General features: G+C 43.7%; 2 protein-coding genes across 2 annotated transcripts; one reads left to right on the plus strand and one right to left on the minus strand.

The window, feature by feature from the left end:
* Nucleotides 1-855: 855 nt before the first annotated feature.
* On the minus strand, nucleotides 856-26492 carry UBASH3A (ubiquitin associated and SH3 domain containing A). Its single transcript, XM_014880670.2, has 14 exons — nucleotides 26340-26492; nucleotides 22155-22208; nucleotides 20624-20810; nucleotides 18375-18573; nucleotides 17528-17697; nucleotides 16106-16314; nucleotides 15151-15277; nucleotides 12990-13089; nucleotides 11824-11946; nucleotides 10964-11056; nucleotides 9833-9977; nucleotides 7769-7875; nucleotides 6427-6533; nucleotides 856-5740 (listed from the first exon to the last, which is right to left on the minus strand). Exons 1-14 carry the CDS (start codon nucleotides 26450-26452, stop codon nucleotides 5603-5605), a joined length of 1872 nt encoding a protein of 623 aa, XP_014736156.2. The 5' UTR covers nucleotides 26453-26492; the 3' UTR covers nucleotides 856-5602.
* Nucleotides 26493-29441: 2949 nt separating this feature from the next.
* On the plus strand, nucleotides 29442-46762 carry TMPRSS3 (transmembrane serine protease 3). Its single transcript, XM_088160691.1, has 13 exons — nucleotides 29442-29468; nucleotides 30765-30909; nucleotides 32467-32577; nucleotides 33467-33583; nucleotides 34951-35074; nucleotides 36070-36195; nucleotides 36863-36906; nucleotides 37633-37798; nucleotides 40037-40206; nucleotides 41529-41624; nucleotides 42766-42908; nucleotides 44022-44174; nucleotides 46742-46762. Exons 1-13 carry the CDS (start codon nucleotides 29442-29444, stop codon nucleotides 46760-46762), a joined length of 1443 nt encoding a protein of 480 aa, XP_088016817.1.
* Nucleotides 46763-71307: the final 24545 nt, after the last annotated feature.

Raw genomic sequence — 71307 nt, forward strand, 5'->3', positions numbered from 1 at the left:
AGCCCAGTGGTTCATCAGCCTTGGTGTTGCACAGTTGCCACTGCTTGGAGGAGAGTTTCTGCCATTCCTCAGCACCCACAAATTGCCAAAAGCTCTGCTTGCTCTGCTCCCATCTCCCAGTGGAAGAAGCATCCTTAGGGAGCACACAAAGCCCAGCCCAGCAGTCCCTATCAGCAGGCAGATCATTGCTTAACATGCAGATAGTTTGACATCAAAAACCTGTCTATCAGGAAGTGGCTGGAGGGACACAGCAGCTGCAGAACCCTCCTAGAAGCTTCCAGAATCAAATGGAAAGACAAAAATGGTAAATTAAAAGTACAGAGCAAGGCAGAGCTGTGCAGTGTTGTACAAGCACTAAATGCCACTGACAGATTGTTTTCTCTCTTTCTGCAGGTGAATAAAACTGCCCTGAAATTTTTTCCTTGATAATTTGTAAGCAATATCTTAATTATTACATATATCTGTCTGATTTTAATTGGCTCTCATACTGTGGGAATTTTGGTATGAATATTAATAGGCCTGGAGCCTGAGGTAGAGAGTTGCCAGGCAGTAGCAGTTTGCTTTTGAAGTAAAACAACCAAGTAGGGCCCATTTGGGAGGAGATATTGTACTGATATTGCTGAAACAGGACTTATATTTCCCAGTTCTTCAACTCAGAGCAAGAAATCAATATTAAATTTTTAGTTTAGCAGAAAGAGGGAAAACATTTTAACAATTTCCATTTCTCTACAACTCAGAAGTCCAGCAAAAATATAGCTGAAAATTTGGAAGTTAGTGATAAAAATGGATTAAGAGAAATTGGAGATAGGGAAACCAATCATATGAAATAAATAGAGTTTATTACTTCTTCCTTGCAATTTTTTCTGCTATCAGAAATATCATAGTGAGAAAATTCCTATGCAATCTTTCCTCTCCTATCTTACACTTTGTTTGCAATTTCTTGTGACACTGTTGTCACCCCAGTGAGCATTTTTAAATGAATTCTCTTTTCCTATTTTTGCTTTTTTTGATGAAGAGTTGTACTGCATTTCCATTATCAAAGCTAACTTGGTCTGCTAATGTTGGGGGGGGGGGGTAGTTTTTTATAAGAAAATTTAGATTTCTTGCTACTTTTATTATAGTCTACTGTAAACTTGAGGAATATCTGCACAACATAATTCCAAGCTTGCTTCCATTTTAACGTCATCTTCAAGTCAAGCTGAGTTCATTCTTGGATAGTTTAAATTACTTTTTTCCCCTGAAGCACTGTTTGTTAGTACATGAGTGACCTCCAGTGGTATTCCTGAAAAAAATAAAAAGCCTCCTGCCTGGAATACAATCAAGGAAAGCTGAGAACATCTGGAAATCTCTAATGTGTTACTGGCTCCTCCTGAGAACAGGACTTGCTCCTTTTGGAGACCTCCAGAGCTTTTGTTGGTGCAGTAAAAAAATCCACTCAACTGTTTTATTCCTCACTTGTAATTTAAAATGGTGTAAAGAATAGAAATATCTGCTTTTCTGATTCAGCAGAACTGTGCATATTCCTTGCACATAATGCAGGCACAAGGAAAAAGCTTTGGAAAAATCAGGATCAGAATATTCATGACATGTTTTATTTCACATTTCAGAAGAATTTGTCTCAAGTGTCTTTCCAAGCTCTTCTGTCTGAAAGTAGTCCCAAACAATACAATTTTTGATGTTAATATCCTTTTAAAGGATACAGAAGAAGCATTATTGTTAAAAAAAATTGCTGCTTTTCCTCCTCATCCCTCAATCACACCAGAGCTTATTTAGCCATGTAAATGTGAGGTTGTTTTCCCACAAGGGGTCACTATAGATTAGCTTCACTGCAGGTCTTCATCAAAAGAATTTATGTTCTCACATTTTAAGATACAAAGAAAACATCCAGATTCTCAAGGCAGTACTAAAAGCATCTATTGAAGTACATAACTTTGTAATGAAATGGATCCAGTGAAAGAAAACTGCAGTGGAGTAAAGCAACAACTAATTTTAGCAGTTGCATAAAAAACCCCAAACCAACCAACAAACAAACAAAAACAACAAAAACAAACAAAAAACCAAAACAAGAAACTGGAAAATAGTTTCCTATTCCTTTTGCTTACCACAAAAATATCTTGGAAAATTCCAAGGACATTTTCTTCATTTCACCTGTGTTTAGTGATTAGTCTCATGCTGTGTACATGCCACATGAGGAATTCTCTCTCTCCCCCAAGCACCAGATTGTAGAACCAAGAAACTTTGTATGTTAAAGATATCATTTCAGCTCTGATTTTAAAAAGACTCTGTGCTCATGGGGTCCCATGAGAGCCAAAAGTAGGGTCCTTGTGAATAGAAGAGCTTGTCCTTGCCCTTCCATTATTAAGACTGAGATAGTTTCAATGGGTTCCTGAGTGTGCTGCCTGTTCCTTCTATTCATGTTCTTTCTGTTCAATTGACTCAAACAGCAAACATGAAGAAGTCTTTGTAACTTTAATACAGTATTTTGTGACTGAGCATTTGTCCTCACCTGCTTTGCACTGTGGTGTCTGGATTAGAAACCACCACAGAAGAAAACTTAAGCTCCTAAATCCTCTATTCAACATGCTCTGAAGTTTAATTAATTGCTTTCACTGAAGTGAAATTCATTGTTGTGCATCTGTATTGAAAATAAAAGCACAGTGGGATCTTGGTCTGACTGTTTTAGGAATCTGCCTGTTAAATATATTTAGCTTGCCCCAATAGTGTTGTCCATGCACTGTGGGCCTCTGATTAGATGCTAAGATTGGGTGCAGCAGTAAAATCCATCCTCTGTAAGAGACAGACAGACAGACAGACACTTCCCCAGCCATGTCCTTCTCCTCTCCTGTCACCTGCCTCTAGGGAGCTGCACACAGTTAAGGATGGATTACAGGATTACAGTGCCATTTAGTGGCTTTCATCAACATTGCTTCTGCAGACCAGAATGACTGAAAAGCAAAAAGTATCTCATTGTTATGTTATAAACAATGGCAGCAACATAGCAGCATGTTAAAGAAAGGAAATGATGCTATTCAGGCTAATAGCCTGCTATTCAGGCTATTTTTCACAACAGACCCACCCTGACAATACATCTGATGTCATTGGGTGAAGGTAGAGATCTCACTTGGTATTTTAAAGGAAGACACAGATTCTTAAACCAAACTGGTGTTTGCAGCCCAATCTAGGCATAGTGTATAAGAGCATTATGGAAAAAACCCATGTTATCTCTAGAAATGTAGAAGAAAATTTGTAATTAAATTTAATATCACTAATATTAAGCCTGGGAGTTTTGAACTTTCTGTGCTTTCTGACACTGACCCCCAGGAGAACACTGCTTTTGACTTGAGGCCTTGGAGAAGGCTTCCAAATTTGAGTGATGGAGTTAAAATCATTGGTGCGTAGTTAGAATGGAAGTGTGTGATTTCACATGGTGAAGGGTTTGAAAGTTGGGGTTTTTAGAATATAGTAATAGGTATGGGACAAGATGGATGTTCTTGGGCATTGTCTCTTTCTGTCTTCTTCTTCCTTCTTCATGGTTTCAGGCAGTAGTTTTTGGTTGGACAGTTAGTGCTGCGCTGCGGGTCACAGGAGTTTGGTTATTGGGTCAAAAGTATAAATAATATAGGTGTTAGTTCTTTATTGGAGTGTTTGGCTTTAAAAGACCTTGTAACCAGCTGGATTCACCTCCATTTTGCTCACTTTCAGCTGGTAGCTGGAAGTGTTGCAGAACTCTCTGTACTTTAGATAAGGTTTAATAAACAACCAAGTCCAAATGAGAAATCCATCTCCTTCATGTTTTAATCCTGACTCTGACTGAAGGCAGAAGAAAATGACGACAAGCCACTAATTGGGTGGTGCACTTAACCCATTACACACTAATACAGTAAAGATTACAAGTCTTTTAAGTGGCTTTGCTGATTTTCTTGCATCATACAACCTTTTCTCAGCCAGACCTGTGAGTCACTGCCCTCCCTGATGACCACAGAGCAGCCAGGCCACCACCTTCAGAGCTCAGAGCAAACTCATCCCTCACCACACCTGCCTCTCTTAGCTGACAGCAAGTGTGTGCTGGGCTAAGATGTGGAGAAGTAGCCAAGCCACAGTCCTTTCAGCACTGCAGTGGCATCCTGCTTCCCCTGATTACAAAAAGGTTGTGGTGACATTTGGTGTTTTTATCTTTTTCTGGAACTGCAGTTGTAGCCACCTATCTCCTGACCTCGAGTCCTGTCCCCTTGCTTGTTAAAGAGCTCCTGTCTTGGCCCTGGGACATTTGACTTTCACTGTAAAATTGCAGCACTGTCAGAAAACTGAGAGCTCAAGCAACTCCACCAGAGCTGGAAAGTCAGAATGAATCATTGCAGCTGCAGAGCTGAGATAACAAAATCTCTACACCCGCAGATAAAGGTGCCTGTCAGATACTTCTCAGCCCCAGAGCCAGTGTTGGATGGGCTCCTTTGCATGCCCCGATGGCTAAATGGCATGCAGGGAGGTGTCACACAGGAACAGGTAGTGAGGAGTGAAAATGAAAACACTTTTAGTCATGCTCTGAGAGAAACATTTTCATTTTTTCCTTTCATTGAAAGAAACACTGTACTTTCCTGGAGGCAGTTATCTGATTACCAGAAAGGAAAAGCAGGAGAAAAACAGACAGGGGAAAGGCATGTTCCTGATTGTGCATAAAATTTCAGGGCTACATTCCCTTAATTAAACACATCATCTGGAGAAGAGCTGCAGAAACTTTCCAGGTGACCCAATTGGAAGGAGGGTCACCATTAATAAATTCAACACTAACCAGCACAAAGCAAATCTGTTGTGCTGCAAGTGCCACTTCAGGAAGGGTTCAGAGTTAAGGTTGCTCATGTCACAGTTTTGTCACCAGTACAGTAACACAGGGCATCTTTCTTTGTCCCAGAAACAGTAAAGCAATCGGTTCATTTCCCTTCAAAAATGAATAATTTAGACCCTTTTGCAATATGCATCACTTGAGAATTGCCGGATGAGGAGCTGATGTGATAGAAAATGGACTCCCTCCATAGAAGAGGTAAATAAAGAGTCAGTGTGGTATTTGCTCTCACAGAACTGATGGAGTGAACAGGAAACACAGTGGCTTTAGCTAGAGCTGGTCCCCTCTTTGCCTCTTTGGGTAGGAGCTGACTTTTTTCAGTCCTAGTTTTTCTGTTGTCTGAAAATATCCAAGTGACTGAAGAAGAAAAAAAAAAAGGGAAAATTCTTGCTGGATGTAGTTCGGTCTTAAAAATACAACATTGTTTACTTCAGTGCCTCTTGGAGTGGAATTTATAATCAGATAGTTACATCCATATTTATTAAACGTTTGTATTTTCAGGAAAGGTTAAAAGGTACTTTCCTCACCACCACCAGAAGTGTTATTTCTCACTTGAACGCCACTTCATAAGTTCATTCTTCTCAGTCATCAAAATAAAAACAAAATCCAGACACCAAACTCAGAAGTGTTTTTCTGTGCTTTGACAACTGAGAGAGGGCATTTCCCACCCTCTGTGTGTCTTCTGGATGAGTCACTGTACTGTGATGAGCCATAACTTGCCTTTGGTTCCTTTTTGACAACTGCAAAGGCAGAGATGACCTTCTAATCTTCCATGATAGTATTTCTCCAGTTAAATGCTGCATTTGCTCCGTGAGTTAATGTTTTCACTGGTGGGTTGACCATCTGCCATTTGTTGTCCTCTTTCTGTTCTTCACAGAAACACATGCCCAGGGAAGGGATCTGGGAAGGAAGTTATCAGCAGGGTCATTGCTTTGATAGGAATAGGAGACTTTGTTACAGAAAAGAGCAGCCCCTGATATTCTGTCACTTCCGAGATGAAATAAAACCAGGCTGGAAGCCTGAGGGGTGAAAGCTGAACTGGTGTCACCACTCCACATTCATACCTGGGCAACCCGATCCCATGCCTCACCCTCCCCCACAGTAAATAATTTCTCCCTAGTATCCAATCTAAATCTGCTCTCTGTCAGTTTGAAGCCATTGCTCCTTGTCCAGTAATTCCAGGCTCTTCTTCTCTCCGTCTTTCTTGCAGGCTGCCTTCAGGTACTGGAAGGCTGCAATTAGGTCACCCCAAAGCCTTCTTTTTCCACTTTGCAAGGAAGGAGACTGGCTCCAGCTGGGGAGGTTTCCAAATGTGCCTCTTGTCTGTAGGTGTTATATGGCATTGACTTTCCAGATGACAATCTCCAAAGACTTATCTGCCATTTACACACAAAGCCCCCAGAATAAAATCCTTCTCTTTACCTCCAGTGCTTTGCTAAAACTGTGTGAGATCCCCTTTGGAATGAGAGAGCTGATGCCATTGGTGTTGGCATGCTGTTACACACATCTTGCTGCATAAGCAGTCTCCCTATTAGAAATACAATGAAACCACCCAAAGGCTTCCTGATGAAATAAAATCCTCTCACCTTCTGCACCATCTGGGCAAAGTCTCTGCTGTCTCTGTCGGGGAGCCCTGTGAGTGCTCGGGTGAGAGGTGCCAAGGAGGAGCCGTGGCCCACGATGAGGATGACACCTGACACACCAGGAAAAGCAAAGTGTTGGTAAGGGAGCTGCAGCACTGCCACGTTCCCCAGCAGCAGATGGGGATGAGGTGGCTTCGGGGCTGTTCATCTTTGCAGACCTTTTTGATAATGTGGCAGAGCATGTTGTGATGGGCAGAAAATATCTGGTGTGTTGAGCATGCCAGTTACTGAGAAGAAGGCATTTGTGAGTGTCTTAGGTTGCAAAGCAGGATGTGCCCAAAAGTCTGTATTCTATCAGCATCTGTTGCAACCAGGTGGGGCAGTGATCCCTATCTCTGTGGGAGGTATTCTCTGCTTATGGGCCATCTGTTAAGGACCAGGTGAGGCAGTGTTCTTGGTCTTTTCCACAACCCCTCCTTCCTCCAGGGAACTATCTCCTGTCAGTGGGCCATTGAGTCCCAGTGCATGACTGATAAAATGACATCATCCCATTGGGAGATGCTCCAGCCAGGGGGAGGAGCCAAGCATTTCCTACCTAGATAAAAATGGAGATTTGGAACATCAGAACAGCCTTTGTCCACTGGATCCCACAGGAAAATCGGACCTTTTCACATCATCACTGGACCTTTGGAGGAAATCTGCATCCTTCTGCAGGAGCACTGCTTCAACTGAAGCATCTGTCACTGCAGGAGGACTGCAGCCACCATTGAATGGGAGTGCTACCAACACCCTGACTGACAGGGTGTCAGGTTGTATCCTGACTCTCTCAGTGTTTTGGGTTTGCTCTTTGTAATACTGTATTTCTATTCTAATTTTCCTAGTAAATAACCGTTATTCCTATTCCCATATCTTTGCCTGAGAGCCCCTTAATTCAAAATTATAATAATTTGGAGGGTGGGGGTTTACATTCTCCATTTCAAAAAAAAGAGTCTTCTGCCTTTCTTAGCAGACACCTGTCTTTCAAACCAAGACACTGAGGGAAACAGAAACAAGATTTCCAGGAAAGTGTATTATCTTTTGCTGAGCTACATCCCGATGTAGAAAGACAAAGAAAATCATATACTCTAGCAATTTAGTACTCTACTGGCTTAGTTTTATTTTACTTTTTTCATTTCTATCCCATAAATTGCATGTATGTTATTTCAGTGTAGGACAAGCACTGAGTCTACCTTAAGCTCTGTGCAGTGCCAACAGCTCACATTAAATGTGCGTCTGTTGGTAAATCTCTGCCAGTTCCTGTTACTGCAAGTGTCTGACAGAATATTCAAAGACCTGAAAGCTCTACCTTTGCTGGGGCAGGCACTGATGATCTGTTTTATAACCGCAGAGCTTCTGCTGACATAGTCTTCATAACTTTCTGATGGCACCAGAGAAGAGAGTGGGAAGTTACCCCTGACAATAAAATCACAAATATATGTAAATCTAGATGAATACATTCTTAGAAGCATTGAATGACTACACCAGAGAAAAGGCACTTGGTTAGAAGGTTTATCTGCTGACTTGGCTGACACACTGCTTGTCTGAAGCATTAGCTTCTCTGGGAGTAATTTCCATTAAATCTCATGGCTAAATCTCATAGCTCGTAAAACACCAGATGCAGGGAAAAGCAGGATTCAATAAAACTTATAGTTTACAGTGGAGATTATTTAAAGTAGGATTTATGCCTAAGAAAAGCTTTGAGCAATTCTGCCAGCAAGGACCACAGCCCAGACATGAGCTGCAGAGCTGCCTGGGTCTTCCAATGCTGACTGAGTCCAAACAAAGGAGAGACATTAATGATGCTTGCAAAATTTGCAATGCTTGGGAGATTTGGTACCACAGCATTAATCTCCTCAATAAACCAAGTAAATAAAAATCTACAATCAATGAGGTTTATCTGCATTGCTGGTCAGATGGGTAGTAAAGAGTTTCACTGCTAGAGTTTTAAAAAAAAAGGTGTTTCCAGGGACCATAATTACAAAAGTAACACTCCAAAGTATCTGAACACTTCTGCTGAGACCAGGCATTCTTCTTTGTTTTATATACCAGGGCTTTAAAGGCACACAAAAAACCCTAAGAGCCAGAGCTTCACTCTGCTATGAATCCTCAGAGAACACCTCGGAGGTCTGGTGGGGCTTGGGTGATGGACAACATTTGCAGTGGTTGCATGTGGTAAAAACAGACCCTGCTGTCCAACCAGCTCAGTAATAGAGAGAACCTTGCCAGTGAATTTTGTTGTGCTGATGCTTAATATTATATCTGCTTTTTACTGATACACTTTGCTGGTGATTCTTCAAGTGATCTCAAACACTTACTCATAATACCTGGAACCCAAGGATTTCTTTTAACCCCGCATGTGATGGGAAGAAACTGGCATTCTATGTGCAAATTTATAGTTCATCCAGCCTGTTTTTGCCAGGACCTGAGTGAGCTGTGAGGGGCCTAAACACTGCAGTTAGCATTGCCTTAAAGATTCCTCTCTGAGCTTCCTACTACTGTGCATTTGCACAGTTTCTTTTGAGGCAAATGGTTTTGAACCAAAAAACCCCTAGAGAATACAGTCTGTTAGGGAGAACAGAGAGACCTGTGCTCCCAAAAAAGGAAGGATTTTGGAAACTTTTTGTGGTCTCAAAGAAAGTTACATCATTGCTGTAAGGAACGTATTAAGATATGAGATGTTTCCTTTCCCCCTTTTTTGAATAGGTGGGAAATCCCAGAAACAGCTGAGTAATTTTCTGGATCTGGCTGTGCACTGCAAACACTGAGCAGCCTGGTTTGAGAATTAGATGAGGAGCTAGACTGAATTGGAGGTTTATCATTTCCTGCCAGGCTGTGGTTTGCAAGTGCTCAGAAAAGGCATCAACCCTCACCCCACCAAGTTCTGAGGGCTCCAAAAAGTCCTTGCTGAGCACAGTATTAATTTTTGAGCAACTTAAAATGGTGCCAGAAACATTAATTAAAGTGGAATGCTCTTATCTTGCCTGTCCCCAAAACCTCCTGCTGCTGCCCTGCAGACCCTCAGCCAAGGGCTGACTGACCTTATATAACGTCACATTTCTTTGTCACGGAAAATCAGGTCATTCTTCACATTTCTAAAGTGTTTCCCACATGAACCAAAGGTAAAAGCAAAGCTCCTGGCACCTGACATTAATGCCCCTAATGCCAAGGCAACACCAGAGGAGGGCTGGTCCCATGCACAAGATGTTTGTGCCAATGCACCTATGCTGGTGACAGCATATCTTATTATTATATCCTATTTTGATCTGAATTTGATGAGAACCACCCCACCTTTGCAGTGTTTGTAATGATTCATGGCACATAAAAGGACAGAGAAAAACCCCACAGCTTTATCAGCCAGACACAGACACACCTGTAACTTGTATCTATGTTGTAAGATGCCTCCACCAGTTCTGCCATAGTCATGAAGCTGGGGATTGCTTTGCTTGCTTCCCACTTGGTCCATTCAAACAGTCCTGGTTCCACCCTGATTCTGACTTTTGGATTTAATTTAAGCCCTGCAAAAACAAGAAATAGATCTTAAGAGAAAGGTACACTCAAAATGCTACATTCAGGCTATACATTCTGCCTTGTTTGCTGTTGTACTTTCATTAATGAAAATGAATTACTTATTATCAACCAATTGATTAAAGGAAGCCACCATTATATTCTTGTTAAGCTAACATAAAGGGACTACAAGTTATTATCATCATTATCATAATCATAATATTTGAAGCTCTCTTGTGATGCTCTGCTAGAAGGAAAAAACTCAGTTTTGCAATGTTGGAATCTGAATTAACATCAGACAGGTAATGTTTTCAGCATTTTTATATAGCATTTTGCTCAGTGTTCCTCAGTGGGGCAGTAAGTTGTCGAAATTGTCCAGTATTAGAAATGGAAAATGTCAAAAGAAATATTATTTTTGCATATTCTCAAGAGAGGCTACTGAGTGGCAGTGAATGCATTGTGACGTAAACATGGTACTGAACTGTGAACTTGCTGAAAGGGACAGGAGATGAAAAAAGAAGAGAGGGAGAAGAAAGGAATGGAAAGATGTTCTGCAACATGAAGGATTAAAATAGTTTGGCTTGCAAAAGGAAGCATGGAAGCAGTCTTCCCTGATTCACATTCAGATCCTTCAGAGCTCTGGAAACATCTGATATTTGGGTCAAAATATTTTCTGGTAGAGTTGGCAGTGGTGATTTGATGAAGAGCTACTAATGTTGAATTCAAGCAGATATGAAACACCTCTGTTTCATATAACACTAGGTTCTATTTTAACTATCAAGGGCTAGTGTTTATGTGCTCATATCCCACAGAATGTACACACAACAGCAGGTTTGCTGCTGCCTGCAGTACCAGCAGTCAAAACCACCTTGCCTTCCCTGACTAAAGAAAACCACAAACAACCACAAAGTTGTACATCTTCCTAGTTGCTCATGTCAGAGGTTGGTGAAGCTGTTTCCAGTGTGGCAGAGGCACCTGGCAGGTTTTGCTGCCTTACCCTGCAGTACGTGCTGAGCTGTCTGCACACAGCACAGGGCAGGGGATGAGTACACGTGGCTGACTGTCACCTCCTGGTCCAGCAGAGCTTCCCCTGGATGGCAACAGCAAAGAGAAATTACTACAAAACACTTTCTGCAAAAAAACCAGCTCAGAGCTTAGCAGTTTCATCAACATGGAATACACTGACAGTTTCTTTCTATTCTTTTTTTTTTTGCACTATCTGCTAACTGAGCTCATTAGAAAGCTCATTCTGGTGGAAACATCAATTCTAAAATGAGTGTTGGAAAGATAATTGCAGAAGATTCACCCCAAATCTGCAAACAGCAGTTAGGCATTTGGCTGTTTCCATATATCTGAACTATCAGAGACAAGCATTTGCAGCAGACCAGCCAGTGCTGATCCACAGTCATGGATCTTGCTCAGGGAGCACAAACAACTTCATCTGGTGAGTGAATTGAGTCAGCCTAACCCATACCCATCCTCCAGCAGTGAGGTGATCACACTCTGCTGACCATGGAGCTGCTTTCTCTGGCCAGCCCCTTCACTCCTCACTGTCCACTCAGGGACAACTGCAGAAGACATTTGTCCCTTGCAGACAGGGCACAGGTAGTGTTCTGGCTTCTTCCTTTTGACTTTCTCTGCCAGGAACTGGCAGAGGGGGTGTCAAAGACAAGTAACCAGCTGTGTTCTCTATTTTACTGTTTAAGACGATCTTGCAGTGGTTGCCCACAGAGAATTGTGGCCACAGTGAGTGCTAGTAGGAAATTTTTCTGCTGCAAAGCCAGCATGAGCTTTGGCAGATGATGACAGCCTGCTTCCCAAACCCTTACATTTGCAGGGGGATAATATCCAGCTTACCTATAAGCCTTGACTGGAAAATACCACAGCAAGATAAAGGAGGATCATTTTCAAACTGCTTCATGCTGTCTTTCCGCCTCGGCAGGGAGGAGGGGAAGTTCAGATCTGCTCTGTAGTATTTCCCTGAAACAAGGCAGGACATTTTGCTGTGGCACAAGGGAGGCAGCAGCTGTGTTATGTTTGTTTTACAGACAGAGTCAGTGTCTCTCTGATGAAAAACAGCCAGTACTATTACCTAAAAGGGGTCATGTTTTAAGGTCACAACACTACGTTGGGAAATCATCTGTCCTAACAGAAGAGCCCCTCTTCTTTAAGCTCCTTTAAGAAGGAGCAAATGGGGAGGAGGTAGAACAGGAAATCAGGAGAATTTGGCTTTGTGGGACTCAAAAGAAATAAAAATCAGTGCTCATCTATATTCTTTTATAGTTGCCAAAATGGCCAAAAAACCCATCTCCACTGAATCAAAATGAAACCAATGCATTGATTATGCAGCTACAAGGTACCACCCTCCTTATCTGGTGTGAATTCCATGCACTAAATATGGGGAATCTGCAGCACAGCGAGGCAGACTTTCAGCATAAAGCTCTCACTTGTGAACTCCCACCTTCTTCTTTCCCTCCTTCCTCCTGACACACATTTCCCTGTTTTGGGTCAGTTTTCTTCACTTTAAATTTTTTTTTTTTTTTTTTTTTTTTCTGAGAGAGAGGGGGGAAATTCAGATTTTAATTTAGGTCATTGCTGACATTTCATTTCTACCACAGATTCCCCAGGTCGGACTAGTAACATAGTGTGACTCTGATCAAGATGATCAAGAAACAATGATTCTGACTCAGGCACAGAAAGGTGGAGGGGTCTGACAACCACCACCTTGCATAATGAGTGGTGATGAGTGTGTTCCTGTGATTTGTTCATGTACCAGTGAGAGACATTTCCATCAGCAGCAGCAGAGCTTTGTTTACCTGCAGAATTTATTGAGCATAAACATGAAGAACTTCAGGACATTGTGACCTGGTTATGTGCAGGTTGAAGCAGTGCTGTGCCTGACTTGCACTATTATCACTCCTTTGTGCCAGTGTTGACATTTACACAAAGATTGAATCTCTCCTACCCATTACTGGGGTTAATTGGGTTTAATCCTGCTTTTTTAAGATCCTCCCATTACTCACCATCTGCAGTCAGGCACTGCTGAAGCCAAGATTTGCCAAAGACCTGATCCACTCTTTCCCCGTGGTGCACCACCAGCACCCCTCTCTGCAGGGCAGCGTTCTGGAAAAAGGGAGTTTCAGAAGCATGTTATCTATAACCTGCAGGAAAAGTCTGGATTCCTGGAGAAGAGACAGAATAATAATAATAGATGCCTGTCCTTAGGACAGTGATAAGCCTGACTGGTTCTCCACTAATGGCAAATGAAAGAGAATAATAAAATCATTACGTTTGGAAAAGACCTTTGGGGTTATTGAGTCCAACCTTTGACTGATCAGCAAGTTGTCAACTCAGCCACAGCCCCGAGTGCCACATCCAATTGTTTCTTGTACATTTCCAGGTCTGGTGACTCAACACCTCCCTGGAAAGTCTGTTCAATGCTTGACCATCCTTTCAGTGGAAAAATTCTTCCTGATATCCAGCCTGAATCTCCCCTGGTGTGGCTTAAGAACACTTCCTCTTGTCCTGTCAAAGGTGCATGGGCTGCAGGTTCTAATTCTGTGTTAGCACTAGTGAAAGACAATGCTGGTAAAGAGATCTTTTAATCTCACTGTGGGAAGGAATCATAACTTTAAATATCATATGGTTAATATAAACAAAACCCAGAAAATTAGCTGAATCTGACTGGTAATGCCCTTTTCTACACCAGGACTAACACCAAGCTTCTCCTTCTTTTCCTAGTGAAAATGCCACATCTACGTTTTCATAACTGTGTGACCAAATCAACAGTGAACCCAGATCTCCTACAATGCCACTTTTGTTACTTAGACTGCATGGAATTATAAATAAGTTTGAAGTTGTTTGGGGTTGGTATTCAATGCACATTAAATACAGATGACAAGAAGATCAAGGAGAAACAGGTCAAAGGTTTTAAAACTAAAACAGAATTACTGCTGCAGCACTGAGGTAAGTGCTCTGCATCTTCAGCAACAGAGAACTCTTAAGAAGTGGTTTGAGGTTGATATTCATGCATTCTATCAAATACTTGCACTTCTGCCATGAAATACCCATTAACTGCCACAAGATCAGAGTATAAACCCGAAGTTTTGTGCTCTTCCTCTTCTCCTTGAGAAGAACTCAGAGGCCAGGGAAACTCTAGACTAAGAGATGTGCCCATCTGCAAAACACATTTCTGAGGCCAAGCCTTGGCTCTGGCACAGATCTGACCTGGATAAGAGAGGCCAAGAGCCAGAGGAAGGACGTGTGACTTGTTCAGAAAGTTCTTTCAGGGTATCCTGGAGGCCCCAGGATGGAAGTTCCCTCAAGGTGCCTCAGTTCCTCTGATGTTAGCACAAACCAGCCCACAGTTATTGCCCAGCACAGCAGGAGGAGAGGCTGTGGGGCCAGCAAGCTAAAGGGGTTTCTGAGACATGTCTGTGCTGAAAATGCATTTTGACATCTTTGACAGAGCCAAAAAAGCAATGCAGGTGCAAATGTGCTGTAGGAAAAAAAATCAGAGTCCTCATTTGTTTTGCTCTTCCTACCAAAAGACTAGTGGACATGGGAAAAATTGATACCTGTTGATTTTGAACCTGGGTGACAAATGTGATCCTACCAGTGCTGTTAACCACTCCAGCTAGCTGTTCTGTTCAGCTACCTGAACTAGCTACATATCTAAAAATAAAGAAGAAAATGGAACATTTAAAAGTGATCTGGGGCTATGATGGAAGCCTCCAAGGCAACATCCATGGAATCTGGAAATAAGAGCAGTCATGAAAAGTGACCCTAATTCAGATTTAGTTACTCTGCCTCAAGCCACGTGGAAGTCAGGGGAGGTTATGCCTTTGTTTTACCTGCCTCCATACCCACTGAAGCTGTGCTCAGAGAAACCTGAGCAAAGAACTCATGTGTTGTGCTATTATGACAGGAACAGGGAAATATTTAAAGACAAGTGTGATATACATCATATACATTACAAAAAAACCTATGAGATATTATAAAATACACAGTTTGAGTGTTGTATTTATATATAAATGTACAATATAATAAATAAAACAGTGTGTACACATACAACAAGGTATGAGGGAGGAAAAGGAAGATACTACTAAATTTACTAAATGCCATTAATTAATAGCATAGCTGCCAAAGCACGTGGCAAAGATAAGAAATGGAAAAACCAATTACCTGAAGAGAAACAACATTGGTTACACTCCTTGATCCACTGAGATTATGGGCTTCCCCATTTAGCTTTATATTGGGATCTTTTTCAGTCTTGTTAAAGGATCTTGAAGCTGTGTCAAAGACATATTCCCTGTAGAAAAAGCAAAGACATATTCCTTGTAGAAAAAACAGAAGCAACACACACACACAACATACAGGTACTGAACTAGAAGAGACTTTTGAGTCATGATGTTGTTTGCAGGAACAGAAAGTCAGGATTCATGTTCCATTCAATACTTTTTGCACACTTGCAATCTACCTCATCACTTTGCTGTTCATTTAGAATACGGCCCATAAAAATGAGGTTAAAACATTAGGAACTGATGGTGTATGTTGGGTGTAGCCCTGCTAAAGTGGAAGCTTCCAGCAGGAAATACTACCTGGTGGCCTCCTCCCTCTCTCTGAGACATCAAGAAGGACACCAAAATTTCCCATCTTAGAAAAGTCAGCTCTAATCTACAAGTAGCATCAGCTGTGCTGCAGGATGTCTGCTGCAGAGTGAAGTGCAGGAAGCCAGACAGGTGCCTTCTGATGCAGGGCACATCAACAAGATAAGGGTGGTGCCAAGGTGGTGGAGGTTTCTGTGTGGTTTCATTTCAAGCTAACTCTAAAAGCCTTTGAAATGAGCAAAATAAGAAGAGAGCAGAGAGCCAGTCTGAAGGCTGAGCCTGCCCTGACAGAATGTGCTCTTTCAAAATTCATTAGGGCGTTCAGGTTCTTAAAGAGTGAACAGGGGTCATCCCTCGAGCAGCTGAACTTATGAACTCTGGCTGTCTGCAGGTGTGTGTCCTGTCTCTTTTCTTTCAGGAGACGCCCCAGCATCCCACCCAGACCCTCGGGATTCCCCCTCTGCCCAGGGAGGATCTGCCACGGCTCCTGGGCAGGAAGGAGATTTCACAGGCATGGAATCCCAGGTTACCTGTGCCTGACCCAGGTGTCTGCCTCGTGGGCTCTCTCGGTGTAGTTTTCGGGGAGGAAGCCCCTGCAGCCGGTGCGGTGCGAGGTGCCGACCACCCAGCCCTCGCTCACATCACTCTGCTGCCTCGGGTCCACGTAGATCAGGTCCCCAGCGTTGATCATGAGCTCGTCAATGTTCTGGGGCTTGTACTGGAACAGAGCCCTGAGCCTCTGCAGGGACACACAGCGGGGTCAGGATGCTCCCCGTGCTGCAGCTGCTCAGGGGATGGCTGCTCACCTACCCGGACACAGAACCAGCTCTGCTTTCCACTCTGCAGCCTCCTCTTCAGTGGCACTTGGGCAGAGGAAAAGGAAGACACTACCACACTTAGAGTATGTGTAAAAAGAGCTATAGTAGGACCCACAGCTGGTCTGTGGGTTAGAGAGGGTTAATGAAGGAGGTTTGTTTTGAAAAGTATTCTCTGACCAAAGTTGTTTGCATAGAGACCAAGAAGAGAAGAGGAGAGAAGATAACCAGGAAAAAAATCCCTGCAGCTCTGGAAAGTATTTTTAGAAAGGTCCTGAGAAGAATAGAGGTGGAGAACTTTCCACCAATGACCTTTATGTTGACTAATTGTAACCAATGAGGAAAGTGTAATCTGTGTAAAGGGTATAAAAGACAGTGCACTGTTGTAATAAACGGGTATTAGCCTTCTGAAATGTAGTGTGCCTTTTGTACGTTGTGCCTGCCTCTACAGTGACAAACAGGCACTTGGTTTTCACAAAAATACTCTTTTCTCCCTATAACTGGTACTGACTTACTTGAAAGCAAACATAGACCTGACCTATTTTTGTGATTGCTTGCAGCTCTCCTGAGCGTGACCAAAATCCAGTACGAGACTTATGACAAAGGGATTTACTGATCTGACAAAAAGCTGTTGAACATTCCATAATTTAAATTTGGAAATGAGAACTGAAATAATGTCAACTGGTTTCAACTAAGAGTCTGCTAAGCAGAAAATCATCAGTGAGAACTGACCCCTGCTCACTGCTGCAGTTTTCATCATGGCTGGAACAATCAAGAAAACTAATTTTGCTGAAGGAAATTTTGCTGCAAAACTGGAAACTGACAAATCCTAGAAAATATTAAAGGATCATGATTTCCTGTATCTTATTTTCTCATGTCATGGTGAGATTGAGTTTTTTTCTGCTGGGGTTTGGAATAGATTTTGAGACACGCAGGTCAAGCAACCTACCAAAATAAAGGTGTTATCCTACTGATTCAGGAATGCAGTTTTTCAGCCCAAAATGGCACTGGAAACAACCATGCTCTTTGAAGTCCTGTGCTGAGCTGGCAGAGATTTTCTTAAGGATGGAAGAGGCAAGATGACTGTAGCAAAGAAAATTAAAGGCTCAGGAAAAGAAAGAGATCTGGTTCCAGTACCTGGTAATGCACAAAACGCATGTCCCGTGAATAGAGAGCAGCCACCCACTGGCAGGGCTCCTTTGGGTTAATGCACTTGGCCAGTTGTTCCAAAGTCTTCTGATGGTGAGGATAAAACCTGTGAGCCAAGGTAAGGTGGAACTGCTTCAAGGAGGGCTTCACGTGGCAGTCTAGGGATGAAACAATCACATCACAACGTAGAAACAAAGGTTGTTTAAAGCTCCTCTTGTTTTATCCTGCACAATCTGTGTGATGCAGGAAATATAGTAACTAGTGGTAGAGTAGATCTACTGAGTAATGGTTTTGAAGGGTGTCATGGTTTTAACCAGACCAAAATCATTCACAAATGTGGACTGGATTTGCTTCCTGGCTTCATCTGTGAGGAAAAGAAATGATCATGGTTTGATTTCTTCTCCCAACCTGAGATGTACTGAATTCATTTCTCCCAGACAAAGCTGTGGTGATGCTGTGCTCCTCCAGTCTCCACTGGTGATGCAGTTTCCCCTGGAAAAGGTATTAGCCCCTATTCCTGGGGATGCTGCCAGGCCATCAAGCTGGGCCACAGCACCATGAGGGTGGAGATCTGGGGAGTGTCATGTCTCTGCCCATCTTGGATATCCCGAGCAATCACCTGCCAAGTTGCACACAGCATCATTTCAGCTTCTAGGCAAAAGTGCAGTGTCTTCAAAGACTAAAACATACTCCTCTGGCTACTCTGCTTGCAAATTTGTAGGAGAAAACGCTGTTTTCTGGCAGGAAAACATCATCTAAGCTCCCCTGGAGATACAGGGAATGTTTGTGGCTATGCATTTGTGCTACAACCCACCCGTTTTCCCTCTGGTCCTACCTGCCAGGGCTGAAGCCTCTGATGAGAATGCCACAGCAAACTCTTTGAGGATGTTTGCCTGGCTGTCATCAATGAAGAAGCCAAGGTAGCTGGGGGATGCATGTAGTGTTAGGGAAATGGATGCTGGAAAGCTCTGGGAAAATCTGTCACCAATTCGCTTTAGGACGTCATACAACAATTCCACTTTCTGGTCTTCACACTGAAAGGAAACAGAAGAGGAGCAGGCTTTATCCATCAGCTCACAGCCAGTGCTGTAACCTCTGTCATATAACACTGCCAGAAAACTGTGGGGCTATAAACTTCCTGAGAAACACAAAATACCTAGGAATCTGCCTAAAATACCTAGGAATTTGCCTGAAATTCCTGGCATTAAACCCAGCAGTATTTGGCAGTTGGATCAGCACAATGTCCTGGTTCTCTAACAGGAGATGGAGCCTTCAACCCAAGTTTGTCTAGCCTGGATAGGAAAAAGCCAAAATATTTTACCATCTGTCAGGTGTGCAGTAATCAGTCTGAAATGAGACAAGGATCATGATTTCCCTCTTCAATTCTAAGTAGTAATTTGTGTTATTGTTATCCCACATCCTTTACTGAGATGTGCAAGGTGAGGGTTGCAATGCCTCTTCCACACAGGCTTTTAAACTTGATGCTTCCCAAGAGCATGGCATTCATTATTAATTAAAGATTTTTTTGTTCTGTATAATGTGTTTAATGGTCACAGAGCACCACTCAGTATTTTGCAACAAAATAATCTTATTTTCACTGTCTCTACTTTTTGGCATGGTTGCAATGACCCACCCTTATGGGGAAGCAAGCACTTAATGGTTTAACATAGCAGTATGATGAACAAAATAATTTTTATCCAGCTGCTCTAGCCAAAGCCTGTTTTAACACATCCCAGATGCAGCTGATGTTCATGTGTTGCACCATCAACATGCTAAAACTAGATTCCAGGAGGCTCCAGAGTTTTTTCAGACCAGTCCAGTGCTGGACTTCACAAAAGATTTCACAAAATCTTCAGCTTCAATAAAAAGAATAAAATCTGGGACATGCCACCATAGCAGTGACCTGCTGATGGGGCTCTCTAGGGAAGGCAGAGCTTTTCCTGAGATTTCCCCAGGTTTGTGCCAAAGCTGTCTGCATCCTGTGATAACACTGTCCCTGCTCCACTGCTGCCCTGCCTGGGAAGGTTTGCCATCATAAATGCAGGTAGCAATGGACACCTGACAGCAGCTGCACTGCACAGGGCTGCTCCAGATGGATCAGCAACCCCAAAACGTCCCACTCAGACATTAACTGACACTCAAACACTAAGCATCATTCAGACATTAATCATCACTTAGGCTCACAATCTGAAGTTCTTGAGTTTGATCCTCACACAGGGAACCACTGCATCTTCTTTTATCTTTTTTTTTTTTCTCTGCCAGAGTCGGGATTAAAAGCTCGAGATGGAATTTTGTGTTTGGAATCAGATGTTTATTAAGTCTTATCTATGTTACAGTGAGTGCCACAGCACTTCTAGATAACAAGCTAAAAATGGTGAAATGGTGATGTATCTCTCTTTTAAACATAAACTAACTAAAATTAAGAGCTAACACCTAAATTATTTTTATTTTTGACTCAATAACCAACTAACTGTGACCTGCAGTGAGGCATTTTCCATCCAATTAAACAAGATCCCACCTAGACCTGTGAAGAAGAGGGTGAAGAAGAAAGAAACCTCCATCCTAAAAACCTCCATCTTGCTTTCCACATATTACTATATTCTAAAACATCAAATTCCAAATTTTCCACTGTGTGATATTACACACTTTTATTCAAACTACACAACACTGGCTCTAGTTCTGTCACTCAATTTTGGAAGCCTTCTCCAAGGCCTCAGGTCAAAAGCAGTGTTTTCCTGGGGGTCAGTGCCTGACAGCACAGAATGTTCAGAACTCTCAGTTTCCAGGGTTCCAACAATCACTCAGACATGGAGCATCACTCAGACATTAATCATTACTCAGACATTAAGCATCACTCAAACATTGAGCATCACTCAAACATTAATCATCACTCAGATATTGAGCATCACTCAAGATTAAACATCACTCAGACATTAAGCATCACTCAGACATTGAGCAATGTGCCTGGACCTGGGTCATGCCATTTGATCACCAACAAGTTCAGGTGTCAGACAACAGCAGGTGGCCCAGTTTCCCCAAATATCACCCAGCTGAAACCCAAGCCTTGCACTCTCCTTGCCTCACCGGGAAGAAGTCGCAGAGGGTGATGTGTGGGAAAACCTCGTGGGCTCTGTTCTTGCCACACTGGCGCTTGCTCTCCTTCCAGAAGTCCTGCAGGCGGCTGTGCAGGCGGCCCGTGGGGCACAAATAAAGGGCATATTCCTGGGGGATTGGGTCATCCAGGGAGGGGTCATTGCAGTGGGAATGCAGCCTGAAATCAAGAGCATAACACCAAGAGTGAGTGTGTGCACCTCTTGTTTCCTGTGGTCCTGTGGCTGAAAGCCTCTACAGCAGAAATCAGAAAAAAGGCAATGCAATGTTATTGTTTTCTTTCAAATGAAAAGCTGAAGTAAAAGCTCATTTTACTCTCTGCAGCACTCTTTTTCTGCTCTTTTTTTTTCTTTTTTAGTACTTTGCATTTTATCATATGCCTTACTTCTATCAGAATCTGAAAATGTGAGAAAAAAAATATCTTTTTAGGTATTTTTAGGGTTTGGGTTTTTTTTTTCCCATTTTTCATGACTGGAAATAAAGGACTGGAAGAGGAAAAAGGCAATGGATGGAACATGTTGAAGAATGACAAAATTAAATCTAGCCGAAGATTAAAAAAACACGCAGAAAGAGCCTTTTTATTCAGCCCAAAGAAAAGCAAGCAAGACAAATGAGAAATGCACAAGGAAAGATCAGAAACTCATATGCCATGTGATGATATCATTCACCGTGTCTTTCACATGCTGTATGTTGCATTGGGAATGGTTGTTGGAAAGTATGGCAGCATCCCTGAAAAAAGTTATTTGGAAAGAACATGCCATGCTCAAATGCCTACTCTGGCTTCTCACAAAAGAAAAGAAAATAGAAGAAAATAGAAAAAAGCTACTGAACCAAGGGGAAAAAAAAGAATGAAAAAGCAAAACAAAACCCAAAAGAAAGTGCAAGGAAAGACTGTATTTAATGTGAAGGTGAATTAAAGCAACAACAACAAAAAAGTCAGTTATCAGCACATGAATGACATATAAATACTCTGTAGTCTTGATAGAGAGGACAAAACTTTGTGGCGTTCAAAACTGAGAAATTACTGTAATTGTAAAAATATCTCTCTCTGACCATCAGCCTTTCACCTTACTCTGTGCTAAGCCTTTCTATTCCCCTTCAGCTGTTGTTTCTGCACGTGTTTGTAAGTGCAGTCATGGGTTTACAAAAATTTTCCCTATTTCCTTGTTCCTTTCTCTCAGAAGGCTTAAAGCTGAGGAGGATTTTCTGACCAGACCAGCTGGTTCTGTGAACTGACTCATTGGTAAAAGTAGCTGCTTGTTTTTAATTTACCTGGACCTTCTACAAGTCACCTTGTGTACCAGAATAAGTGCAAATACAAATATTTCTCTCTCTGAGTGAAAAAAATGGAAAAAAAAATCTCAAATTCAGGTGGTTTTGTTTGTTTGTTTGTTTGTTTTTTAATGGCAGCTAACTTCAAATTCAGTGACAGGCTGAGCACATAAAGAAAGATTTTTAGGCAGGTTTAATGTGAAGGCACATCTTAGAAATTACAGGTACTTACCATTTTGCTGCATCTTCTGTTGTCTTTTGTCCAGTAGCAACTAAGGCTTTTTGCCTAGAAAAAGCACAAAATTGGTTCCTCAGAATACCAAAAAGAAAACTTTTATCAAGTAAAGGCATTTAGTGACTATGGTTGTCACGTCTATTTTCCAGCACAGGCAGGACCTTTAGCAAGAAGGTTTTTCCTAGCAAATGTTATTGTTCTTGAAGCCTTCCAGATAGCTTTTTTCTCACTGCAAGTCTTTAATTCCTTGAAGATTGGTAACCTGTCCTCCCCATAGGACGGGGATGCCTTCCTTTCTGTTCTGGAGGTGTTTCCTTGGCAGCCTTACTGACTATATGAATTTCCTTGGGGTTAGATAATCCATCCAAGCACTGTAAGAACTGGGTTTTCTTGGTTCATTAAAAAAGGTTCTGATTCAAGATGACAGGGCCACGCCCATACATTAAAACTAAGCAAAACATGCTTATATTGGGGTTTGAAATCTGGATTGAGGATCCCCCACAGCCAGCAGAGAGCAGATCTAAGCCAGCAGCTCAGTCCAAGATGAAGGACAAATCCTCTCATTTATCTCTGTTAATGCAACTTCCATTCTCTGAAGTAGGATTTGATTCACATTTCCTTTTCCCACTAGAGCTTTCCAAAAGCCAGCTATGTGTGTCACATGAGCAAATCTTTGTGCCTAAATACTGGGTGATGGCTGAAGGATTCCAGTGTTCAAGCAGCAGCTGCACTCATGAGCCCCATTTCCACCCCTGAAATGCACCTACAAACTTCTCAGAAGAAACATGAAGGGGAAGTAGAGACAGAGGGCACTGGAAAAAAAACCAAAACTACTGAATTTCTTGGCATCTGCTGATGTCTTTCCTTCTCTTTTGAGGCCACCATTTCTGGCCACTGGCTCCCGAGGGCATTGAGTTGTGTTGCCTCTTCTCATTTTTGTTCTTCATCCATCCCTGTGACACCTGAACACACATCAGCACTGAGCTGCAGGACTCAGGCTCATCCTTATGTTCCCTCCCAGTCCTCTCTCTTCTCTTCAGTGTAAAAACTACACTGGGGCTTGTTAATAACATTTATATGCAAACATTGCTGGCTCTTTAGTAGGGGTCAGCAGGGATGAGGACAGACACGAGCCTTTCTGTTAGGTTGTGGTTGTTTCCTTTAAAAGAGCCAAGCAGCTGTTAGTTGCTATAAAGTTGTTTATTGTAAAGGCACATCAGTCTGGAAAGGTAAAGAGTCACAAACGTTCAATCCATGCTAAAAGTTTTCAGCATAGAGTCCCAAATTGAAGTAAAGTCACAATCAGTAGAAGCTGCTCCTGTTGAAGCCCCGGGAGGGTTGATGTTGCTGCTGCAGCTCCTCTCTTCTTCAGGTGATGATGGTGGGGGTGAGGAGAGGAGAAAAGTGAGAGACAAGAGCTCTCTCCCCAATGCAGATTCTTATACACAAATTACCCAATAATCTAAAAACACAAACTTGAACCATTTCTTCTGAACCCATCAGAATTCTGATTTCTTAGCACGCCAGGTTACGTATAAACTACGCATATGGTCTGCCTTGTCCTGTATAAAAAATGTAAGCAATATTCTTACCACAGTTCTATTATGTCTAAAACTACGTTCTCGGAGCCTACACAGAAACTTGTTTTCAACACCAGTATCTCGGACTACGTTTTTCAACTTTCACTAGAACTTGAACTTTTACACTGGTATCTGAGACCTTTATTCTTTAAAGCACTTAAAACATATTCTTACTTACTTATTTGCTTTCTTATTCTAAAATTTCAACTTACACCTCTACTTTATGTATGAGTAACTTAATATACATCAATCCATTCAAAGGTTTTAATTCAATCCCTGCACTCTAATTTCTCTCTGAATTCTTCAGAGAGATCTCTGATTTGCAGACTTAACATCTTTCCACTCAAACTTTACCTTCTATGTCTCTTCTCCATAAAGTAAATCAACTCCTGTGGGCAGATCAATGGACAACCACAAGGTCTAAAGCCAGCCCATGTCCTCTGTGACTGAATACTGCACATTTCCTTTCTGTGCCTCTGCTGAGCCCTCCTTCTCCATCACACCAAACACAAATAACCGTATTTCTGTCCCTCTCCTCACAGCTTTTTCTGCTGTGCCCTGTGGAGGTGGCAGTGATGCCAGGGTTCATCACCATCATTGCACCTCCAAGGGAGTGTTTTACCACTCCTTGCCACTCTGCTCCTCCCTCCTGGGGACAAGCTCTGTGCAAACAGCTCTGAAGCTAAAACAGAGCCTGGCTTCAGCTTTTCTCTACCATGGGGCCTTCAAAATTAAATGTAAGAAGACAAGTGAAAGCTGAGGCCATGAGCTGCCATCCTGCTCAGTCCCATCTCCTTCATGTCTTGTGCTTCTCTCCACACCTGTCCCCACCTTTTGTCTCATCATGTGTTGGCTGTAGGATGATTTCCAGCAAGGTTTATGGAGCCCTTAGCACTAGGGGTGCATTAGGCTGTGACTAATCCTACACTTCCAAGATGAGAAGTGAAAATTGAAAAATAATGCAAAGAGCAAGTTCTGCATGTACCAATTTCTCTCAGATAGAAGAATAAACCACTGAGAGTCTGTAATGAAAGTAGATTAAAAATAAATCTACATTGAGAATAAGCAAGCTCTTCCCTAAAACAGAAACTGCTGGCACAGTTTCTTGTGGAAACTTTTTGATCTTAGGCTAGAATTGACCCTCACATATTTGAGTTTCATTCATTGGGGAAATGCTGCTTTTGGCCTGTTGGTTCTGCATGATGAAAAATTTTGTAATACTTCCACCCCACCTCATATTTCTCAGACCAGGACATCTGAAAAGAAACTTTTCACTACTTTCATTCATGGTTTAATTGAGGGACAACAGAGACAGCTAAAAGGCTTTTTAGAAACACAATTAAAATTTTGGTCTTAAGGTCAATAATAGGAAATATTTTTTTAAATTGCTTTTTGATATTTTGTTATCTTGCATCAATTTGTGCAGTATTTCTGCTGCTGCTTCTTGATTTTGAACTGGAAACACAAAGTCATCTTAGCAACAGCAGAAACTATTTTGAAGGGGATTTGAAAAGCATCACATAAAGCAGAAAAAAAATTCAGAAAGTAGCCATTACTTTGGGCTGACCAAAGGTAGAGTATTAATACAGAAATGATGAGCCATGTTTTCAGCACACTGCTAAAATCTCACTGTAAATCACTGAGAAAAAAAGACTCAGTGTCTTTGTGAGCTGTGCCCATCGTGTCTGATTGCTACCACAGCTGTTCCCAAAAAACAATACAGCACCTAAAAATGGAACCTCTTCCACTCACTTAATTTTCAATCAAAAGGTGGAGAGATGTTGCTCTTCTTTCTAAAATATTTTTGTGAGGGGTTATTTGATATTTAAATAATAAAAATTTTTTTAACAGTTTGAACCAAAATGTCCCTACTTGCCATCCAGAAATTGGAAAATCCTCCCCAAAACTTGCCTGTCCAACAGGAGAGATGTTTGGAGGAGGAGTGACTGGCACTTTTCTTTTGCATTAACTTGTTTACCTGCCATCAGTTACTTTCTCATCCATTGGAGTTGCCAAGAATAGTGCCTCATTCTTTCCTATGATGTTTTCTAGGCAGGACATGATTTTTGGAACAAAACCCTGATTCAAGACAGGAAGAAAAATTGACAGACTTAAGTGGCATCTTAAGGAAAAAAAAAACAGTTTCCAGTGACACTATCCAGCAGGAGATTTTTGCCAGGCCTGAAAAAACTTTGGTTAGAAATTACATCCATGTTTAATTCCCTTATAATTAGAGTAATAAGCAGAAAAAATTGAAAGAGGTTGTATCCCAAGAGCAAACTATGGTCAACTTCTCAACTCATTGAGAGCCTCTCAAAACTCAGGATGTGGAAGGGTGTGCATCTTTAGATTTACACAGTATTTTAAAATCCTGGATATTGAGCAGGTTGCTTTTGCTATGTGGCAATACACACTGCTCTGTATGAAATTCAGTGCAAGACAGGTCTGCTCCCTGCATGGGGACATCACCCCCGGGAGCAGCACAATCTCCTGACCAAGAGAACCTGCCTGTACGGGGATTTTATGGCAGACACCCGATATCCTAAATAAAATCTCCTAAATAAAATCTCCCAGTGCAAAGGCGGCTGAGCACGCTACTCACGCGATATGAGCCGGGAATCCTTTGGCCAGGAGAGGCTCGAGGAGGCCAGAGGTGCTCCTGCCCCGCTGCTTGTTGGACACCTTTGCATACAGCTGTGCCTCTGCCACTGCCATCCCTGCGTGTGCCCCCTCTCTGTGCTGGCACAAACCAGCAGGAGCCTGTGAAGGAGGGAGGGAGCCAGAAAATGAAACAGAGAGAGAGAAAGAGGTGGATAAAATAAAATAAAATAAAAAAAAAAAAAACAAAAAACAAACCAAAACCTCACACCCCTTGTGATCTTTTCTGACAAAAGCTGACATCCTGTTTTCACAGAATCTGCGCCTCTGAATTTTTGTCGTAGGGTGGCTGAAAAAGCAAAACTTTTCCTCTCAGCCCTGGCAGAACAAGATGAGGAGCCCAAAGGTTTCCACCACAGTCAGAGTGGGCTTGCTGAAGGGGCTCAGGTGGAATCTTTTAGCTTTTCACTTTAAATTGTCTCCTGAAAGCCAGGAAATCCACCTGAGCTGTGTTAGATCCCAGAAGCCTGGGGTTTTTGAGCTTTCTGTGCTTTCTGGTACTGCCCCCCTGGAGAACAATGCTTTTGACTTGAGGCCTTGGAGAAGGCTTCCAAATTTGAGTGATGGAGTTAAAATCACTGGTGTGTAGTTAAATAGAAGTGTGTGATTTCACATGATGATGGGTTTTGAATTTGAGGTTTTTATAATATAGTAATAGGTATAGGACAAGATGGAGGATTTGGGGTGTTGTTTCCTTTTCGGTGTTCTTCTTTTTCTTCGTGATTTCAGGTAGTAGTTTTTGGTTGGACAGTCGGTGCTGCACTGAGGGTCATGGGAACTTATTTGTTGGGTTAAAATTATAAATAATATAGGTGTTAATGCTCTATTGGACTGTTTAGCTTTAAGAGACCTTGCAGCAGCTGGATTCATCTCCATTTTGCTTGCTTCTAGCTGGTAGCTAGAAGTGTTGCAGAACTTTCTGTACTTTAGATAAGATTTAATAAACAACCAAGCTTGAACACGAGAAAATCCATTTCCTTCATGTTTTTAATCCTGGCTCTGAATGAAGACACAAAAAACTTTAGACAAGACACTAATTAAGTGGTGCAAACACCACCCCATTACAGAGCTGCAATTGCACCGGGGGGAACAAGTGAGGCTGCCCTGCAACATGCAGGAAGTCAGTCTGCAGGTCAGACCTTTCCTTTTGGGCTCAGTTTTCAAGTCCTCCTGCCCATATCATATGTGGCTCCTGCTTTGGTCTTCTCAACCAAAGGCAATGAGCAGCCAAACTGTAGAAGATGAAACCCAATGTCCCATCTAGAATCACACCCTGAGGCTGAGCTTGGAGCAGCTCAGGGTGGAAGCAGGGAGGAGAATTTGTCCTTTCCAGTGGTGCCAGTCCCACTGTGGGAGCCTTTGCAGAGCTGCCCTGGCTGGTCCCCAACCTTTCCAGCACAGCCAGGGTGGGTGAAGTGGTTGGAGACAGATTTTTCTGTCCTCATTGCAGGTATCAGTGTTTCCCCTGGAGGACAGGGCACCTCACCCTGTGGACTGAAAGGATCACCTGAGCTGCTGATCACCTGAAATGAACCCTCATCTTTTCCCTACATTGGCTGAAGTTCCCCTTGGGATTCCTGGCCACCTTGAGATGGTTCTCCAGCCATTTAGAGAATCATCAGAACTGTCTGAAGCCTGGTGGGGAAAGTGTCCCCATTTCCAGGGAAGGCTGCTGAAAAGAGTGGCACAGGAAATGATGAGGGATTCTTGATGTTGTGGCTTAAGTTAACAGGATCATGATGTGATGTCCTCTCCTTTGGAAGTGCCAGTCTCCATCATGCACAGAAGTGGGACTGAAGAGCTTTTCTCATCTCAGCCATGTTCCAGGGACGTGGGTTTTATCCTGGAAAACTTCCATTTCCTCCCTGGCCTCTCAGGAGCCTTGTTTCACTTATATTCCTGTGGCTTTTTGTGTCATCCTTCCTTCTCCTTCTTCCTTCCACCTTTCCCTCTGTCAGGAATCTCTTTCTAAGTGAAAACAACCCAGCCAAATTCTTACTATTCTTGAGCATTCCTTGCAGATGAACGTAGGTTTTCATTTTTAAAATCCCAGAATACAATTGAGTTGGTCCTTCAGCAACATGAGACACTGCATTTTCAAAAACCCTGTGCAGGCACATGACAAAGGCTAAACCAAGCCAAGGAGGAGCAAGGTGAGTCCTGAGCTGTGTGTGCTGAAGAGATGAAGCCCTGGGGCTGCTGCTCTCTGCCACCCACAGCTCTTGGTGTTGAGGGTTTTGCCAGAGGATGAGCAAGCACGTGAGAAGACAGGTTGAGAGGACAGTACAGAAGGCAATCTCACCTCATGAATTACAGCTGTGCTGATTACTGAGGAGTGGAAACATCTGTGCCTGCCCAGTGAGGATGGGGGTTAAAAGAGTGGGACAGTTAAGTTGTACTTGTGCTTGGAGTTAGAGCTTGAGATGGAGAGTGTGCTGCAGTTTGGGATGGAGCTTGCTGGCTGTGCTGTGAGGAGGTCAGGGACATGCTGTATGCAAGGGACAGATAAGGGAAGAAGATGTGTGAGGGACAGTCAGGGTAAGGCAGCTGGGAAAAGGACAGGTTGGGGTTGAGTTATACAGTTATGCAGGGAGGAGAGAAGGAGTCAGGGCTGTGTGGAGCTGCCTATGAGGGAAGGAGTCAGAGTTAATGTAAAGAAGTACACTGAAAGAAGACATGAAAAGTTTTTAATAAAGGATTGGTGATGATGCCAGTCCAGCCTGTCTCAACATAACTACTACACCAGCACTCATGTGGCATTCCTGGGGCTCCTTTGCTAAGGGGTTACAGGGAGTTTTGCAAATCCCACCACGTTGCCTGGTGTTCTTAGGCTAATTAAACAGCGTGCTGAATTTTTATCTCCCCCTTTCCGTAGCCATGCCATCCAGGCACACCTGATACCCCTCTCCAGGTTGGGTTACACGGGCTGTGCCTGCAATGCCACGGTCAGCTGGAAACCCTCCCTGAGCAGAGGGGCTCAGCAAACTCCGAGCTTCCTTGGGGCTGCTTTTGATAATGAAGAAGGAAAACAGTTTTGCTTTTAATTATGACTTCTCAGGAAGAGGTGAGTGAAGCTTTGGGAGCATGTGATAGCCTCTGAATAAGCAAAATGTCAGTGTTTGGCTTGCGTGCAATTTAGTTCACAATGCTGTTTTGTTTCCTGATGGGCAAATTATGCACTAGATAGAAGGTTTGTTTTTTGGTTTTAGTATTTAACAATCATGCTGGCAGATTCTCTATTAAGTTTGATTTATGTTCATTGAAATGTAGGTGAAGTTTTACCAAATGAAAGAGCTTTAACTTTATCGCTGAAAGGTGAAAAAGTGCTCCAGGTTATATTCCATTATAGATATAATGTCATAGATAAAACATGTGTTCTTTGCCTAAAATGTGTCACTGTAAGCATTTTCTGGGACTGACTCTGCAAACATGCTGCTTTTACAGCTTACCAGCTCCACTGTTTTTAACAAACCTGGACTTATTTCATACCACTCTGAGTCTAAAAATCTGATTCCTTTTGCCACTGTGCAGAGCTAGAGTCAGAAATTAGTATTTCAAATCTATTTGCCCCAAATTCTAGTGTAGCTAACTTTAATTTTTTCCCTGTGTAGTAAGCCATCACAAGCTTACTGGAGTAAAATTCCCCTGACTGAGGATCCTGTCAGGTGCCGTGCAGCTGTCCTACACATTTCAGTCTTTCTCTTGTTTCCTATTGCAATTGTAGAGCAGGGGATGGGTTCACACCCCCAGTGTGAGTTATTAAAAGTAGCTCTGGTGCTTAGACCAATCTGAACAAATATTAACCTCACTAGTTTGCTGGTAAATTAACTGCAAGTGCTTCTCTCATGAAGATTAAGTATGTAACAATGTGTTATGTCCAGCTCTGAGGTTCTCAGCACAGGAAGGATGTGGACCTTGCTGGAGAGAGTGAGAGGAGCCAGGAAGATGCTCAGAGGGCTGGAGCACCTCTGCTATGAGGAAAGGCTGAGAGAGTTGGTGTTATTCATCCTGGAGAAGACCTCTTCTCTCTCCAGAGAGACCTTGTTGTGACCTTCCAGTGCCCAAAGGGTAAACAAGAAGGTTTAGATGAGATGTTAGGAAGAAATTCTTCACTGTGAGTGTGGTGAGGCCCTGGCACAGGGTGCCCAGAGCAGCTGTGGCTGCCCCTGGATCCCTGGCAGTGCCCAAGGCCAGGTTGGACACTGGGGCTGGAGCAGCCTGGGACAGTGGAAGGTGTCCCTGCCATGGCAGGGGTGGCACTGGATGATCTTTAAGGTCCCTTCCAACCCAAACCATTATGTGGCTCTATGACAACATTATAATGATTATTTTCTTTTTTTTTTTTTTTCTTCCTCTCCTATTGAGTCAGGTTCAAGAGACAAATCCCACTACTGGAAGTCTTGAAATCATCTCTGTTACAGAAGATGAACCACCAGTACCACAAATTCAGTTCACCTTCAAAAGATTTTTCTTCATACCACAAGCAAGAGTGGACCCGAGTGCAGATGGATCTGGTAGGGACAATCCACAGCCCTTTGACCTTTGCAATCCCAATGGCAACTGTGTGCCAAACTGGGCTTGCCCACCCAGAGCAATCAGTCTCACCAAGGAGGAAGAAACATGACCTTCCTCCCCCAGGTGTGAGGTTTGGCAGCTCAGTGATGTGATGACATCTTGTGTCCACTTGCACACTCAAGCATTTTTCACAGCCAGATTATTTACACAGAAGCAAATGTTTCCCCACACTTTTCAGATACATTTTTGAATGGTTTGTTTGAAATTTTGCCAACCTGGAGATTGGTCCATTAAAAAACCTGAATATTCAATGCAGCAGCCTTAGAGGATTAGCATGTCTGTTTGCTGCTTCCCATAGGTTTCAAAATAGCCATGGGCTCCAACAGAGGCAGGCTGAGCTTCCAGAGTGAAAATAGAGCAATTTAATTTTCTAGTCCATTAGCTGCTACAGATGTCTAAGGTTTTTGGCATGCCAGACACCAACTCCATTGCCAAAACCAGTTTTTCAGCTGCTGCTGAGAGTCTGAGGAAGCTGGGATTTACTGAAGAGTCTATAAATCCTTGGAGACACAATCAGTCAAGGATAAGGAGTATCTGCCAATCTCAATGATAAAGCCTGAAGAATGAGGCAGTGAAGATCTGTATTAAGTAAAATTGAAAACGAGGTTTTACCAGTTCCTGTGTGCACTTGTGACCCAGCTGTGTTTGCTATTTCCCCACAGTTTGCCCTTTGTATATCAGAATACATTTGAGACAAGTGGGTTGCTCACTATTTTCAGCAGAATCTCTTGTTGTCTTCCAGACTGGCAATACCACTAAGTAGAGGTCAGCTCTGGAGGTCAGTGGTTGGTAAACAGGTCCAGCTCATGAAATGTATTCTGCAATAACTACTAATGTTTATTTTAACTTTAGATTCATCTTTTTGTATTTGAAAACTCAAGACTCAGCCTTAAGCCATCACTTAGTTCTCTTCTTGCCTTTATAGCAAAACTTTGAAAAGATCACTTTTTCACAGTTTTTGAGACTAGTTAGAGGATTCTGCTTTTTTTGAAAATCTAGCTTTCAATATTTTTCAGTTAATCTTGCTTCCAGTGACTTTCCTCCTTCTTGTCTTGAACTTGTATTTATGAGCTGCACACAGGTTGGGTTACACAGACAGAACAGGTCTGGATTTCATTTTTACCCCAGGACTCAAGTTTTCAGCAGAGGTGCTCATAAGCATGAAAAGCTCCCAGTGTGGTATAGCCCATGAAAATGAAAATTTGGAGCTCACATTGATGATTGCACTGAGGACAGGCCAGGTGCTCTGCAGAGGCACAATTCAAACCCTCCTAAGGCAAATGCTCAAGGGATGTCTGAGAGCAGCAGCAGTCCCAAAGCATTTGGAGCCTTCTCATTCCCTGAGAGAGCAAATCCAAATCCCTTCAGGTGAGGTCAGCTCATAAAGTATATCCAGGGGTTATTGATGACATCTAGTTTAATGATAGATAAATCTTTTTGATTGCCAGCTCAGCTGATTTAACCTCACAGAAGTTTTTTCTCTGTTTGTTTTCCAGGAGATATCGAACCACCTTCAATGTGCCATGCTCTTGTCTCTCTAAAATACTTCCCATATGTCTGTGGTTTATTCCTTGCAGTAATCCTAGCAGTTGCCATTGGCCTGGGTGGTGAGTACCATTAGCTATTTATAAAGTTCTCACTTAACCATTTAAATGCTTAATTTTTCATGAGCCTTTTACTGAGAATGGAATTAAACTGCTACTGTGGCCTGTTTGTGGAAGTAAAAAATCTTGGTGATGTGATGACTTTAAATTTTATTTAAACCTAGGGATAAAATAGGTCTGGCACTCCTGAGAGGATTGGTGTAATACAACACTGGGGAACCTGCAGCTTCAGGACACCTTTCTCTAGTAAAATTTTGTCAGCTCCCCTCAAGCAATGAGCTGAGTTTAGAAACTGAGGGTAAAAAAAACCCTTGTGGGTAGCCCACACCGTATTTTTGTCTTGTAATTCTCTAAGTTTGCTTTCAAAGAATTAAAGACTTTTCCCCTATCAAAACCAACTTCTACAAAGGAAAAGAAAATGCAGAGTGAGTTTTATTGTGGCTGGGAAGTGTGACCTGCCCAGGTCCAGGGATCAAACATGTTGATGCGTCTCCACACCTGGAATAGGGATCAGCTTGTGGGAATTTGAGGCATCCCCTTGGGAATAGCAAGCACTGGATGTGTTTTCCAAGGGTCTCCCTAATTTCCTGCTCAGGGTCTGAGGCACCAAGCAGGATCTCACCCTGGAGTGAGACTGAAACGGTGCAGAGGGAGCTGGGAAGGAATCAGCACACACAGCAAGGCTGACTCCTCCTCCAAGTCATTAGTAATAAATGAGTTTTAGCAGCACCATGTAGCAACCTGCAGGTTGTATTTCAAAAGTTCCTGGAGTACAGGAGCTGGCTTTTCTTTAGCAAGACTGAAATCTGGACAGATGATGGAATGCTGAAGTGGTAAATTAAAATCCAAGTGTGTTTTTTTTCATTGCCCTGTGTTCTTTCATTCTTTTTAGTCCAGTACAACTGCATCGGGAAGTTTCGCTGTCGATCATCCTTTAAGTGTATCCAGAAATCAGCCAGGTGCAATGGTGTCTTCAACTGTAAAGAAGGGGAGGATGAGTACAGATGTGGTAATTTAATTTTGATTGTAAATCCCTCCTACCTCCTCCTGTAGAATTGGCAAGTTATTGAGGAATGCTTGTTGTAAAGAGTTTGGGTGAGACAAGAAAGACCAAGACCAATGGAATATCTAAACCATCACTTCAGAGGAACAATCTCTCTGAGGTACTGAGTTACAGTTTATGAAAAATCAAACTTCTTTTTAGATAAATGTAATGATTGCTGAATATTGTTACTGCCAGTTTTGATAATTTTCTCCATTAGAAGCCCAGATGCTTTTTGACTGCTCACATTTCCTCTGCCTGCAAGGTATAACACCACTGCCTCATGGTAAATACAGAGCTCTGTATTCACTGGCACATTGTTGTGCTGTGTCAGTTTTGAAGATTGCAAAAGCCTGGTACTATCTTATAGGATGTGGGAATGGGAGAAATCAGCCTTTTGTGCACTCAGTCCTGCAGAGTTTGCTGCTTCACATGTGAAATGTAGAACTTCTTTCTGGATTTCTCTCTGTGGTGGTTTTGGTAATCACAGGGGTGTTTTAAATGGTATATCCCTGTCCTGTGCTATGGAAGGTGACTGTGGTGCTCACAGCCACTGGAGGGAAAGGACTCCAATATTAATAAACAGAAAAACTGGGTTTTAGCTCAGTGCACTTGTAATCCTGGCTCCTGTGCCTATAGATAAGGAGGCAGCACAGCTTTCCATCTGTGCAAAGGAGGAATGACAAGAACCACGAGCTTTTGGCCCCAGCAGAATGTGTTCAGCTCTTGGAGAGTTTTCCCCAGGGAGGGTGAGGCCTCTGTGGAGCCAGTGGCAATATCTCAGCTTTTCCTGTCTTCCTCTGCAATTCCATAACACTGGAATTGTGGCACGTGTGGGAAAGCCCTGTCCAGCAGTGACCACGTGCATAGCCTCCCTTCTTGGGAACATCACACAGATGTGACCTTTCCGAGGTCCAGGACAGCTGGGCACAAGTGATGCACCTCTCTGACACAGGAGGTGCCCACCACTTTCCATCCCTCACCTTGGCCACGGGTTTCCTCAGGGTAAAGCATCTGCAGCTCCAGCTCACTGCAATCAGCAAGATTTGCTTACAGCTCACTGGAGGGCCAGGCAGCCTCCACCACCTGTATTAGAGCTGACATTCACATGAGCAAAGATTTTTTTTTTTTTTTTCCTCCAGCTGTCCTAGCTCAGAGTACCTTAGCTCCCTTCTTTAATGGGAGGGGAAAAATTTTGTCAAAGAATCCAAATGAAAAAGACAAGTAGTAAGGAGTTGGTGAGCCAGAAAACACAGACAGCACAGTGGTGCTGTTGTGTGCCTGATGTTGATCTTCACAGCTCACTGAGGCTTTTCTTGTCCTCAATCTCAAAGTCAGGCTGAGTGGGAAGAGGGCAGTGCTGCAAGTGTTCACCTTTGGGTCCTGGAGAACTGTCTGCTCTGATGACTGGAGGGCAGAGTATGGGAACACAACCTGCAAACACCTGGGCTTCTCAAGGTATGGGTACCAACTTCATTTGGCATTCTGAACAAACTCTGAGGCTTTCAGTCTTTCTAATGAAACCTTGTGTTAGTTTGTGCCTTAAAAATGACGTATCAATCCACCTTTGTGAGTGATATGATTGAGGAGATTTGAGATAATGTGGGAAATAGCTCCATACATGGCAAATACTTTTTATTACTGCTATAAATCCTGCATGACGCCTAAATATAAAGGCTTGGCTAAATCTTCCCTGTGTGATGTGGGTGTCCCAATCCTATTTGTCACTCTAGTAGCCTGTCAGAGAGGCACTAAAAAACACATGAGCATTTTCCACTTCTTTTACTTCCCCTGTAGGTAAATTGTATGCACAATTCATGTCATGACATCTGATAGGATTTAAGGTCCACCTCATAATCAGAGAAGAACATGGCAAGGCAGCTCTTGCTGGATTGATCCCATTCCTGAAGAAGTGTTTCTTTCAAAAACTTTCACAAAATTGAGAAAGATTTTAAGTTGCGACTTGGCATGATGATCTATTATTTCTTACCATGGCGTCATTCTGATTTCTGTTATAGTTTGCAGTATAAAACTTCTTTAAATAAATTCTCGTTGCCTCTAGGATAAAATACATCTCAACTTTTCACCAGAGAAGAAAAAATTAAGAATTATTCATCCTCCCTGCTGCCAAACATAATTCTAGAAAAAGGAGACAATAAGCTTCTTAGTGCCTCAGGAAATGTGCCAACCACTTACAATTAAAAGCTTCATTGTAATACTACAATTAAAATTTACTTTCTCTGCCAATTAAATGCATCTCAGCATATGGGGCTTCCACACATGATTATGTCAAAAATGCATGCATGTGGTAAGGAGCATAGGGGGAGGATAGAATTGCTTTTATCGAATGCCAGAATCTGATTATTGTGGTTTTCATTAGCAGAACTGGTGAATTATTTAAGCAGATTGCTGCAGTGCTGTCTGGGGAAGCTGTGTTTATGGTTTATTTGCAGTTTTGTGAGTTCAGGTTACCTGCCCGTGGCCGCAGTTGAAAAACAGTTCCAAAGACATTTCGTGTCCCTCAGCCACTGGTTCTCAGCTGATCAAGTGACATCCCTGCACAATGCCACCAACCTCAGGTATGCCTTCAGGAAGAGAGCAATCAGTAGAAGGGGAATGAGTGATAGTTTGGGATTGTTGCTGGTTTTTAGGCATGTAATACTTTGTAGGTGCTTGGTGGTGTTACATACACTAGACTGAGGCTCAGCACCAGTCTTGCTGGAATATGAACTAAGAGTCTGATCCAAGACCCATTAAAATCAGCAAAGGCTTTCAAATGAGCTGTTTGAAATGGCTGTTTGTCCCATGATGCCATTTTTACAAATGGGTAGGCACCAGGCACTTCTATTTTTCCATTATGAAGCAGTTTATTCCAGTTTGCAGATCCTTACACATTTCCCAGCGGGTTTATGAACCCTTTATGGTCCATTTATTCCTCCTGATGAATTTCTTAGTTACCTTTCAGTGAGAAGGGAGCAATGGGTCCAAGGAGACTTCAGACCTGCTGATGAGTTCCTGCTTGTGGAAGAGTGAATCCCTCTTCAGCAGGGCAGCCTCCTGATGGCCAAGCTCCCAAATTCAGGATTTCAGTTAAGGGCCCTGACTAGATTGGATGAGTTCATGCCCTTGTACCTCTTTCAATATATAAGTTCCTTATATCTATGTGCACAGGAAAATTATATAATATTGGAGAAACACAAAGTATTTGTGAATTGGGACTAATGCTGCACTGTCTTCTCATCTCAGGGAGGAATGCACTTCTGGCAATGTGATCATCTTGAAGTGTTTGGGTAAGAATCAGAAAAAGTGAAAATAAAGGCAGAAACTGTCCTTTATCCACTGCATGGCAAGAGTTGGGAGCAACTGTGTATTTAGGGCATATTATACTATCAGTTTATCACACCAAAAAAACCCCGTATTTTTTATATAACATTTGAAAGAATTTCAGAAAGTGAAAATAGGTTGGGAGGGCAGATTGGGAGCATCAGATAGCAGGAGCATTTCAGTGAGAATCCCAGCAGAAAGTCTATATTTTAGGTCTGTATGTAGAGTCCATGGACTCACGCTGTAGAGTCCATAGATTCACACTGTAATTCCAAGTTTTTGGCATCTTGGCAGGAAAAGGGAAATTCTGCTGTAATTGAATTTTCATCTCACGCCTCTCCATGCCACCTAGTTTTCAGACTGGGATTAAAAAAAAATCAAAATACAGCAGCAAAATCACCACGAGGGGAGAGGAAGTGCTTGAGCCAGGCTGTGTGGGACCCCGAGGATGAAGGAGGGCAGAGCAGGGGGGGATTTATGGGGAAGGGACAGACATGGACCCCACAGTCCCCAGACCTGCAGGGATGGGAGGGAGGAGGAGAAACCTCTGGGATGTGGCCATGGGGATGAGGTGGAGATGCTCCAGCTGGAGACACCTCCCACCCTCAGCAGGGCTGGGAGAAGAGAGGCTGGAAGTGACCCAAACCAGGGCTGTTTTTCCTCTCTGGACCATAACCTTTGCTTCCTGGCAGCCTGTGGGACTCGGGCCAGCTACGGGCCACGGATTGTGGGGGGCAACGCCTCATCACCCCGGCAGTGGCCCTGGCAGGTGAGCCTGCAGTTCCAGGGCCACCACCTGTGTGGGGGCTCGGTCATCACCCCCCTCTGGATCCTCACAGCCGCCCACTGTGTCTACGAGTGAGTGCCCAAACCCCCCTGCTCGGGGGATGCTCTGCTGGCTCTTAAAAACAACCTGCAGGATGCACTGCCTCACGAATTTAATTGTGGCTGGGAAGTGTGACCTGCCCAGGTCCTGGGATCAAACATGTTGATGTGTCTCCACACCTGGAATAGGGATCAGCCTGTGGGAAGTTGAGGCATCCCCTTGGGAATAGCAAGCACTGGATGTGTTTTCCAAGGGTTTCCCTAATTTCCTGCTCAGGGTCTGAGGCACCAAGCAGGATCTCACCCTGGAGTGAGACTGAAACGGTGCAGAGGGAGCTGGGAAGGAATCAGCACACACAGCAAGGCTGACTCCTCCTCCAAGTCATTAGTAATAAATGAGTTTTAGCAGCACCATGTAGCAACCTGCAGGTTGTATTTCAAAAGTTCCTGGAGTACAGGAGCTGGCTTTTCTTTAGTAAGAGTGAAAGAGTGATGCCTTAGGGTTTTAACTTTTATGTTTTTAATGTATTTGTAATCCTGTAATTCTTCAGTGTATAACTCTGAACTCCCTACAATGTTGGCTGCTGCTTTCCCATTTTGGTCAGACAACACAATTCCTCTCCAGGCTGGGAATCAAGGACACCTCACTGTCTTGAGCCCCAAGAAATCTAAACAAAAGTGAATTTTTGGGTAGCAATTTTGGGGTAAATAACATCACTACCTGAAGCTATAATTGGAAAATTAACCCCTAATGTGCAAATGGACCAAACATATAAAAATGAAAACCCATGATGTGTTGTACATTTTGGGTGTACCCCCTGGGGGGCTTCATCTGCCCCAAATGTACCTGAAGGCCCTTCAATAAATAGAACTGCTTTTTATTTCCTTAATTTTAATTTTGTCTGGCCTCTGTTTCGAGGTAGTCCCCAAAAGGCATCATAACATTTAAGCCATTCCTCTCTTTTTGCATGAGTCTTTATTGAAAAAACACTTCCCCAAGAAGTGGTCCAAACCCAGGGCCCCAGTTTCCAGATGTTCTGGCCACTCCCAGCTCCCTGGGAAAACACCTGAAAATAAGATTTAAGTGCTGTATTTTAGGTATCTCAACCTGCAATTTCTGTAAATTCCATGCACAAAATTTGTATTTGGTTTCTCTGATCCACTGGAGCTCCAAAATAAATTACAGGATTCTTTTCAAATTGACAGGGTCAGTCAATGATTATTAGTCACTATTACTGTGCTTTGTGCCCTTTGCCACTTACTCACTACTCCTTTTTATGCAATTGAAGAGGTCTTTGAGCTGTAAATAGATGCTAAATAGTTATTTGAACTCTTCTTCTTTCTGTAATTACAAGCATATTTATAATGAGCTGACTGGTTTGATGCTAATAGTGCAGGAGCACTTCTTGTCCTTACAAACCCCAGGCCACTTTCACCAAAGGCATTTAGACAGCTAAAATGGGATTTGTCTGTCCACTTTTTATGAACCTACAACACGGATGCCTTCTTCTGAGTAAGTTCTTGTAGGACGTTTTTACACCCAGTAGAGAGAAGAAATGGGACAGACAAACCCCACACCTAGTTTCTTTTAGAGCCCGGTGTTGCCATAAAAATAATTACTTAGGAATTCAGCATTTTAGAGCCTTTGTCCTTGACTTTTCCTTCCCCCTGCCCAGGTAGTTGTGGTGTGTTTGAAGGGGATAGGAGCTGGCAACACAACCCACATCCCTGGAGCCTTTTTCCCAGGGGAGTGAGGCCAAAAGGAGAGCTCATGTTGTGGAGGCTGAAGGATAATGCCAGCTCATGAACTGGAGCAGAAACACCTTCCAGAAGGGAATCTTCTCCTTGGAAATGCCTTGCTACAAGTGCTGCTGAGCTCTGTGCAGGTGTGCCAGGCTGTGGGGTCTCACAGGAGCACACACAGCTGGGCTGATGAGACACTCTCACATATTTGTAGTAAGATATGTATAATTGCACTGATGATGTACGAGTGACCCAGTGTCTTACTAAGATTAGTCACCTCTTTTACATTTTTAAAAATTAGATGCAAAACTAATTTTAACTAATATATAATATAAAAACATATCAAATTTATTTTTATATATAAAATATTATATAACTAATAGCTATAACTAACAATAGCCATTATTAATAGAGAGGTAAGCCAGTACAGCAGACTGGAGTTATTTGCCTGTAGAGCTTTAGGGGGCAATGAGAAAAACCTGAGTGTTTTCCTGGAGGTTTGACATCTCCTCTCCCTCTTTGTTCCAGCCTGTACTTGCCGAGCTCATGGAGTGTTCAGGTCGGTTTTGTGACTCAGCAGGACACCCAGGTTCACCCACATTCCGTGGAAAAAATAATTTACCACCGGAATTATAAACCCAAGACGATGGGGAATGACATAGCTCTGATGAAACTGGCAGCACCTCTTGCTCTCAATGGTGAATTATCTCTGTGAGCTTTCACTTGACTTTCTCACCTTCCCAGCTAAAACGCCCCTGTCCACACAACACCAGCAGAAACCCCCCAGCCTCAGTGTGAGCACCTCTGTACTCCATATCCAGGCATGGACAGCAACAACGTGCTGCAAAAATGTCCCAGTCCACTCTGGTATTGATTTACTGCCGGCATTTATTAATAGGCAAACATTAACTTTATTCTTTCTAAATGTTCTTCCTATCTAAAATAAACACCCTGCCTCATTCTGCTTGGAGGTCACAGAGATTTTTATCATGTCCTTTCTGTGAGTACTGGAGGATCCAGAAGTGTCCAAAGCTGAAAATCAAGCTTGAATTTCAAAGAGAAGAGATGGCAATTTGGATATAATGACGATTTAAATTAAAACTACTTTTATTTTCTTATAGGATGCTACCTGAAGTTGATACAATGAGTTGAAATAATATGTAGTAATATTGTATGAATTGAAATGCTCACCTGCCAATACCTCCTAATCACTGTGAGCTGATTGCAAAGGGGAGCTGGCACTCTCTGACACATCTAGACAGTTGTTTTCCAAATAAATTCTCTTGTAATGGTTTAAAACTTCCCTTTTAATGAAAATTAAGCTTGATTTTGTTCTGTTTTTTCTCTCAGCTACTGCTGAATTCTTCTGCTCATGAATAGCTTTGGGAAGCTGTGAGGAGCAGTAGTGGCTCTGCACCTGAGCACAACCCACTGTGTTCCATGCTGGGGCTCGATGCCTGGAGCTGGGATCACTGCACTGTGGAGAACAGAACCAATTGTATTTTTGTATTTTCCCTCCCTTTTCTCAGCACCCCTTTATCCCTGCAAGCATCAAGCACTGATTTTATCACATGGAATTCCATGTCCCAAAGCACAGAGACACAGAATCTCTGTGAGCTGACGGGTGGGAAGCAAAGAACTCTCCAAAAATCTTTTTGTCCTCTCAGTGATGTGCACACCCGGCTCCTTGTCTCACCCCAGCAGCCCCCAGGCCTCTGATCTGCCCTTCAGCTGCATTTCTTCTTTGCTCATTCTTCAATTTATTGACCTGCTGACACCTCCTTGTGTTGCTTCATATCCAAAACTAAATGGGGCTGCAGTGGGTTTTGTCTCAAACCCTCAGTGTTGCCCACAAAACAAAAAACCTGCAGAAAACTGCCAGGCTATTTATGTGAGGAGTGGGTGGTGTTCATCACAAGTTCACTGCAAGCCAAATCTTCAAGTTTATCTGAGACATATATAAATTTTTTGCTAAATTTTGATTCTCTTCTCTCTCCCTCTCACTTTTTTTTTTTAATAGGTCACATTGAACCGATCTGTCTGCCCAATTTTGGTGAACATTTCCCAGCAGGGAAAATGTGTTGGGTATCAGGATGGGGAGCAACTGTGGAAGGAGGTATTTATTTTAAATTGTCTAAATTGTTTAAATTATTTCACTACATGCACACATCTTACATACAGTAAATACAGGATTTGGTTGGGGCATTGTTTAACACTAAATTTTCTGGAATATCTGGAGGTAGAAAGAAGACATATTACTAAATTTTATGCACAAACTGAACTGCAGAAGCGCTGTGCAAACTCTTCTCACAAGGAATGGATGGGTATCCTCTGAAACAGTTGAAAATGACACATATAAAATGTCCCCAGTGTTGTGCTCAGCCTCAGTCAAACAGGCTGTGCCCTTTAGAGCTCCAAGCATAGAAAGCACAGCATGAATGCAAGAATTAACCATCCCTTTTCTTTAGAGAAAGCAAATGTGTATTTTAAGGTAGGCTGGGTGATGTAGAAATTGGATAAAACACCATCAAAAAGAAAAGGGATTTTTTTTTTTTTACCATGACTCATGGGTCATGTTAATCAATAATAAAAACTGAACCACCTACACGTGAAAATGGGTGAATTGTCAGGTAATTGTTTTTTATCACTCTTCATTCATGTCACTGAACGTGTTCCTGTTGTTCAGAGAGCAAGAACAGAACGTTACCTGACCCATAGATAACAGCCAAAGGTGGGGAGAAAACGAAAGCAAGGTTTGCCACATTAAAAAAAAAAAAAAAAAGCCCTAAATTGACAATAGGCAGTGTGCAAATACTCCCATTTGTAGAAAGGATCCATTCAGGCTCTGAATGAAATAAAATAAATATTTATAAAGTAAATCAGATGTTTGCAGATGATTTGTTGACTAACAGAGGAGGTGATAAATTCAGAACACTTTTTGGCACTAGTATTGAACACAATGCTCAGCAAGTTTTTTAGTTCATTAGCGTCCTTAATTGTCTAGTTTGAAGTATGAAACACACAATGTCCAGATTCTATTGTCATTTGATACACTGTGATAATCCACATCTCTACAGAGTGGAGAATTGCTGTATTCTGTAAGTGATGAGACATCAAGTTGCCTTACTTTTCTCTTGTCATTTGGCCACGTTTCTTTCATCCTTCTTTTGTATGTAAAGCATTCTCTGTTTATAAATGGAGATTATTTCCAAGGACCAGAAGGTTTTTTCTGTTTTTTTTTTCTGTTTTTTTAACAGGTGACACATCGGACACCATGAATTATGCAGGTGTTCCTCTGATTTCCAATGCAATTTGCAATCACAGGGATGTCTATGGTGGGATCATAACTTCTTCAATGCTTTGTGCTGGTTTCCTAAAGGGAGGGGTGGACACCTGCCAGGTATGGAAGTTTCCAAACTGCAATTGTGCTCATTGGAAATGGAAAAACATGAGTGATAAGTTATCAGAAGGCACTCCCAGGCTTTTCTTGGGCAAACATTTGGGTTTGTGCCATTTATTCTGCTTACCATGATTATCAATCACTGACCACGTGCATTCACAAGCTACAATTTCCTTTTTATACTTCTTCTCTGGACCTTATCTGGTACTCCTTAAGCCAAATTTGCTTAAGGCATATTTTGCTGCATGTGCTGCAGCACGGTGCCATCCTTTCTCTGCCTTGGCTGCCACTTCTGCACTGCACTGAACTGCACTGAACTGCACTGTGAGCAGCTCCAGAGACCTGCAAGGAGCAGAAAGCTTATGGTGAAAAGCTGCCAAATAGGGCTGGGGAGGAATTCCTAATGGAAGATGTCCTTGTTCCAAGCAGGGGCTTGGATCTACACGGAGCTCAGTGTCCCTTCCAACCCAAACCTCTCTATCATTCTGTGAACTTCATGTTTCCAGATTCGCTCCATCCCAATCTCACCAGGGGCAAAAAAAAGCAAAGGCAGTGGTTGCCTAGATCTGCATTTCATCCCCTTTTTGCACATAACCCCCCCAAAAAAAGCACTTGGCATCAGCTCTGCCTGAGAGACCTGCCCAAAGGCAGATCCATGTGACAGGAGGAGCCCTGCTCACCAGTGGGACAGGCTGGTTCCAATTTTCCTTTTTTCCAGTTGTTGTGCTGGCTCTGATTCTCGTAGGGCAGGAAAATGCCCCAGCAAAAAATAAATGGAGAGTTTTCAGTACTTAGATTTGAGTCCATTGAGTTGAATCTGCATAGCAAAGTATCTGGGAAGGGTTGGAAGAGCAGGCAGGGAAGGAGGTGAGATGTGAGCCTGGTGTTGCAACCTTGGGCTCCGCTCAATAGCAGCCAGGGAAAGAAAAATATGGTCTCATACATGTCTCAAAAGTCTCCTGCTGTAATGTGATTTTCCCAGGACCCAGAACGAAGTAGAATTTTACAACATAGTAGATTCTGAATTGCTGGACTATGTCTCTCTTCCTTCCTCCCCCAAGAGACATTTCCCTCCTTTTCTGGGACTCTGACATTTAATTGTTTTTCCCTCAGGGAGATAGTGGGGGGCCTTTAGCCTGTGAAGAGATGAGTATCTGGAAGCTGGTGGGGACCACGAGCTTTGGAGTGGGCTGTGCAGAGAAGAACAAGCCAGGTGTCTACAGCAGAACCACCTCCTTCCTGGACTGGATCCACGAGCAGATGGAGGTCTGGCTGTGCCCTGCTCCTCCAGCCCTGGTTGTCACTTGGTCCTCCTGTGCCACACGGGGTTGTATTTGTCAGAGCTGAGCTGTGTTTCATGGACAGTGAAATTCGAGGGGGTGTCTGGGGACTGCAGGGTGCAGGGGTTTAGTGAGGGGTTGGGAACACCCCACAGGGGTAGAGAGCAGAGGATAGCACATCCATAGGGATGGGAATCACAGGGGAGGGGGATTGGAGCAGAACAGGGAGCAGGGAGATGTGGAAGGGCATGGGGGTCAAGGAAAGAGATCATGGGGGACTACACTGAACAGGTCTGGTGCTTCCAATGTAGGAAGGACATGGAGCTGTTGGAGCAAGTCCAGAGGAGGTCACAAAGTTCCTAGAGGACTTTAGGAACTAGGAGAGAGCACCTCCACAGAGAGGACAGGCTGAGAAATTTGTGTGGAGAAGAGAAGGTTGTGTGGGGAGCTCAGGGCACCTTCCAGGGTCTGAAGGGGGTACAGGGAAGCTGGGGAAGGACCCTGTCAGGAACTGGAGTGACAGGACAAGGACTGATGGGCACAAACTGGAAGGAGGGAAATTTAGGTTAGACAGGCAGAAATTCTTTACTGTGAGGGTGGTGAGGCCCTGGCACAGATTGTCCAGGGAGGTTGTGGATGCCCCAGGGATGGACCAGCAAGGTTGGATAAAGCCTGGAGCAGCCTGGGATAGTGGGAGATGTCCCTGGGCATGGCAGGAGAGGTTGGGATGAGCTGACCTGAGAGGTACCTTCCAACCCTTAATATTCTGTGACTGTGTGCCTTGATTTGAAACTGTGAGTCTGCTACAGAGAAGCCTGGGGAAGCTGCGAGGGCCAACGAAATTGCAGAGGGAACACAGTGTGGGCTGGAAAGAGAGGAGAGCAGAGACAGGGAAGTGAGGGGACACTGCAGCCACCTTCACTGGCCAAGGGTGGCCCAGCCACAGGAGACCAGCTCTGCTGCTGCCAGCACCTGTCCAGGGCTGGGTTCAGTCAGCTGAGCACAGACAGGCACTGTGCTCCAGGCGGGACCCCCAGGCAGGGCTCCATTGCCTCAGCAGGGTCATCCAGAGCCTCTGCAGAGCTCTCAGGCTGCCCTGCCTGGCTCACAGGTGTTCCTGCACAAGGTGAGGATCTGCATCCACCATCCATTCCCCTATGAAGGCTCAGGTGGTGCCAAGGGCACTAAGACATCTCAAGTGGCTCTAAACAGGAAAAGTGCAAGGCAGGTGAGCATCTCCAGTGCCCTGGGGGGATTCTGGACAGGTAGAGAGCTGTGCACAGGCTTTTAATCGTGATTTTCCTGTCTTTGTGGAAAAGCCACCCTAAACCCCAGAGTTTGCACCCCACTCTGCTCCAGCCTTGCCCTTGCAGACAGAGCTGCTGTTCCAACACCCAGCTGGCTGGAATGAGAGAATGCAGGGATAGCAGTGATGCCATTCCAGCAGCAGCAGCCCAGGAGACTTCCTCCTCAAACCAAACTGCCAATACCAAGCATTCACAGACAAGCAAATGCCCAAAATAAGGAGATGTGTGCAATTTCAGCTCAGCCCACATCTGAATACTGTATTACACACAATGTTTTCACAACTTATATTGCACATGAAGATTTATGCTGTCTCAAGCCTATCTGTCACTCAAAGAAAAGGGGATATTTCTGAATCTTCAAGACCTGTAATATTACTTGATTTTCTTCCCCCGAATATATGATTGTGATCTATTTGCATATACAAACATTTCAGATGAAGTGCTTATATCACGTGAATTCACAGATCTCCATTATAAAGTGATCAAGGGAGAAAAAACGTACAGCAAAATATTTGTTGAGCCAAATGCTAAAATATTGGAATTTTTCAGAGGGACATCCTTAGATGTAAACATTAATTCCTAAGTTTATCCCCTTAGAAAGGATTTTCAGGTGCAGCATGGAAACATGGACACTTTTTTATGGACTCTGAAGCAAACCTAAAGAAAATAGAATTAGTGTGCCTTTGGAAGTGAGGCCAAGGGAATGGCTGGTACCTGGCAGAGCTGTACTGGGGCACAGCCCAGATCAAACTGGAGCAGAGAAGCTGTGGGGTGACCCGAGGGAGCCTGCAGAAAAGATGGAGAGAGACTATTGACAAGGGCCTGGAGTGACAGGACACAGGGAATGGCTTCAAACCAACAGAGAGTAGATTTAAATTTTATGTTAGGAATAAATTCTTCCCTGTGAGAGTGGTGAGACCCTGGCACAGGGTGCCCAGAGCAGCTGTGGCTGCCCCTGGATCCCTGGCAGTGCCCAAGGAGAGGTTGGACATTGGGGCTTGGAGCAGCCTGGGACAGTGGAAGGTGTCCCTGTCATGGCAGGGGGTTGGAATGAGAAGATCTTTGATGTCCATTCCAACCCAAGCCATTCCATGTTTCTCTGATCCCTCTGGCAGGATCCAGCAGCCCCTCAGTTCCCTTGGTGACCTGAGTACAGTGGGAAAACCCTTTCAGAGTTCAAGGGGTGGCAACACCAGCATTTGCAACAGATGCATACACGTTTGTTTGGTTTTTTTTTTTTCCCCAGAGAGAAGAACTGCAGACCTGAGCAGGGTGGCTGTGCCCTGGGCTCCTGAAAATCCACACCACACTCCAGCCCTGCAGATGGACCAGCCTGTTCTTCTGGTCACCTGCTCTGGGCTCTGGACCTTCACAGAGCACCTTTCACCATTTCTTTTTGTTACTGGCGACTGCACTTGATGCACTTGTTGCACATTCAGCCTGTTTTGGGTGGAAGAAGCAGATGGGTGATGGATGATCACCATGTGTGTTTACTGTCAGCTACAAATTGTACACTGAGAAAAAAAAGCTAAGACTGAAAACCCTGAATGCTGACACGATAAAGTTTTGTAGAAAAAGATTACGACAGCTTTAGATCAGGTTGCTCACTGTTATTTTAGTGCTTGCCTTCCAAGAACCAGACTATAAAAATACCTTTTTTCCTGAAAGTATTCATATAGGTCCACGAGAGGTCCGTGCTCTGTTGCACAGGCAGCAGCAGCTTCCTCTGAATGCAAAAGCAAGCAGGAGGCAGAAGTTTGGCACTTTTGACAAGTATGTTCAACTCTTAGAACAAAGAATCTCTGAATTCAAATATATTATCATGTCACTGGGAACAAAGTTCCTAAAAATTGAATTCTTAGGTGTTTTCCTGCAGTAAATAGCTCTGAAATGAGTAACAGGTTGTAACTTGACTGTAAAATTCTGAGATTACTGAACTAGCATGGAAGAGGAGCTTCTTTATGCCTTTCCCTCCTTTTCTCTGCTAATGGGACAATACAGATCCCACACTCTTTGTGCCTCCTAGTGATATCAGTGTGTGGATGGACTGATGCCAGCCAGACAAAGGACAAAATATCTGAAATGCTGCTGTGGTTTCCTGATTTCCATTTTAATACAACGGTCTCAGTTATTTTTAGGCTGGAAAATGCCTGATTGTTTGACACTTGCCCTTTGTAAGATTCCCAGGGTGAAAGCTGTCAATTTTAGAATTGATCGCTGGGGATGGTATGGGCTGAATAATGGGTAATATTGTCAGAACTTTCCAGTATCAGCCAAAACTGATCTTATCACCTGCTCAGGTGCTGGTGATCTGCTTGAGATGTGGTTTTGGATGCTTCTAATCAGTATTTGCATCACCACTGCTGCAAGAAAGCGCCAGCAGAATCAGAACTTAATTTTTGCCGCAATGTATCAGGTAAAATTCGAGAGAAAACAGCAAACCCACACGAACTGTCACCCTCCACTTTGTTCTGTGGATACAAACCTTGATCTCACAGGACACTGCACCAAAACCTTTCACCCTGCCTGAAGAAGCTGCAGTGCAATGGAAACATCACTTCCCAAGCCTGCATGTCGTTAAAAAGAAGAGGGAATCATTATTGCAAAGCTGACACTAAAACTGGAATTAATTTCAACTGGCAGAGCATGACAGAACTACAACAAAGTATGTTGAACCCTGGTGTAGCTGAGACATTTTCAGAAGAGTTTTAATGTTCATTGCTTGTTATCACGACATTTTCACAGCTGATATTTTAGTTTCATCAGCAGTCTGGAGGCGAGTGCTGCTCTTGGAAATGACAGTGTTGTTATTTCATATTTCTGAAAGAACCCCTGAAAATTCCTTTTGAACTCTTCTGTTTCTATAAAAAGACTGTATGATAAGCATCCATTGTGGTCTGCTTTTGTATTAAAGAGAAATCCAGTGTAAAATGTGGAAAGCTACTGAAATCTTCCCAGCCAGAAGCCACATTGACCTCCAGTCACTTATGGGTAGACCCAGCCCAGTGAGCCTGCAGATCTTCCTTCAGTCTTCCTCTGATTTCTGTTAGACCCATTGCTGTGCTGTCTTAATAAAGCACAGGCAGGATATGGAATCATGGAATGGTTTGGCTTATATCACCCAGCTCCAACCCCCTTGCCACATAAAAGAGTCACTCCCTCCAGCTGGATTTTCCTCCCCCTCCATATGCCACCATCATTCATTCCAGAGGCTTTAAAATAAATGGAATCACAATATTAAAATATTTCTTTATATTAAGCCCAAGTGAATATACCTGGGGGTTTAGGACATTTGCTGTGGGAGGTGTTTTGTACAGACATGGACATTGTGTTTTGTTCAGAGATGTGGGACTGATGAACTGGTTATCAGTATCACAGCTGCAATGAACTGGTGCACAGAAGAGTAACTTTTCAAGGAGAATTTTTTAAGGCAGGTTACCAAACCTTTCCTTTTCCTTAGGATTTCTTCTTTCATTCAACAAAAATAATTTTCAATACCACATGTGCAGGTACAGAGGGGCTGCCAAAGCAGGTGGGGCTGAAGGCAGCTCTGGTTTAACTAATCCTGATTAGGGGTTTCATGGTAAACACCTTGGGAGTGTTTAAGACCTTTATATTAGGGGTGTGTGTATTTGCCACATTATTAAAGAGGCTGATGAAAGCCTCTGGTTTGTGAACTCAGATCATTGATGTGACACAGGGTTAAATTACAACCTCAGTATCTCTTAGAAACACTTGTGCTTGTAGGCACAGCCTTGCAGCAACATGTCACAGACTGCCAGGAAATTTATCCAATGTTCTTCACATGCTGGACTTTGCAAGAAATGTCCAGCACGTGAAGAAAAATTCCTTTACCATTCATCATCTGTTCCTGTCACCATGACAGCTCAGTCAGGAAACTGAGACAAAGCTGGTAAGTTTAGATGAACCACAAGTGACTTTTATTCAATATGCAGTTTTCTCAGACATTCTGAAAAATATCACATGGATGAATATCACTCTCCTTTGGCCAATCTGAAATGTATTTTTTTTTCACTTGTGATGTGCAAATAAGCTGGAAATTTCTGTACAGAGGCAGAGATAAGCATAAAAATGAGAGCCTAAGATTTGTATCTGATGAAGCCAAAGTGCCTTCTAAGAGGTGACATGCCTTTAACTTGCTTTTGACATGCTTTTAACACATCCTGCACCAGGTACATCCCAGCACAGAGGTGGAGATCTGCCCAGCTCAACTCTTAGGGCAAGATTCAAGCAAGTCTGTAAATGCAAATTTAAGAACTGTACATTAGGCTTAAAAAAAAAATTAGATCTGGCTCTTCACTCTTTAGAGTGTCTCCAATGCCCAAACAAAGCAGGTTGAAAGGTTTCATTCTCAGTGCTGTGCTGTGCATCCTGCTGGTTCTGGTTCCAGCCTAGTTTGATCCCTGAAAGGTGCACACCCCCCAGCACCTCTGTGAGTGTAGCACTGGTTTAAGATCTGCAGGCCTATCGAGTTTTATCTTCTTTTTCTGCCAGAGTCAGGATTAAAAGCTCGATATGGCATTTCTTGTTTGGACTCAGTTGTTTATTAGTTCTTATCTATATTACAGTGAGTTCTACAGCACTTCAAGCTAACAAGCTAAAAATGGAGACGTATCTCACTCTCTACAAGGTCTTTTAAGGGCAAACTGTCCAATTAAGAAAAGTCACATAAATTATTTTTACTTTTAACCCAATAACCAACCACCCGTGGCCCGCAATGTGGAATTTTCTATCCAGTTAAACAAAATCACCCAGACCCATGAAGAAGAAGGTGAAGAAGGACAAAACCTCTGCCCTAGAACCTCCATCTTGCTTTATACCTATTACTATATTCTAAAACCCTAAATTCTAAGTTTTCCACCATGTGACACTACACACTTCTATTCAAACTACACACCTCTGATCCTAGTTTGATCACTCAATTTTGGAAGACTTCTCCACAGCCTCAGGTCAAATGCAGAGTTCTCCTGGGGATCAGTGCCTGTCAGCACAGAAAGAATAAAATTCTCAGTTTCCAGGGTTCCAACATAGGCCAATTTTATTTCCTCCAACAAAAAGCCCTGTGAGAAGCAGTATCAGAGCTGTGGGCACCAAGAGCCCCAGATTACATAAAACACAGTAAGAAAGGAGCTTACCTGGTGTGTTTGACTTTAGGGAAGGTACAAGGAAGTGTTTCTTATCTGGACTGAAAGAGCACACTCGATCATTGCCTCTAATCTCTCTTTTGATGTGTTTAACCTGAGCAGAGGCTTCCAAGTTTGTTTTGTTGCTTGTGTCACACGTTTTTTTGCTGGTGGAGCTCCAGCCCCAGCAGAAGATGGCAGGTTGTGGCCCCTGCATTGATATCAGGTATATGAGTAAGTTTTTGAATAGTTTGCATCATTTTTGGCAAGGGGGAGGTAAAAAATGCACCAATCTCGTGGGTTGTCAAAATACCACCAGACCAGTTTCTCCTGATCAAAAGAAAACTGACTCCATCACCAATTCATTTCCCCGAAGAGAGCTTTGATAGCTGCCAGTGTGAGCAGCACAACTGTAAAATGCAATGAGCAAGAGAAAAAAGGATTATTGATTTCCCCACCTCCTAATGCTGGAGCATATTTACTCAAGGTAAATGCAGGCACAGGGCTGGCAGCTGAGGCAGGAGCCTGGTCTTGCCTCGGGCACCAACATCAGAGCTCTGCTCTGCTCTGCCACCCATAAATTTGTCCTCCTGGAGCTTTCAGGGGAGAGGGGAAGGCAGGGAGAGAGGGAAAAATGAGACGGGAAGAGAAAAGAACAAGAATGCCTTGAAGCACCACAGCATGAAGCACTTAGAGAAAATAATTTGCCCTTAAAATCACTAGTAAATAATAATTCCTTCCTACAGGTTTCCCACCTTTTGAAGGATATTTTGCATAGAGGGTCAAGTGGAAGGGAGTTTTAGATCCTTTCCATACAACTCCATGTGTCATTTATTTGGTCACCTTTAAGCAGCATCATCTCTGTCAGAAGCAGATTTGAAATGCTCATAATCAAATGAAGCCCACAGCAGATGGCAGCATACAGCAAAATTTTGCCTCCATCCTCTGTTAAAAAAAAAAAAAAAGCTGAACAGTTCGTGCCTCAGCCACCAGCAGTGGATAATGCAAATGCTGTTCCAGCACTTGTCACATTCTTGGCTGTTTGAGGAGAGGTTCCTGAGGAGATGCAGATCCCCCAGCAGAGGAGGGGACTCTCAGGCACCTGGGAGTGTGGTCAGAGCATCCTCAGAACTGCCCAGGTCCCATCTGGTGGGTGCTGGCCCCAGGTCCCCAAATTGTGTGACTGCTGCTGACTTCTCATGCTGTGGGATGCCCTGGAAATCACAGCCTCAGGATTTCTCATCCTTTGATATATTGTTATTTTCAAAATATTAAAATTATTTCAGTGGAATAGCAATAAAATGTCACTGAAGAGCTGGCTTCGATTCAGAGAGATCTGTTGAGCAGTTCATTATCCACATCTCCAAATATCTGTCTATTCCCACTGGAGGCTGAATTTATAATTGGACATTAACAGTGAAAAAGAACCTTCTCCTTAGAATTTTTTTGTCACTCACCAACGACAGAAAGAAAAAAGTTTGTTTAGAGGTTTAGCAACCTTCCTTTTTATTAGCACTTTTACTAGGGCTAGGATGAGATCACAACTTACAGGCCTCAGGGCAAAAATAAGACCATCACATAAAAATATTTCTGCACAAGTACCCAGCTCTAGACACTTACAGCCAGGTATAGATAATTGGATTTTAAGAAACCCTTAAAGCTGGTTGAGAAGTGGAAGTTAAACTTCTCCAGAAACAAAATATTTCATTGCACCATGGTTGCAATTAAGAGGGAAGAGAAAGGTGACACCTATTGAAGATTTCCTTCACCTCCTCCTCCTGCTTCTCCCTGCAGAAGGAGGGAAACGTGTCCCTGGCAGCTGGAGAGCTCTGCATCCCCACACCCACCCACACCGTGGTAATCCCTGATTTTTATAGCTCCTCCTCTGCAATACCCCAGATCCTCTCTCCCTCTCAGACACCTTCTTGCCTCACAAGCCCTTTGCTTTCTGCACAAATTTTGTGTCCCCAAATGCCAGCCTTCCCTCTGTCCCTCAGGTGCTCTGCCCGTGGCATTGGCCACCAGACCACCAGCCCAGCAGCTGATGCCAAGCCAAAGCCTGCAACATCCCTGCTCAGTGGGAACAGTCACAGATTTGCACAAAACCTGTCAGATGTTGGTATCACTGTGTCAGCAGTTTCTCCTGCAGTTTCTCTCTCAAATTCTGTCCAGCAGGTTCAGGAGTCTTGAGGTTTAACTCCAGTCCCACGCTGCTGCCTCATTCCCCTCCCTGCCACAGTGGGGAGGAGAATCAGAAAGAAAAGGTGAACCTTGTGGGTTGAGATCAGAACAAATTGAAAATAATATTAATAAAAACAACAACAACAATGAAAAGAAGAGAGGGAGAGAAATAAAACCCAAGAGAAACAAGTGATGCCCAGTGCTCACCACCCACTGACTAATGCCCAGCCCAGCCCCTCACAGACAGCTGTCCCCAGTTTATACATTCAGTATGAGGTTCTATAGCATGGAATGTCCCTTTGGCTGCTTCACATCACCTGTCCTGTCCCTTGTGCAGCTTCTCATGCAGCTCCTCACTGGCAGAGCACGGGAGACTCAGAAGTCCTTGGTTTAAGGTGATCACTACTTAGCAACAACCAAAACATCCAACCAAAACACGTGTGTTATCAACACTATTCTCCTGCTAAATCCAAAACACAGCACTGTACCAACTACTGAGAAGAAAATTAACTCTGTCCCAGCCAAAACCAGGGCATGGAGTGACTGGGGGACTGGGAAGGCCAGAGGGAGGAGGGCAGATGTGCTCCCTGCTTGCACAAAACAGGCAGAACCCCAAGGTAAAAGAGAACTTCAAGCCTTCAATCCCTTCCAAAGGCAGCACTCTCTCCTTCCCCTCAGCTCCTCATCCCTCTGGGGTGGAGCCTCTTGTCACGCTGCCCTGTGCCCCTGTCACAGTCCCAGTCCTTGGCATCCCTGCCCTTTCCCTGCCATCCCTGCACTGGTGTCCCTGCAGCAGATCCTGGTGCCCAGCTCCAGTGATGTCTGGCACCAAGCACTGCTCCTTCCCAAGGGAACCACAGCCCCACTGGCCCCCTAATCCTTCCTTCTTGTGGAACTGAGCCTCCTGGGTGTTTGCAGAGAAAGGAGGAAAGCAGAGAAAGGAATGAAGCCTCCAACTGCAGATAGGCTCGAAAATAAACAAAAGCCAGCAGACCAAAACCAGAAAAAATGCCTTGGAAAAGTTAAAGAATTTTACGTTTGTGGTTTACATCCAAGACCTTTCGCTCCCCCGTTTCACAGTCCAGGAGCACCCAAAAGGGTGTGTTTGGTGGAGATGGGGCTCCACAGAGAAGCTCAAGCCCAGGGCAGAGGCTGCAGAGGCAGAGCACACCTCTCTGCCCCGAGGGGCTGCAAGGACTCAGAGCTGCTGCCCTCCCTGCCAGCAGCAGATGGAGTAAACTGGGAGCATCCCAGTTTACGTGTTGACAAATGCCAGGTCTCTCCCTCTGGCAGCCCTGCCTGCTGTGCAGTGCCAGGTGTGCTGCACTGGGATCAGCCATTCCCAGCTTTCTCAGCCCGAGGGCCACGGTCATTCTAAACAAAGCCAGGACCATCTTGGACCATGCAGCCAAATGATTTTTTATTTACAAGTAGAGATGCTTCTTTATTTATGTGACTTCCCTTTTCCTGTTCACCCACGTATATGCATAGGCACATGTTCATATTTATAAAGTTATTTTCTTTTTGTTTTTGGCAGCTGCTGTGCTGGCCAGCAACATCTCACTGACAGATTGGGACTGGAAATTCAGAAATGCTGCTTCAGGTGATTAATTAATTAATTCCCTTCCCATTGCAAATGCTGATTCTGGGACCTGAAAATCCTGATGCCTGCCTGGGGTATGGATTTTCTGGGCAGGAGGGTGATGACTGCTGCTCCTGACAGCCCTCTGAGTGCTGCCAGCATCCCTTTGTGAGACACCAGGGATGTCACTGTGAGACCTGTCCTGACACAGGGGATTTGCCATTCATGAGGATCATACAAATATCACACACAGCTCCAGTGTGAGGACTGCAGCTCAGCAGGGACAGAGCCAGAGCCATCCCAGGGATAGGGGAGCTATTGGGGAGAGCTCCCAGCCCACAGGGCATCCTTCCCCCCGGGAAGGGCTCCTGCAGTCCTGCAAGGGCTGCCCTTTCCCAAAGGCTGCCCTTTCCCAAGGGCTGCCTTTTCCCAAAAGCTGCCTGTTCCCAAAGGCTGCCTGTTCCCAAAAACTGCCTTTTTCCAAAAGCTGCCTTTTCCCAAAAGCTGCCTTTTCCCAAGGGCTGCCTGCACCCAGCTGGTGCCTGCCTGGGGTAACCCCTCCACCCCAAAGCTTGGCAGGCAGCAATGTCACCTTTTGTCCCCCACTGACGTCACCAGCTCTGCAATGTTGACCGAGCCTTAATCATCCCCTATGGATAGCAATTTCTGCAATGAATGTAACACTTCATGACCTCTCTTTAGGCCCCATGGAAGGGCCCGGGAAGCAATAGAAACCACAGGCACACACGGGGATGGGGCTTCTTCCAGATTATTTTGCCAATGATGGTTTTCCAGCGGGAAGAGATGCAGCTCCACCAGATCCATAATCCCAATTTCCCCAGTGCATATTTCCCTCTGCACAGTATCCAGCAAGGCAGGGAGAGCCTGGAGTGGAAGGACTGCAGTACTGCTCTGCCTTTTACCTGAAAGCACAGGTACCAAATCTACCAAACACTGGTGAAGAAAGGAACAATAATAACAAGCTCCTCTGCAAATCCTATCTCATTTAGGTCTGCACATACTTGCTTTATTAAAGAAAAAACTAATGTCTTTTTCCCCCATCACTTGCAGCCCCTGTTCATTTTGTCCCTTGGACTGAGTGCTGCTTGAAGGCTCTCCATCACTTGCATAATTTAAGAAGCAAATAGAAAATATTGCTGCACACACATATAAAAGCATTGATCTGGTGATTCACTGTATTGAAGATATCTCATTTAGCAACTGGCAGAACACACACCCAGTGATAAATGAGAGCCAGGCTGCTGAGAATGCTCAGCTTGATGGTTGAACTTCCCTTTGCCCAGGATCAGCCACTAGCCTGTTTTAAATATGCTAAAAACATGTTAATCTAAAATGACTAAAAATATTAAAACAGTAAAAAAGCGCCACAGTTAAAATCTGTGTGTTTGAGTAAACACAACCAGTGTAAAATAGAAGCCTCAAAAGGGAATTTTTTCTTTTGGATACACATCCTGCCTAAAGCCTACAGATTATCCTGAATCCCACGTCCCTGGCTGTGGGGCAGCAGTGACCCAGAGACAAAGCTCAGGAATTTCTCTATCAGCATCCAGGAACTGTAAAATCCAGATCTGAAATTAGCCTGGGCTGCTACATTACACTTCACAGGGAGCTTGCTTCACTATCAAGAAATACTAAACATTAAGTGAATACTATGCTTATAGCTGTAAAGTTATGTGCAGAGGTAAAACATAGAACAGGATCATGATGGACACAGCAAATGAAGACAATCTGAGCATTTCTCCTTGGAAAAGGAGAGAGGGTAAATATTGGGATACCAATGATTTGTGTATCTCTGAGCTGTGGTAGCACAGTCACACACAGATCTGCTCTCCCAGCAGTGCTGCTTTTCAAGCAGATCAAAAATAACATTTTTCTGAATCAGATCAGGAATTATTGCAGCTTCTTTCTTTCTTGAGTTGGTGAAAAGCTGGTTTAGTTTTTGACTGAAACCATTCAGCAGCTCAAAGGGAGCAGCCCCATTGTACCAGCAGAGAATCACAGAATAAAGCTGTGTTGCTGCTTTCAAATTCTATATGGGTGCCTCTCACTCTATTGTGTATGTGACATCAGGAAAAATAAAGTGGTATTGAGAACATACCTCAAGGACTGTGCTACAAAAGATGGAATCAATTTTCATTCTCTGAGATAAATTAACTCAAAAAATAAGCCCATATTCAGAAGGGAAAAGAGATTTTCTAAATGTTTAGTTAATCTGCTAATATGTAAGATTTATTTAAATTAGTTTCTATGGCATCATCCTGTATAATCCATGCTGTACACAGCTCAGAGAGGTTCCTTGTGGAGGTGCCTCTAACTGCCCTGGAAAAGGAGCAGTAGGAGAAGAAGAATTGTTTGGGCAGTGCTCAGTGACATGGGATGGAAGGATTTGTGCTGGAGGTGTTTGTGCAGAGCATTGGGATGGAGGGAACAGGGCTGGTCAGCCACCCTGCTGACAAACCCATCATCACTGCCACTCTGCAGCTGAGAGGCTTTACTGGAGCCTTTTGCTTCTCACGTGGACCATCTTTTGTCACAAAAATCACCCTTTGCCACAGGGACCATCCTTTGTCACACTGACTGTCCTGTGTGTCACACACCACCTTTTGTCACACACACCACCCTTTGTCCCATGGACCACCCTTTGTCACACAGGCCATCCCTGGCACTGCCCACAGTCTCAGGGCATCACTCTCATACCACACTGAGGCTGTCCCCTGTGTTGACACCTTTGAATAGCTGATGTTTCCAGCTTCCAGCACTGCCTGTTTCCACAGGGAAAGGCAGTGCCAGCCCCTCAGAGGCTCCTCAGGGTGGTGCTCAGGCCAAACCAGCCTGCACAGCAGCGTTTTGGCTGCAGGCATAGAGAGGGACTGGTATGAATAGAGAAAAAATACCACATTAAAGTGTGAAGATTAACATCTTCTGCTTCTGACAGCAGGCCAGGACCATAACCTACTTCACTAAGCAGCCCTTTGCTCAGAGGATTGACCTGTGCTGGGCCTATTTATAGTGGAAGGCAGTGCAGCCCTGAGCTCATGGCTATTTTAGATGCAGGGCTGGCTACCCATCAGTGGCAGCAAGGGCAGCTGTGGCCCTGACATGAATGGAAGGGCTAGGAAGAAGCTGACCCCAGGACCCTGTGACAGGGCAGGGGGTTGGAAGCAGATGATCTTTAAGGTCCTTTCCAACCCTAACCAGTCTATGATTCTGTGACATGCAGCCCTCAGCTGCTGCCAGGGCACAGCCTGTGGTGTGATGCCCATTCTTCCAGGGCTGTGGCATGGGAAGAGACATTTGGGGACACTGGGGAGGCAAATGCCACTGTATGCTGACAGCAGAGATCTCCTGAGCATGACTGGGGAGCAAAAACAAGGGCTAGGAGGAGCTCAGGGTAATCCTGGTGCTGGCCTGAGCCAAAGGAAAACAACTCAATCTTGAGGTCATTAAGTACACAAATTAACCAGAAAAAAATCGATGCCTTTCTCCTGCAGCAAGCTCAGGCATGGATGTGCCCAGATGCTGGTGGAGGGAAAGAGGGAAACAACCCCTCAGAACCCCTGGATTATGGGAATCTTTTAAACAAGCAGCATTGGCCCAGCTGTGCACAGGAATGTGACAGGGAAGAGAGGCTGAGGGATGGATTGGGATGCTCACACTGGGGTGTTGGGTGCCCCAAAGCAAAGTGCCCATGTCCTGTGTGGTGCTGCCCAGCTCCCAGGAGCACTGCAGATGCCATGGGCTATTGCAGCTGGCACTAAGGGTGCAGAAAACCAAACTGAGCCCTGAGGGAGAGCACTCAGGAACTTGGGCATACCCAAACATGCTCCATTTGTAAAGAAAAAAGGAAGACCCCTATCTCCAGTAATTAGTCCCTTCATATCTCCTGTGCCAATATTGCTGAAGAAGAGGAAAGCTGGAATAAAACATGGAGTTTGCCATTTTCAGCCCTCAAAACTGGCTCCAGAGGTGCAGCTCCTTCAGGTCAGGGATGGCCCCAGACCCAGGGACAGGCAGGGTCCAGCCATGGCTGGTGCAGCTTCTGCCCTCCCTGTGGCCCAGTTAAAGCTGAACTCCTCCTGCTTTATCCCTGGACACTTGTGGTTTCAGGGAAAGTGGAGCAAAAAGTACTGGGCTGTGACTTCATCCCTCCCCACCTCCTGCAGGGATCTCTCATTTCAGATGGGTTTTACTCCCATGACTTCAACTCTGAGTAATTAACCACACCCCATAGCACATTGAAGAGAAGTTTTTGGCCTCCATGATCTCAGAGATCCTTTCCAACCAACCTAGTTAATTTGAGATTTCAAAACCATTTGTACTAACTTTTAGGTCCAGGATGCTCGTTATGGAGGACTGGAGAGGAAAGACACCATCTAAGTTTAGCTGGATGGCAAGGGGGTGAAGCAGAGAACCTGCTGAAATCTGCTTTCATCCCGCTGTTTTTCTGAGGAGAGGGATTTCCAACTCTCTCCTGTGAGGAAAATGAGGTGGGCAAGAGCTTGGAGCAAAAGGCTGGTTCCCAAAACCAGGGCAAGAGGCTGATGCAGCAATTCCAGCCTGGTTCCTGCAGGAGCAAACACTGACCCAGCACGAATGGAGGGGCTCAAGACAGCCCTGCTGCATCCCAGGGTGTGAAAAAGGGACTGGCCACCTCAGTCTGGGGTGGTTGTTGCATTTTCCTGGAATCAGATGGAAATCCACCAGCCCAAGCAGGATTAGGATGTTTTTGCTGGGCTGTTTTCCCTGGTCACCATGAACAGTGACATCAAGCCATCCAAAGCCATCAGTGGCCCATACTGAGCTCCAGGTGACCTGTAGTCAGAGGGGTAACCTGCAGGGCAAGCAGGAACCCTGGAGCTGTCAAAGCAAGTATTCACTATGGCATGAACATTTTTTTTTTGTAATTTAAACTATCTAGAAAGGTAAAAGGATGTTAAGAGAAAATTATCTCCTTCTCCTAAATCTCACCCTCCTTTGAGCTGTGTCATGAGAGAGGGATGAGATCAAGACAGGAATGTCCCAGACTTTAGTGAAGCACAGGATTTAAGGCACACCTGCTTTTAGAGGTCTCTATGCACAAAATCTATTTGATTTAACCAACAAAAAAGAGGAAGAGAGATTATTTAAGGGTTCATTTTCTCTCCATCCGTCCTACAGACAGATGACTCACATTTTTATATCCTAGAGGAACATAAAGATGACAGATGGAGCACACAAAGCCATTTGTCCTCATCCTGTCCCCATTCACCCATTTTGCTGTGACCATGGCACAGGAATTGGTCTTTCCAAGGATACAAGTAAACTTGTTTTCTTTCTTTCTATTGAAAGGTGAAGTGAATGAGGTGAGGACAGTCCCAGAAAGTCCTGCTGGCACTAGGATGACCCACCTAATGTGAATAGGAACCAAATGTCCATGCCAGGCTGAAGCCCTGACCCTGGTGACATCTAAAGCAAATGAATTTCACCTTCCCATGTCTGGACAGGCTCTTTTAAAAAGGGAGAAAGCCTCATTTGAAGAACTTCCAAGCTGTTCTCTCACCTGAAATCTCTTTGGGAGCCATTTTTCAGGAGCATTTCAGCTGAGGGTATCTCCTCATCTCACACCCTCTGCAGGTCTGGGTTTCCCAAAGGCCAGGAATAGGGATCACTTGCTTTGAACACTGCAAATCTCTGAGGCCAACGTGCTACCAAAACATTCACCAAATTTGGCCTTGCAGTAGCAATCATTTTGTTACATCATGCAGTTACAATGGCCAGGTTTAGTTCCAGCATGGGAAGAAAACCTCTGGCTGAAAATTCCTGACCAGTGTGTTCACTCCCAAAACTGGTAGGGAACGTTCTAATCAAAGTTTGTATAAAACTACTCTTAGGAATGGCAAACAAAGCATTTACTAAATAACTTACTCTGAATAGATCCCAGCACAAACAACAGGGCTTGTAGAGGTGGCAACAAATAACTTAAATTATTGGCAGGACTTGTTTCTTACTGCTAATGCAAGTTCATTAAGTAAAAGTATCTTAAAGGGGCAAAGGGACTGAGCCAGGGATTTACCTCCAGTCCAGGCTAGAGGAGAGAATGAGGAGAAAAGCCCCAATCCTGAAACCTTCAGGTGAGAGCAGCTGGCAGGGGCTCCAAGGTTTCCTTCTGACTCACATAATTCCCCTCTCAGCTTCTCCCCTTGCAGGTGGCCCTTCTTAATGCAGACAATTAAATGGGCATTAGGTGAGAGTGGCTGCTCCTGTTGCTGAATGAGGAGACATTTGGCAGGCAGGGAGGGGTGCTTGGGCTCTTCGTAAATCAGCCCCCTTTTTTACAGGGGCCTCATGTTCTCCACATTTCCAAACCTCTCCTTTGTTATCAAGGAGGTGAATAAAGAGGTTTTAAACCACTCCAAAGTCCAACCAGGCTGGGATTAAAACCCAGAAACAGCATTTGTAGAACAGAGGAACAGTGAGTTCCAACTACCAGAAACTCACAGCTCAGTTTATGAGTAATTAAACCCCACTGGCCTCCTGTCAGCAGTGGTGCTGCCACTGCAAAGCCCTTCCCAGGATGGTCAGGCTGGAAGGGACCACAGTGGCTCATCTGGTCCCTGCTCAAGCAGAGTCATCCCAGAGCACAGGGCACAGGATTGTGTCCAGATGGCTCTGGAATATCCCCAGTGAGAGGCTTTTGGCTTCAAAGTGCTGTGTGTCTGTGCTCTGCACTGCTGGCCAGCTCAGAATTTAACACAGTGGCTCTCTAAAGGTGCAGGAGGGGGACATTTGCCACCAATTAAGCATTTTCAGTGGGGCAGGGCTGGCTTTCCTTGTATTTACCTGCCTAGCATGAACATGCCTGTAACGCTGGGCAAGAGCCTGTTCCAGCTTTGGGCAAACTGGTTTTACTTTGGGAGAAAAGCAGTGTTTGTTCTGTGGCTGTTGAAATAAGAAATGATGTGAATTCCCCCTGAATCCATCAGGTTTGCATGAAATCCATCAGTGGCCAAGCCTGCTCTCAGCACACGTGTTTTTCCTCACAGATGCTGGTGCTGTTTCCCTTCCAGAATCCTCAGTGGCTTTTGTCACAATCACTGGATCTCAGCAGCATGTTTTTAGGGTTGACACCAGCACGTCCCCAGCCCTGTCCCCTCCCCAGCCTCCCTGCACACCACCACAGCTGTCTGAAACAATGCCCAGCCTGCTGCCCAGTTCTTTTTTCTCTCCCAGTTCCTTTTCCTCTCCATCCTTACTTGCAGTCCCTTCATCATCAGCTCCCACAGGACCATCAGTAGCATATCTGTCTGACACAGGCAGTTCCACTGCTATAAATTCTCCACAGCCCATTGAATAGAGACCTTTTAATTAGGTTTTAAGAATTTTCCCATTAGTAGAGAGGCATTGGGAATTCAGGTCTCATTTATGAAAAGCAAAATATCTTAGAGAGGGAAGCTGCTTGGTTTACTGCAGTATTAGCATTTCCCCCCTATATTTATGGGCATGGATTAATTGCTGTTTTGCTACTGTGGACAGAAATATGCTTGACAATTCACTTTATTGTGCTACAAATGACAGATTTAAAGCAGTGATCCAACGTGAGAGCCTTCTTGGGCTCCTGCATTGTCTGTGTGACACACAGAGAAAATGTGAACAAAATCCTGCATCATCAACATTTGATTGCTCTGCTTTTTGCACCAAACTGGCTTTATGTTCTCATTATCAAAGGGGTTTTCTGGCTTCAGCTCTTCACATGAGAGTGGGGAAGACTGAGCCAGTGCCACATCCTTGGCAAGTGTGGAAGGGCAGAGCTGTGCTGCCTTGGGCCCTGGACACACTTGCCCAAAACAAGAGGTCCAGGGTCCTCTTCACGTGTCCTCCCATCCACTGGGCATTCCAGACTCAGGGAATTCACGAACCAGGTGTGGTAATTCTGATTTTTTAAAAGCCCAGATGGATTTTCCCTTCCAGGAACTGTTGCAAATGGCTTTTTGCTGAGGTGACCAGGACCCTTCTTGCTTGCTGTGTGCCCTATCCCAAAACACCTTCAGGCTGGGAAGAGCTGTCACGGCGCTGTCTTGCCAATGCAATCCCTGCAGGCATCAAGTTTCTGCTTCAATCTACTCATCCTGACAAAACTTTATGTTGGAGAGATCCCAGCCAGCTCTAACAGCTGTATTTTGATCCTGCTGGGTGCATTTAATCCAGTTCTTGCTCCTCAGCAATAGATCAGGGAGTGCTTGCATCACTTTTCGTGGGGTTACTCCAGGTAAGCAGGACACAGCAAGGGCAGCCTCAGGTGCCATTTCCTCTGTCCTGGAATCCTTCATCCCAGCTGGAAACCTCCAAGTGCTCCTCTGGGCTGAGCTCTGCCTTCTGCAGTGCTCTCACCTGCAGTAACTTTTTATAAAAAACACAGTAAAATAAGACATTCTTGTTAAGATTTTCCTGTCTCAAGAGCATTTTTTTTCTTTTCTGATTCTTGCCAGAACTTTACAGTTCACTTTGTATGCTCAGTCTCTTTAAAATCTTTAAAGTGAAGATTTCAAAGGAACTTTATGGCTAGCCTTCATTTTTTCTGTTGAAATTTCTACTGATTTTCTTTCTTTCTGCTTTTTTTCTATCATTATTTTGTTAAATCCCTTGAAGAATTGAACAGAATAGAAAGTTTTCCCCTGAAGTAGCTCTGCCACTTATCATCATATATCAACTCTTGCTAACATTGGACCTTAATATTTCTCCCTCTATTTTTAACCACATTTAATTGGTGCAGAAGATTCACTTCCTGGCCAATACTTCCTTCCTTCACAGTCATCAATGAAAAGAGCAATAAGTGAAACTTGCTAAAAACAGCAATAATCTTGACTCCACTCTGCCAGCTCTGTAGGTAATTTTTGCTATCAGCTCATTTGAGCCAGCCCAGGTCACTTTCTAACCTCAATTCTTTTACAGACCCTGTCACACTGTACATCCCTCTCAGCCTTCCCAGTCCTCACCATCAGCTGCAGACAGCAGTATAGGCAGTGAATTTTGAAACCACTGGGGCAAAACTTCTCTGAAATGACCTTTTCCTCCCACACAGGGTCTTAGGCTCACTTATTATTTCCTAGGTCTCCTGCTTCTCCTATTTCAGGCGTTTCTCATTGGTATTTATCTCTCTAGCTATTTGTGGCAGAAATAACCTTGCAGCCCTTTGCCTGAATTGCCTGGTTTTCAAAGTTTTGATACTGCTCCCATAGTAGCAAATGAGAGCCATGGATGCTTTTTTTTTTTAGTATCTCATGTGTCCCAAATAATACTCAGTCCTTGACATGTGAGGTGAAACCCAGAGCTCTCAATCTGCTCTGAGAAACTGCCAGAAAACTGAAAGGGTAACATTTCCTTTTAGCTTGCAGGGTGAATGGCTGCTGACCCCTGCCTGCTTCTGGTTACACTGCTAATTGCTCTGGCATTAACGAATGAATTCTGCTAAAGTGATGCAATATGGGCAATATATATATCAGCTGTTCCATGCCATTGCCCTCAGAACATCAGTGACTGGGGCTGCTGGGTGATCTCAGTGACCCCCTGTCCCTGTCTGCAGGTGAGAGGTGTTGGCTCATGCCCTTGCAGGTGATGCTCTTTCACTGCACCTTTGTTGGAACCCTGAAGCCTGGGAGTTTTGAGCTTTCTGGCACTGACCCCCTGGAGAACACTGCTTTTGACCTGAGGCCTTGGAGAAGGCTTCCAAAATTGAATGATGGAGTTGGAATCACTGCTGGGTAGTTTGAATAGAAGTGTGTAATTTCACATGGTGAAGGGTTTGGAATTTGGGGTTTTAGAATACAGTAATAGCTATGGGACAAGATGGATGTTCTTGGGCATTGGCTCTTCTTCCTTCTTGTTCTTTCTTCTTCTTGATTTTAGGTAATAGTTTTTGGTTGGAGAGAAGGTACCCCAGTGCAGGTCACAGGTGTTTGGTTATTGGGTCAAAAGTATAAATAATATAGATTGTAGCTTTTAATTTGATAGTTAGCCTTTAAAAGACCTTGTAACTAGCTGGATTCGCCTCCATTTTCTCACTTGTGGCTTGATAGCTAAAAGTGCTGAAGAACTCTCTGTAGTTTAGATAAGATTTTAATAAACAACCGAGTCCAAACATGAAAATCCATCTCTCATGCTTCAATCCTGACTCTGACTGAAGGCAGAGGAAAAAGGAAGATAACCATTAATATGTGGGAATCCCTCCTTCCCACCAGTCACTGTGGAAGGGAACAGACCCAAAAACCTTCTCCACATCATGAGTGGTGTGGATTTGGATCTTCTTTCTGGGAATCACAACCAGGAGTGGGTTTGCTTCAGGTTTTGGTGGGTTTGGAATGATCTGTAAAGCTCCACCCATCACAGCATTTTCCATTCTCCAAACCAGGACATTTTTACCAGATTCAGTATTAAACCCAAACTAGGTTATCTTGGTTTTGAGCTTGAAACTTTCACTAGATATTTTGAAAATGTGTCCTTGAGAAATGATGAAAATCAAAAGATGTAGTGATAAAATCATGGGATGGGCCTGACTAAATTAATCCTTCCCTAACCCTCCCTAGTTCCCTGAGCCAGTTACAGGTGCTCACAGGAAAACTTCAACAAGGAGCAAAGATAATCCAATCATACAGCACATTATTCTCATTTCCCACTCCTGCTCCATCATTTTATTGAATGCTTTGTGGTTGTTTTATTCTGAGAAATTATGAGTAACATTTGCTCAAGTCCAGCCAGCCACAGGCAGTGATACTTTCACAAAAATACCCTTCTAGCCTCCAAGGGTTTGCAGCTTAGACATTTCCTGAGATACATGTGCAGTTTGGGGATTTAACAGCCCCAGTTTTTCTTTAATGAGTTCATCCAGTTGCTTTTCAGACTTGTGGGAAGTTTTAGCATCCACAGCTGAATTGCATCATATCCCTGTGGTAGGTGATGAACCATCTTCCTTCATGTGTTTTTCTAACTTACCACAGAGTTTTATGTTAGATGAGACCATAAGCTGTGTCTCCTGTGATCTGTATGGATCTGGAGAGACCTGATATACATAAATACATAAATATTCCTGATGTGGATGCTGCCCCACACTGCTGTCCCCACCATGGGACCTTTTACAGGCTGCAGATTGAGAACACAGCATGGAAAAGTAGTCACAGAGTGAGTTTATAAAATGGAAAAAACTTTGTAAATGTGTGATTCTCTATTCCTTGCCTAAAAGTTGTTAATCTGTCATTTGCTTTTTTCATGGTTGCTAAGCACTGAGCTGATGTTTTCACAAAACTGTCTGTTATCCTCCATCTGCTCCTGTCATCCTCACACTGCACTCACCATAACCTGAGTGATCACAATCAGCTCAGGCTCCTTTATTGTAGCTGAAAACGTGGGATTGCTCCTTTCCAGGTGTGCATCACTCCATATTTCCAGACGTGATGCCTCACATGTCCAACTCTGCAGTCATCCCATTTTTGCACAATCCGTCGGAGCAGCTGCCTCATATTTTTACTGCCACAGAAATTCTGTGTCACCCACAGATTTTACCCTCTCACCTCCTCTTCCAGCTGCTTTGTGAGCCTGTTAAGCTGCAAAGGTCCCAGCAGAACTCTCTGCAGGAGCCTTCTCATGACCTCTCCCCACAGTGAAAACCATCCTGCTCTCTTCTTGTTGCTCCATTTTTATCCAGGAGAAAATTTCCCCATCGGTCCTGTGACAACTAAGTTTCTAAGATCCCTACACTCTTCAAAACATTTTTCCATAGCTCATTGCTCTCATGAGCCAGAGGGCTTTTCTCAGCATCTCTCCTAATTACACTGTCTACTTTTTAACTCAGGGCAGCCAGAACATCACAAAGGGACTGGGCCCATACCAGAATTGTGTTTTCTCCTTTGTACTCCTTTCCTAATAACTACTGAAAGCAATTTGCCTTTTTTTCACTTTGAATTTTCAGCTGGCACATCCACAGTGATGGGGAGCTGTGTGAGTGACAGTAGCTAATTTGCAGCCCATCTTGGTGATTATATACTTAGGTTACTCTTCCTCTGTGCACTTTACTTTTTATTTCATTTACCATTTATCACCCAGTCAATCTTGTAAGATATTTCCACAACTGTTCAGCTATCTGCACTTTTTAAAAAATATGAAAAATAATTCTGAATCATCAGCATATTCATCATTTCATTATTCACCAAGCTTTCCTGATCATTTATGAGTATATTGAGCAAAAATCCTCTCCTCTCCCCTGTGATTGCTGACCTGTGTCTCCTATCTGAAAAGAAGTTATTTGTTTACTTCTTTGTGAATTTACTTTCTTGCAGTATTTCTTTATCTATTTTCCTTATTTTACTTTGAAAACCAAAGGTAATTTTTCTTCTTTTACTCTCTCACTTAATTATTCTGGGTCTATATGTGTGCCTGAGGACATCCTTTTCACATTTTTTGTTCGATGGTAAATATTTACTCAGTTTTTCCTATTGTGTCTTTCAATAGCACCCTGCTGTCTGCCAAGATTTCACACATTTTACTCTTCCTTTAAGCTCAATTTCATAAGTCTTCTTGATTTGTTTTTCCCTTTTTAGACAGTAATAGGTCAGGATTTGGAATCCCCCATTGCCTGTGGCATGGTAAACTGGAATGCATCACAACAATTACCATTACAAGACCTTTCAGTGGCCACATCTTGAATCAGATCTGAAATTCTCAGGATTTTCTTCCCTTCTCTGGATCACTACAAATCTGATGAGGTCCAGGAAAGAAATAAAATTTATATTTCCCTGCTTTGCTGTGTCCAGCCAGTGTGTCCTCTTCTCCACAGGCTGGTCCCCACCTCATTTCAGGAATGATAAGGATTTTCTGGGGTTATTTTGGTGTTCACAAAAAAATGATGGCAATGCTGAGATCATGGACTGCTTGGAGATCCCAGAAGCATTAGGGAAAATTACTGGCTCAGATCTGTATTTCTAAACTGGGCATTGCAGTCACAATGAAACCTTTTTGTAGTGTATTGGATGCTGAAATTCAGGCTTTTAGATCTGACTCAGCTCTGAGTTACACATTTGATTAACTTCAGTAATTAAATCTTTCTTTTCACCTTGGGCAAGGATGTTTGCCACAGAAATGTGACAAAAGTCCTCTTCCAGCACTGTCTGTGGTTTGTAGAAATGACATATTCTTTGATAAAATTCCTCTGAAGGAGTTTGAACTCACAAAGCTCAAGTTGATTTTGACAATTGCATTAATGCATCTGTGGTAGAGATCTTTATCAAAGCTGTGGATCTCAGGGGTTATTTTGAACTGTCCATTTTCAAAATTAAGATGTAGGTTTTTTCCTCTTTGTTTTTTGACCCCTCAGTGTTATCTGGTAGACAGACAGATATTGTCCTGGTTTGAGGAATTTCATGTGCTAACTCGTACTTTTCTGTGCTTTGCACGGCTGGAAGGAACAAATTGCAGACACTCCTCTCCTTTGCCACTGATTTTTTTTTCTCTGTTATGATGATTTATTTTAGAGAGCACTTAAAAATTGGGATTTACTTTGTGGGCTCATAAACATTGATGTTGGCCCAGTGACAGATTTCTTCATGTCAGCATTCAAACTAACAGATACCACAAAAGGAAATTCCCTTCTAAAACACTCCTTTAGGATGAAAATCAAAGTTGTGCTGTCTGCTGGCTATTTTAAGTGAAAAGAGATAGACAAAAATACCCTTATCCTTCAAAAATTCTGTATTAGCAGAATGAAGAGTTGCAGGTTGACACCAATCCATAGCAAGATCCAACACCAGCTGTGGTGATTTCTCCTTGTCCTTGCTGGGAAGGAAATGAGAGCAGCACAGTGCAGCTAAAAGGGACCAGGGGAGGGTGGTGAGGGAGGACACAGTGATGCCTTAAGTTTTAGCTTTTATATTTTTCAGATTCTCTACTGCATTGGTGTATGACTCTGAACTCCATACAAAGTGTTCCAAGTTCTCCTCCCAGCTCAGGCACACAGAACAATCCTTTTCCAGCCCCAGAACCAAGGACACGCTGCAGCTTCAGCCCCAAAAAGTGCAAACAGCAGAGAACTGAGGAGAGAATCTGGGAGGATGGGACTGCAGAACCTGGAGCTGGAACTGGACAATGAACCCCAATATGGAAATGGACCAAAACTTATAAAAGTGTGAAAACTCCTGACTCAGGGTCCATCTTGGGTGTAGCCCTGGCCAGGCTCTTGTACTGCCCAAGGTGAATCCTTTGAAGGGCTTTCAATAAATCCCTGATTTATTCCTTTAACACTGTCTAATCTCTGTTCCAGGCAGCCTCTCAAAGCATCAGCAGAGCCTGGGGAGGAGGAAGGAGCCCTCCAAGCCCCTTCTGCCCACGGGCACTTGCAGAGCCTGAGATCCTCCACAGAGTTACCAAAACCTTCAGGTAGGTGCCGGCCTCACAGAAGGAAACACATTTACAGGGAAACCCCAGATAATTTTAAAGGCTTTGCTATATAAACATATTAAAGATCTTTAAGTAATCCCCTGGCAGCAAGCAGGCAGCTCATTTCTTGCCGAGTGTTTGCTCTGAGATGCCAATCAAACGCTCTTTCCGCAGCAAGAGCTCGGGGGGGAGATTTGCCTTTGTGCCCGCAGCTGGGATCAGGCCCAAGAGGTGACAGCCAGCAGATAAGGGCTTAATTAATGTCCAGAAAGGAGCAGGAGCACAGACCTTATCTGCAGTTGCAGCTGACTCACACGATGGGCTGATAATCCACTGAGAAGTCCATGGAGGTCCGAAAGCAGCGCGGTCCCCCTTGGGATCTCTGCTTTCCTCTGGTGCACATTTCAGCCAAGCTCACTGCCCATCTCCCCGGTGGAAAAACTACCAATGACTTCTCTGCACAGGCATAAATGGTGGAACTTTGCACATAAGGGGAAAACTCGACTTTAAAGTTTTTAGTCTGATGTTTTCTCTAAGTGATGGAGGCAACAAGTGTGGTAGGAGCTGCTGAGTGATGGAGCACAGCCTTCTTCTGCCTGCAGCCTGGTTTCTTGTGTCATGGATATCACAAAATATCTAATTTATGAATTGTGACTGTCAATAAGAAGTGCCACCCATGTCTTAAATATGGATGGATAGAAATAGAGTCCATAAAGTACTGAATAAGTTAACCTTTAGGAAAAAAATAAACCTAATATTTTTTCACTTGTAGAATGAAATCCCTCACACTTTGTTGGAAATACTTATCAACAAATAAACTTCCTCCAAAACACAACCATAGAAGCCTAAAGTTCTCACTTTAAGCTTTGTAATGGAAAGATGCACAAAACAAATTAATATATAATATTTAAAAGCAAGAAGACACAATTCTGTCAAAGATCAAAAAGTGCATTGAATCTCTTTATTTTGGTGATGAACAGGAAGGGTTACCTGGTGGTTTCCCCATGGGAAAAGTGATGCTGCAGAGCACCCAAGGGGCTCCAGCCTGCCCTGCCTGCTCTGCAGGTGCCTCCTGTGGGGAGGGTGCAGAGATGGCTCCACCATCCCACTGCTTCTCCTCCATCCCTGGCACTGCTCTGATTGGCTTTAAGAGTTGACAAGTAGCTAGAAGTTAAGTAATGTTACAGTAAATGGTAGAAAACCATCCAAAAGGAATATTAAAACCTTCACCAGTCTAAGTCCCAAGGCTTGTTGTCCCAAAAAAAACCCAAACGTTTTTTCTCCCCTGGGAAAAACCAAGAGAAAAGCAATCAGGAAATTATTAGGTCAAGCATGGTGCTAGAAAAGTTTGGTTTTTGCAAAACACAGGCAGGTGGATGAGTTGGGAAGTGCTGCTCTGCTTTGAGGATCAAACATTTTGGGGATCAGGCAGAGGGGGTGGGGACAGTCCGTGTTTTGGCACCCCTGGAACAGGACCTTGCACAGGGCAGCAACTCCAAAATAAAACTGGGACACTCAGGACTGGTGCCTGGATGAGCACAGCACCTGTGGGGCAGGTTGAGATCTTACAGAAACTCATTTCTTCTCCTATGTCTGTATGCTCTTGGGCTTTTGGAGTTTGTTTTTTTCCCCTGATCTTACCTTCTTTTCCTAAATCCCCTTGTGTGGAAACCAACAGTGGCCTTATGTGCTCAGTATTTCTCAGTGACATCTTCCACTTTCTGTGTTCATGTATTTTTTCAGGTGCACAGTGGTCTCCTGAAGCTTGGGTATCACAGGTGGAGCCCTCCTCCCTTACCTATTTCAGATTAAGCATAACCAAAATCTTAAGGCCAGGGAAAAATCGAGGCAGAAAAGATACACTGGGTAGAAAATATATGTACGTATTTTTCAGTAGTGACTGGAAAATAAAACTGCCCAGAGGTCTAAAATACTCTAAAGGCAATGAGATCAGAGCACAGTGAAGTCTGGCACTCAGAGCCAGAGCTTCTGGCACCCAGAGGCACCCAGCAGCATCCATTTGATAGATCATGGGATCACGTAATAGACATGTATCTATAGGTACGTAATAGATATGTGATCAATAGCTCATGGGAGCCCAGAAATTTATCTCTGGGATATCAAAATATGCATGGCAACACTTCCTAAGCAAACAAAAGAAAACCCAACCTTCTGGGTGAAGCTCCAGATGGAACAATGTTATCAGACCTCGCTGGGCAAACACGAGGAGTGCATAAAACCCACGGCTTCCAGGGAAAGCAGCACCTCTCCTCTTGCCAGAGCCATGGATCTGAAGGTGGTCTGTGCACTCTCCATCACCCTCATCATAGCCCTCAGCACCCTGGCAGAGGGAGTTGCACCTCCAAGTAAGTACATCCATGTGCTGTTGCCTTCCAGGTTCGTGTGGGACCCTCATCCCACCGACTGCAGCCAGATCCTGTCAGCTTTAACAGCTCTCTGTGCTGCTATTTCTTCCCCAAGCGGAGC

The sequence above is a fragment of the Sturnus vulgaris genome, chromosome 2 (genome assembly GCF_052056855.1).
Source record: "Sturnus vulgaris isolate bStuVul1 chromosome 2, bStuVul1.hap1, whole genome shotgun sequence".
NCBI lineage: Eukaryota > Metazoa > Chordata > Aves > Passeriformes > Sturnidae > Sturnus > Sturnus vulgaris.

Coding starts and splice junctions, on each gene's coding strand:
- UBASH3A (XM_014880670.2), bottom strand. CDS start 26,452: ATGGCAGTGGCAGAGGCACAGCTGTATGCAAAGGTGTCCAACAAGCAG. Junction 18,574..20,623: donor CCCTCTGCGACTTCTTCCCG/GTGAGGCAAGGA, acceptor GTTTCCTTTCAG/TGTGAAGACCAGAAAGTGGA. Junction 5,741..6,426: donor TTGCCCAGATGGTGCAGAAG/GTGAGAGGATTT, acceptor CTTCCTTCCCAG/ATCCCTTCCCTGGGCATGTG.
- TMPRSS3 (XM_088160691.1), top strand. CDS start 29,442: ATGACTTCTCAGGAAGAGGTGAGTGAA. Junction 36,196..36,862: donor CACAATGCCACCAACCTCAG/GTATGCCTTCAG, acceptor TTCTCATCTCAG/GGAGGAATGCACTTCTGGCA. Junction 41,625..42,765: donor GGGAGCAACTGTGGAAGGAG/GTATTTATTTTA, acceptor TTTTTTTAACAG/GTGACACATCGGACACCATG.